The sequence below is a fragment of the Pleurodeles waltl genome, chromosome 1_1 (genome assembly GCF_031143425.1).
Source record: "Pleurodeles waltl isolate 20211129_DDA chromosome 1_1, aPleWal1.hap1.20221129, whole genome shotgun sequence".
Taxonomy (NCBI): domain Eukaryota; kingdom Metazoa; phylum Chordata; class Amphibia; order Caudata; family Salamandridae; genus Pleurodeles; species Pleurodeles waltl.
Window position 1 is genome coordinate 518,372,744 of NC_090436.1, and position 72,089 is coordinate 518,444,832.

The following is a 72,089-nucleotide window of genomic DNA, read 5'->3' on the forward strand; positions in this document are numbered from 1 at the left end:
CCATTCTAGCCTATGTGTTTTGGGCACCACTTTGAACTCTGCACCTGACCGGCCCTGAGCTGCTGGTGTGGTGACTTTGGGGTTGCTCTGAACCCCCAACGGTGGGCTACCTTGGACCAAGAACTGAACCCTGTAAGTGTCTTACTTACCTGGTAAAACTAACGAATACTTACCTCCCCTAGGAACTGTGAAAATTGCACTGTGTCCACTTTTAAAATAGCTATTTGTGAATAACTTGAAAAGTATACATGCAATTTTGATGATTTGAAGTTCCTAAAGTACTTACCTGCAATACCTTTCGAATGAGCTATTACATGTAGAATTTGAACCTGTGGTTCTTAAAATAAACTAAGAAAAGATATTTTTCTATATAAAAACCTATTGGCTGGATTTGTCTCTGAGTGTGTGTACCTCATTTATTGTCTATGTGTATGTACAACAAATGCTTAACACTACTCCTTGGATAAGCCTACTGCTCGACCACACTACCACAAAATAGAGCATTAGTATTATCTATTTTTACCACTATTTTACCTCTAAGGGGAACCCTTGGACTCTGTGCATGCTATTCCTTACTTTGAAATAGCACATACAGAGCCAACTTCCTACAGTGGGTTCCTCAGTTATTGCCTGTATGTGCAGAACAAATGCTTAACACTACCCTCTGATAAGCCTACGGCTCGACCACACTACCACAAAATAGACCATTAGTATTATCTAATTTTGCCACTATCAACCTCTAAGGGGAACCCTTGGACTCTGTGCACAATATTTCTCACTTTGAGATAGTATATACAGAGCCAACTTCCTACAGACATGTAATTTGTTCCTATCACAATATATTTGTTTTTAAGCATACCCTATCCCAGCCATAGTAAAGTTGGATTGTAGCTGAGTGATAGAGGCATTTTTTTATCACTTTCTCACTTTCACTGCACTTTTTAGTATTTTTGTTCACAGATCCCTAATAGTTTCCTGGACGTATGTGGGAACTACCCCCTTGGTTAGGGGAAAGAGGAGACCTCATGATGATGCAATTAGCTATGAGTACACTAGAGTAATAATATACTTGAGGTAGATATAGCTTTCTCCAAAAAGAAACTAGAGGGACTTCTTGGTGAATAGTGGGACAAGTGGTAACACTTCTGTTGATAATAAAAGCTACATGTATATTGACTACTGGGAATACCTAGTACTCACATTACCTGACTAATAGATGGAGATCTGGCATAGGGGTTGGCCATGTGTAAGTTTAGATCACCTGTGTCAAAGTATACCTATGACTGCATGTGGAAATGCATAATTGACATTGCCACATGTGACTCCACCCAGCCATATATATGTATGTAAGCTGCTATTCCATCCAAGCCATTTAGTATTTCCAAGTCCAAACATCTGAATATGTGATTATGTAGCTCAGAGGTTTCAGACCTCCCTCCCTTTCTCTCTATTTGTGTGCATCAGCATCGGCAGGAGAAGGAGATAGGGCACAGATGAGTGGGGATGCTGCTGGCTATGGGACCCAGAGTGCTGATACCACTGACAGCGAGAGACCGAGTGGCCTGGAGGGTAAGGGAGTGCCATGAGGGAGACAGGATCATCATCCTTGGAATCCTCCTCCAGTGGACAATCCCTGGTGGTGGTGGACCCATCTGGGACCACCCCAGCACCATCTTTGTCCACCACCCCCTTACTACCACAGCCCTCCTTGTAGCTCCCCACCCAGCTGTGCGTTTCTGCTCACTAAGGAGGGTGGGTGTCTCCTTCACTGCAGTCACCTCTGCCCCTACCCCTGTCAGTCCTTCTGCTCACAGTGAGGAGGCTATTGACTGCCTGATGTCGATCTCTGAGGGTCAGTCAACCACCATGAATGCAATCCAGGGACTGGCAACTCAAGTGCAGCAGAGTAATGCATTCCTTTCAGGCTCTGTCCTCCACACTGATGGCAGCCAGTCACCCTTTGCCTTCTGTCCTCCCCCCACCTTCCTCTTCCCAATCCTAAACCACTCTTCCCCGACCTAGCCAAAACACACAGACAAGCATGCATCTCCCTCAACATCCAAGGGTCCGCTGACAAATACAAGCACCACAAAACCCACCACTGGCATGCACACAGACAACACCCACCTGCAGTCACACCAACACTCACTATCTGTACTGACTCCCTCCACCTCCCCCGCCATTAACAGACACAACACTGGACACACCTGCAGATGCAACACCAACATTCACCGATCCAGCCACTACTCCTATCCACCCCACAGTCAGCACAATAGCAGACCCCCAAGCATCCACCCCAGTCACCACATCTGCAGATACCGCAACCACAAACACGCCTATATGCAGCACATCCACCATGGTTGCAGTCACCACCCCAACAGACAGTCACCCATCCACCATGGCATCTCCCAGCACCTCCACCCCCTCCTCCCAAGACACATAAACGCCCACACTCACCCACCCAACAGACACCCAGCACACACAAGCATACCTTGCACATACATGCACCCAAGATATCCACCAAAACACCTCTGAAAACCACTCCCTTTATCTCCAGTCCTAAACCCTTTTGCCATGACCGTACCCGTGTGTTTAAGAAGTTTTTCCTCTCAGAGTTTAACCTTTTTACTACTCCTCTGCCACCCTGTCTGACAACCAAACACTATGGCCCTCATTACAACACTGGCGGTAAATCCCACTTTCCGCCGTGCTGAAGACCGCCAACATACCGTTGTGGCGGCGGAATTCCGCTACAGGTATTACAGGACCCACAGCTCGGAATCCGCCACAATACAGACACCCACACAAGTCAGCCACACCAAAGGTCAGTGATAAACTGCCGATACCAAAACCCACACCATCACGCCAACAAGAATACACCCACACTATCGCGACCCACGAATCAACGCAATGGTCTTTCAACCGCAGTAATCCATTGGCGGTACACACCGCAGCGCTCAAAATACACACACATTTACAAAACACAACTACATTGGACAATTCGAAATACACACACCTGATACACATACACACACCACACCCACACACCCAATCCAATATAAAGCACACACCCACATCACCCACAAACCCTTACATCCAAAACTTTGAAAGAAGGCCAGAGAGAGAGATTAGCTAACACTACACCAGCAACCACAGACACACAACACCATCACTTATACAACATCCACGCACCTCAAACAACACACACCAACGCATCCCCTCACACATCACAACAGACAGCACCTCACACATCACCCACACCACATCATGGCACCTCAAAGACACCCCAGGTTTTCTGAGGAGGAGCTCAGCGTCATCTTGGAGGAAATCATCCGGGTAGAGCCACAGCTATTCGGATCACAGGTGCAGCAGATATCCATTGCAAGGAAGATGGAGCTATGGCGGAGAAATGTCGACAGGGTCAACGCAGTGGGACAGCATCCAAGAACACGGGATGGCATCAGGAAGAGGTGGAACGGCCTACGGGGGAAGGTACGTTCCGTGGTATCCAGACACCAGATTGCTGTACAGAGGACTGGCGGTGGACCCCCACCTCCTCCACCACAACTAACAACATGGGAGGAGCAAGTCTTGGCGATCATGCATCCTGAGGGCCTCGCAGGAGTAGCAGGAGGACTGGACTCTGGTAAGTCACAGCTTTACTACTACATCCCCCCAACCCCACCTGCATGCCATCACATACTCCCACTCTTACCCTCACCCCCATCACACCATCAACTCCATATATCCCACTATCACAACCCACACATCTCAATACCAAGGCCCTGCATGCAACACCTATGCATGGACCACCGTCACCAAAGCATGTCCAGTACAGATACCCACACAGACCCCAAAACAACTATCACAAAAGGGCAAACAGAATGACGCGAGCACAGGAGTAGAGGGTACCACACCCAATGCACAAGATGGCACACACATATACTAAAATTATGCATTTATACCTCAACAGGACCCATAACCAATGTCACTGGACAGGAGGTGCTAGACATATCCAGTCTCCCACAGAAGAGGCCCACAGTGATGACAGCAGCTCTGCACGCCTGGATCAAGATGACCAGCCCGGCCCATCAGGGACCTCAGGACAGTCGGTTCCCCTGACACAGTCCCAAACCACCAGAGAGCCTCCCCCCTCAGGAAGCACCAGCACAGCACCCACCCAGCAGGCCCATCCCTCTGTCCCCAGGACACGTCAATTAGCAGTGTGTCCACCACTACAGGGAACCCAGGCAAACCCACCAACCCAAGACAATCAGGGACCTGGGGTCAGTGGCAGTGGACACACAGTTCAGAGGACAGAGGCACAGGATAACAGGGAAGCTGGGAGGACTGCTGTGTGACAGGGGGAGGACAGGCCCAGGGAACCCACTCTCCACCAGGCACACTCCAACATCATGGGAGCATACCACCATTCCCAGGAGACCATGGGCACGGTACTGGCCAAGTTTCAGGAGACCCAGTGGCTGCAGTAGGAACACTACCGTGGGATCAGGGAGGACTTGAAGTCCATTAACACCACCCTGGTCACCATAGCAGGGGTGCTGGCAGACCTTGTCAACACCATGAGGGACACAGTGGCATACCAACGGGCCCCTGACACTAGCCTGGGTGATGAACAGCCATCCACCTCTGCCGGCGCTAGTGGACAGGAGGCACCGCCATAGGAACAACAGGCCACCAGCACCCCACCCCCTGCAGAAGGAGAACCACCCCGCAAACGGTCCCTGAGATCCAGGAACAAGACAGAGAACATTGTCAAGAGCCCCGCTAGGAAATAAGACCCTCCAGAATGTCACCCTTCTGTCCCACTTTGTCATCCTGTCCACCTTAAACTGCCATTGCTCCACTTCCTATGCCCCACTGGACAATGCACCTGTGATACAAATAGACTGGACTCTGCCATGGACATTCCTCCACCATCACCCAAGCCCATTTCACACCCCCTTCCACTTATGTACACAGAAATAAACACCCCTGAATCACAAAACAATCTGGAGTCAGTCTGTGCTTTCACAAATGTGTAATTGCAACATCTCTGGAATATAGCAATGTCAATGTACTTGTTCACATACCAATGTTACACAGCTGTATGCCAGCAGTAAACATAGCAGAGGGCACAAATTGGGACCCAGATCTGTGAAATGGAAAGCCAAAGTGATAAGTCAGGGTCCATACACAGAGTGAAAAAGGCAGACTTATGCTAGCTCCTACAATAGTATGAGATGTGGGAAGCAGTTCCATCTTCTTACCTGTGTCTCAGTGGAAGTATTGCATGATGATGTTGTTTCGGTTGTCTACTTCTTCTTCTTCTGCCTCCTCTTCTTCACTGTCCACAGGCTCCACAGCTGCCACAAGACCAACATCAGGCCCATCCTCCTGCAGAAAAGGCACCTGGCGTCGCAAAGCCAGGTTGGGCAACATACAGCAGGCCTCGATTATCTGGCACACCTTCTTCGGTTAGTGGTATAGGGATCCACCTGTAAGATGGAGGCACCGGAATCTGGCCTTCAGGAGGCCGAAGGTGCGCTCTATAATCCTTCTTGTTCACCCATGTGCCTCATTGTAGCATTCCTCTGCCCTTGTCCTGGGATTCCTTACTGGGGTCAGTAGCCATGACAGGTTGGGGTAACCAGAGTCACCTGCAAATATCGAGGGACAACTCCAAACATTAGGGAATCTCCCATACCCAGACACCAAATGGAACTGTGTGGGGACTTTAGGCTCACCTATTAGCCACACACGGTGCCTCTGGAGTTGCCCCATCACATAAGGGATGCTGCTATTTCACAAAATGTAAGCATCATGCACTGAGCCCGGATACTTGGCATTCACATGGGAGATGTACTTGTCTTCCAAACACACCATCTGCACATTCATAGAATGATAGCTTTTCCGGTTTCTGTACACCTGTTAATTCCTGCGGGGGAACAAATGCCACATGTGTACCATCAATGGCACCAATGATGTTGGGGATATGTCCCAGGGCAAAAAGGTCACCTTTCGCTGTGGGCAAATCCTCCACTTGAGGGAAAACACTGTAGCTGCGCATGTGTTTCAGCAGGGCAGACAACACTCTGGACAACACGTTAGAGAACATTGGCTGGGACATCCCTGATGCCATGGCCACTGTTGTTTGAAAAGACCCACTGGCCAGGAAATGGAGTACAGACAGGACCTGCACTAGAAGGGGGATTCCTGTGGGATGGCGGATAGCTGAAATCAGGTCTGGCTCCAACTGGGCACACAGTTCCTGGATTGTTGCAGGATCAAGTCGGTAAGTGATAATTATGTGTCTCTCTTCTATTGTCGACAGGTCCACCAGGGGTCTGTACACCGGAGGATGCCACCATCTCATCATCTGCCCCAGCGGAAGTGCCCTATGGAGGAGAACGGTGAGCAGAGGGTCATACAACACTTCGGTATCACAGTGTTTTTTGCAAAAACGTTTCAATTTCTCCATGTCCCTTTGTCTGGCCATTTTCTTGGCCTAAATAGGTGTGACTTAGTTATTTGGCCTGCCATGTGGCCCCCTGAAATGGCGGCTGCCTGACCTGTAAGGTGGGCAAGGGGAAATGAGTTAACTGCGCTGGCGTTGTGCACCGTTGCGGTCGAAGACCGCAGCGCAATTCAGCATTGGCTAAAATTGGGCCCTATTGGTTCCAGGAGCCAATGACGATGTACGCCGGCGGTAATGGTACGCACCACCACGGACGTGGCCGCCATTTTCTAACTGTTCCCTCACTTGAAACCTGACCTTCAACAGGAGAGGACCTACACTGCAAGTGCTGCTGTGACCTGTGTCTGGAAGCGATGACGGCTACAGTGTCTGGGGAAAGGGCCCCTGCCTTCACTTCGGAGGAGTTAGAGAAACTAGTGGATGGGGTCCTCCCCAGTACATGCAACTGTACGGTCCTCCAGACAAACAGGTGAGTACACTGTGGGGAAAGGGCCCCGGCCTTCACTTCGGAGGAGTTAGAGAAACTAGTGGATGGGGTCCTCCCCAGTACATGCAACTGTACGGTCCTCCAGACAAACAGGTGAGTACACTGTGAGCATGGTGGATGGCACATGATTGTATGGAGTGTCGTGGATGGAAGAGGGTGGGGAGGGGGTCAGGCCAGCATGTGAGGATAGTGTGTGTGTATGTATGTCTGACCCAGGGTAGGAGGTGTTTAGGCAATGCGTGAGAAGAACTGTACGGGATAGTAACATCCATTCTTACTTCACTTTTCTTCTAGGTCAGCGCTTACAAGAAGAAAGGTATTTGGTGTGCCATCGCCAAGGACGTGCGGACCCTGGGGGTCTACCATAGACGGAGCACCCACTGCCGGAAAAGATGGGAGGACCTGCGCCACTGGAGCAAGAAGACGGCGGAGGCCCAGCTGGGGATGGCCTCCCAACGTGGAAGGGGTGCCCGTCGCACCATGACCCCCGTGATGTTCCGGATCCTGGCGGTGGCATATCCGGAGTTGGATGAGTGCTTGAGGGCATCACAGCAGCCACAAGGGGGTGAGTACAGTCTCATTCAGCTGACTCTGTGCACTTTACGAGGTGTCTGGGTGGGGGAAGTGGCCTTTGGGTTCCCCTAGGCCAGGGTGAACTTGGTAGGGTAGGTCCCTTGTTAGGCAGGCTCTGTGGCACTCCAACTCCAATAGTGGTAGTAGCCATCTACACCTAGTCAGGCTCCTGTGGGTTCTAGGTGTGCAGCAAATGGTCTTAGGCATCGTCCCACAGGGGCAGGTGATTTTCCTAAGAACTGTTAGTGCATGGCTAAGTGCATAGGGCTGCTCCCTGTGTGTTGTGTTCGCCAACGGTAGTGGTGTTGCATGCACTGACCATGTGTCTCTTCTGTCTTTCCCCACCTTTTTTGTTTTGTCACCCTGTTCTTGCGTGTATTAGCATCATCTGGTGGAGGAGCAGTGGCACTGGAGCAGGAGGGAGCTGCATCCCACATGGCCATGGAGGGTGAAGTAACAGAGTCTGAAGGCACCAGTGGGACGGAGGGCGAGGGGAGCTCCACGACGGGGACAGGAGCATACACCAGCGACTCCTCCTCTGTTGGGAGCTCCCTTGCAGTGGTGGGCACCTCTGTGCCCACAGCATCAACAGGTACAGCCACCACCCCCCCTACCAGCACCGCCCTCCCAGCAGCCCCTCAGCATGTGTCCCGTGCCCGCTCACCCAGGAGGGTGGGCATCTCCTTCGCCCCAGGCACCTCAGGCACTACCACAGTCAGCCCTGCTGCCCTCAGTGAGGAGGCTATTGACCACCTGAGATCCCTCACTGTTGGGCAATCTTTGAATGCCATTCAAGGTGTTGAGAGGCATTTGCAACAAACAAATGCATACCTGGAGGGCATTCATTCTGGCCAGGCGGCCCAACAGAGAGCATTTCAGTCTCTGGCCTCAGCACTGATGGCAGCCATTGTCCCTGTGTCCAGCCTCCCCCCTCCAACTTCCTCCACCCAGACCCAATCCCCTGTACCTCAGCCTATCCCAAGCACACCATCAGACCAGCATGCACACTCATCAACACACAAGAGTGGACATGGCAAACATAAGCACCACACATCCCACAGGCACTCACACAAGCACCATACCCATGCAGACACAGCAACATCCACTGCCTCCACTGTGTCCCCCTCCTCCACGTCCTCCTCCTCCCTCCCTGTCTCATCTCCACTCACAACTGCATGCACTACATCCTCAGCCACTACCTCCATCACCACACACCGCTCACGTGCAATCACCACCCCCACTACCATTCACACATCCTCTGTGTCCGTGATCCCTCCTCCCAAAGTACACAAATGCAGGCACACACTCACCCACCAGCCATCCATCTCACAACAGCCTTCGGCCCATGCACCTTCACCCAAATTCAGCAAACACACACCTCCTACAACCACTACCTTCTTCCTCCACTTCCAAACCGCCTCCATCTTCCCATCCCAGTGTGTCTAAGAAACTTTTCCTGGCTAACATTGACCTCTTCCCTACACCTCCACCCCCCGTCCTTCCCCTAGGGCCAGGCTTTCCAGGTCCCGGCCCAGCACCTGAGCCACCAAATCCCCAAGAACAGTGGTGCCAGTAACTCCGGTCTCATCGCGTGCGCCACCCATCAGGGCTGCCAGTGTGCCACCTAGCAAGGCCAAGGAGCAGGCCATTCCGCCACCTGCCAAGGTGAAGATGGTGCCCACATGCCGGATGGAGAAACCGCACCTACCAGCAAGCAAGGGCTCCTCCAAACCAAAACGGGACAGTGACAAGACACCAGCAGCAACAACAAAGGTGGGGAAGGGACACAAGCCGAAGAGCAGGTCAGGACAGGGCACGGTGGCTCAGACTGAGGGACCAGAGTCACCCCTTCTGTCAACCACTACACCAACCTGTACGGCGGTGGACACCGCCACCTGCACTGCCACCAGCACCACCACCTGCATGTCTGCTGCCTCAGCAGCAGTCCCCAGCATCTTCCCCAGTGGGCAGCCGTCCGAGGCTACAGGAGACGTCCTGCTGTATCCCTCAACTGGTGCAGACACATGCACCACTGCCAGCACCTCCACCACAGACACCGCCGCAAGCCCTGCCACCAGCCCCGCGACGTGCTCAGACAGTGCCACCACAGCTGACATGGCAATCATCCTCAGTGGGCAGCCGTCCGAGGGTGCAGGAGACGTCCTGGACCCTGCCCAGCGTCCATGAGGCATGACTCTCAGCACTGTTTGCACCTGCATGTGGCAATCAAAGTCGCAGCAGGGTGGAGTGTCTCTCTGCCTCCATGGCGTATTATGCTAGCTATTCCCAGGCAATCTCGTGGCACACACACCCAGGTGAGGGAATGGGACCTGCCACACTGCATGTGAAGCACTCTGGGCACCAAGCCCCCTCCAGAACCAGTGGAGAAAGACATCCACTACCTCAGTCCTTGGCAGGATGAAGCACTCTGGGCACCAAGCCCCCTCCAGAACCAGTGGAGAAAGACATCCACTACCTCAGTCCTTGGCAGGATGAAGCACTCTGGGCACCAAGCCCCCTCCAGAACCAGAGGAGAAAAGCATCCACTACCTCAGTCCTTGGCAGGATTAAACACTCTGGGCCCCAAGCCCTCTCCAGAACCAGTAGAGAAAGACATCCATTACCTCAGTCCTTGGCAGGATGAAGCATCCTTGGCAGGATTAAACACTCTGGGCACCAAGCCCCCTCCAGAACCAGTGGAGAAAGACATCCACTACCTCAGTCCTTGGCAGGATGAAGCACTCTGGGCACCAAGCCCCCTCCAGAACCAGTGGAGAAAAGCATCCACTACCTCAGTCCTTGGCAGGATGAAGCACTCTCGGCACCAAGCCCCCTCCAGAACCAGTGGAGACTGACATCCACTTGTGACACTGTGGCTTTGCACTCCCCAGGATAGAGTAGTGGGCAAACCACCCACTGGAGAGACTTGTGAGACTGTGGCTTTGCACTCTCCAGGATACAGCAGTGGGCAAAACACCCACTGGAAAGACTTGTGAGACTGTGGCTTTGCACTCCCCAGGATACAGCAGTGGGCAAACCACCCACTGGAGAGACTTGTGAGACTGTGGCTTTGGACTCCCCAGGATACAGCAGTGGGCAAACCACCCACTGGAAAGACTTGAGACACTGTGGCTTTGCACTCCCCAGGATACAGCAGTGGGCAAACCACCCACTGGAGAGACTTGTGAGACTGTGGCTTTGCACTCCCCAGGATACAGCAGTGGGCATGGAGCCCCTTCATGGAACAGTGGCGTTGTGCATTCATCCGGCTGAGGTGCCCCCCTCCCCGAGGTGCCTGTTTTATTTTGATCTGATGCCCCTGCAGTGTTCTCTCCGTTTCGAGTCAGGTATCTTGTGTGGGCTTTGCCAATGCATTTTGGGGCACTAATCCACAGACGATGTTTGAGTAATATCTGGACTTGTGCAGTTGGTGTACTTATTTGTATATACTGATTTTTGAACTTGCACTTTCTGATTTTTATTGATTACACTTGTTACAATCATTTCCTTTTGTCCTTGCATTCTTCCAGGGGTGTGGGGGTGTATATGTAATGTTGCTGTATGTATTTGTATGTATGGTGTTGTGGGTGAGGGTGGGGATTTTGCGTGTTGCGTTTGTGTGTCACTCTCTTTTCCCTCCCACCCTCCCCTGTGTTGTAGGTGCAGTACTCACCGTGGTCGTCAACGGCGTCTTTCCTTCTCCTGATACAGAAGGAGGAAGACCAGCATGGGCAGGACATATATTTCGGGCTCCATGGCGTCCTGGTTCCTCGTTGGGTGTCGAGAGGGGAGTGGTTTCCCTTTGGTGTACTGTTTCCGCCGTGCTTTTGATAGCGTTGGTACCGCCCAGGAAAAGGTGGCAGATAGGCCTCTTGTAATACAGTGGGCGGTACATTGTCTTCTGCCTGTCTGTTGAAGATCGGAGTGTTAAAGTGGCTGTCTATGTTGGCGGTTTCCGCCATGGTCGTGATTCCATTTTATTTCTGCCTGCCTGTTGGCGGTATTACCGCTGCTTTAACACTGACCGCCAGGGTTGTAATGAGGGCCTATGTGTCCCTCCCCAAGTCCAACCCTTCCACCCCAAAGTCCTCCTCAGCCCCCCTTCTAGTACCCATGCCCCTCTCCTGCCAAAACGTCAACCCCTTCCAAGAGTTCCCAGCCCTCCCCTAAGCCTCAACCTAAGACCCCCCTCCCAAGCCCAAAGATCCCCTCCCAAACCCAAGCCCAAACCCCCACACCCTACCCACTAATTCCTGAGGTGCCTGCCTTTCTCCTTGGTGCCCCTACATGTGGAGGTTACTTGGCAGTCAGGAGTCAAGTTGGGACATTTGGAAGTGTCAGGTGTGCATGTGGCACATGTGTGTTTGGACTGGCCAAAGGCCTTTATCATTGTACATATTTGTGTATATATATTTATTGTTAATTCACACATATCTGCGCCAACCCGTTGTTGGTTTGAAAGTTAATTCTTTGTCCTGCCTTTCTTTTCTTAAGGCTGTTTTGGTCTTTGCCGCTTTTGTTTGTGTGTGTAAGTTATGTGTGTGGTGGTTGTGCTACAAGTAGTGTCCGGGCAGCTCGTCTAGGTGTGTACATTGCATTTGTCCCACAGTGATGGGTGTGTATTGTGTAATGGCCATGTAAAAGTTGGGGACATGTGTTTGTATTGGTATTGTATGTTGTGATTGTGTTGAAATGTGTTATTTGCAGTGTTGTGTGCCTTTGTGTGGTTGTACTGTGTGTGCGAGTCTGTGTGGTGATTGGTATGTCAGATCCGTTTTGATGTATGATTGCGGGGTATGACGTATGCCTCGTTGTATGGATGTGTGATTGTGTGTGTTGATCCTCTGGTGTTGTTACGTTGTGTTGTATGTATGAATTGTCAAGTGGAGCTATACTTTGTGGATGCTTGACATTCTTTTGCGGTGTTGCAGTTGTGGTGTTGTTTTTACCATTTGGTGCTATTGTGTGATGTTGTGCATGACTGAGCCGGAGCTGTGTATCTGGGGGTTGGTGTGTGTTTTTGGCATTTGTGTATGTGATGGTCATATTTGTGTGGAATATGTATGTGTGTGTGTCATGTCAGTGTGAGGTTACATGTGTGTGTATGTGTGTGTGTCACCCTCGCCACCCATCCCGGATGTGTATGTTGTGTGTGCATAGGTACATTGGCATTTTTCACCAGTGTCAGGGAAGTGTGTGTACTCAGGTTCCTGTTGTCATCCTTGCTGTTGTCGTCATTGCTGGTTTCGGAGTTGCTGGGTGAGCAAGAGCAGCAGGAAGACGTGTAGTTCAGGTTCCATGGTGGCTCCAGACGAGTATGGCTTGCTGAAGGTGAGTGTCTCCTTTTATAGAGTTGGTTTCCACCAGGGTTTTCATGGTGGTGCGAATGCGGCGGGAACCTTGGTGGTGCAGCCTCGTAATATGTCTGGCAGCAACATGGTCTCTGCCGGCCTGCAGGTGGCTACCGTCGTCCATGGCGGCCAAACTGCTGTGGCTGTGCTGGCAGTGGACTGGCTGTATTCTGTTGGGAATACCACCATGGTCATAATTTTGCGGTCTTATCTGCCAGCCTGTTGGCGGTCGGACCGCCACCCCCAACATGGAGGTCAAGAAACCGCCAAACTTGTAATGACCCTCAAAGTCAGGGTTTAAAATGCTATGAAGTGGTTGGGGTTGTGTGTAATTAGTAATACTTTATTATTAGCCAAAGGGACCCTTTTTTAACAACCTTATTATAGTTGAGAAACAACAATAATCTTCTTAACCCATACCTTGCAGTTTGCATTCAGTTCCTTGATGCCAGGTCATAGCTCACTGTGCTACATTAGAAGAATTGCAACTTATTAACTGCAAGTAACAAACTCATCTCTGTGTCAAAAGCATTAACCCACTCATCTATCTTCTTAAATAACAAATCTTTGATCTGCTTGCTACACGGATTTGCAGCAAGCACATTAGCCCTATATGTGTCATGTCGCGGGGGCCCGTGGCGCCTTCCGCTCGAGCCACGGTGGGGGCCGTGGTTTGTTTTGCTGGCCGAGGGGCCTGCCGTGGCACTTTTTTCCAACCGCACATTGTCCTCTCTACTTCGGTGGGGTCAGGGCCCCAGGATTGAGCTTCGATCCTCACTGTGTGTCGGGCACGGCACGGGTGTTGTTGTGGGGTTCCCGCATCCCCCCCTCGACCCTTCCACTTACCTGGTGCCTATTTCTAGGACCTTCTCCTTTTTCCTCTTTCCTTCTGGCGAAGCCATATTTCTCTCTCTCCCAGCATACCTTTCTCTTTTCTTGTTCCCTGCATGCATCTGATTCCATTCTTACTATGGTGCCTTTCCTATCTGGTTCTATAGCCCCTTCCCACTCCAAGATGGCTGTTTTTCATCTTGCTGTTTGTCACTTCCTGTCAAGGGGTATATAAGGGAATTGATTTTTCTTCTCTTGGCGTTGCAACACTTCTCCTGTGGTGGTCACGCTCCGGCTGGTCTTCTATTCGGAATCCAGTTTTTGCTCCTGTTTTTCCTCTGTCCTTCCTGAGTTATTCCTGGCATCGAAGTTGTGATTTTTCTTGTGTCCTCCTTTTGTTCCAGGAAGTTCCTGTCTGGAGGTTTTTTTCCTCTGGGACTCCTTCTGGAGGGCACGGACTGTGGCGGCGTATTACTATCAGCAGCACCATGGTTACAGGAAGGGGTCGCCCCAACCTCGGCCCGAGCCGGACTTGCAAGAACCAAGGCTGCACTCCATCTCCCTTTGGCCCGGACGGAAAGCCAAAGACAAATCGTGACAATATGCTGCTTTGTGAGTCACCTCAGACTAAACAAAAAACAAATGTCTCTAGGAAGTACACTAACCACCAGAGTTATCTTACTGTTATTAATATCCCCTGGAAATTCCTGCATATATGAAGGTCTCTGGAACAGGTGACATAACCCCATAACTCCATAAGATACTTTAAAATGTAGCCTTTTTTGAACAATTAAGTAAGCCAGAACACATTCACTGTCACATTGTTCTTGTTGGCAATTTATTTGAAGCAGAATTAAAAACAAAAGAATCTATAAATTGACTGTCACCCTCCAGTTTTCATCACTTTGCCCCGTCATGACTCCACCCCCTTTCGCTACCACACCTTGACCCCCGCTATATGCATTTCTATTTCTTCCCCCTACACCTTACCTATATATACTTTGAAATTATAGTAGTACTCAACATTCTGCACTCTCTTTGCAGAACCTGAAGTTGAGGTTGAGGGTAGTGCCAACCTAGAATTAGGGTTGGCAGAAATGGCACAAACCCTTCATCAAAAAAAGGAGAAAGCACCAGGCTCTCACGGCATCCCAGGTGACCTATTTATATCCCAACCTGAAACTTGGATTTCCTATCTAAACACCTTGGTTAATGCCATTATGAGAGGGGAGGACATCCTGCTATCCTGGCAAGGTGCCCTCATCATTCCCATCTATAAGAATGGAGGGGACATGTCACCTCCAACTACAGACCGATCAGCCTGAACGATAACAGCCAGAAGATCTTTTGTAGACACGTACTGTTCAGACTTCTCCAGTGGTTAAACAATCACAATATTCTATCAGATTGTGAGGTGAGATTTAGGTCTAGGGTTAGTACTGTGGACCAGGTCTTCCTCTTCAAGACGATATGTTGGAAGTACATTGTCCTGAAGCGAGAACACATATGTGTCCTTCATGGACTTGAGGGCTAGTTTTGATTGGGTCCCCAGGGACAGCCTATGGAGAGTCCTGGGAAACTACAGTATGCCTGGAGTTCTGAGGGCCCTGCACTTTGAGACCTTTGTGCAGGTTAGGTGGAACATGGAGGGCGACCTTAAGCCCAGGATGACAATTAACAGGGTTGTCAGACAAGGGTGTGTGCTTCCCCCCTTATTGTTCTGCCTATACATTAATGGGGGACTGGAGTATTTGGGAGACTGCAAACGTGATGCACCAAAATCTGCAGATATTAGCACCCCAATTCTTATATTTGTTGATGACACGCTCCTTCTTTCTCGAACTATGATGGGTCTCCAATCCCTATTGGATCGGTTTTCCTCCTTCTGCACATCTAGGGCCCTTGAGATAAACTCAACAAAATCTAAATTTATGGCTCTAAATCCTCACCGTTCCTTTTAGCGGCAGGATGGTGGTGCAGGGGGTGCATCTGGAATGAGCAAAAACCTTTGACTTTCTGAGTGTCAGATTGGCTGATAACTTGCCCTGTGCCCCTCAGATAGAAAAATGTAGAGCCATATTACACCAAAGGCCAGCTGTGGTGGCACAGAAACACAAAACCACATTTAGTGGAGCGGACTCCACAGCCCTCAAAATCTGCAGAGCTACTGCTGTTGCAGGGGCTGCATTCGAGTTGTGAAGTGGATTGAGGGTCGGGGAAGATTCTCAATGTAAACTCAGTCAATGTGTGGTAGGGGACCTGATAGGTTATAGTAATTGAGGAGTCTGGAGTCAGGGAATAAATGAGTAGTTCCTGATAACTGAAAAAGGTGTCCTTTGCTAACTAACAATGAAAGTTTCTAAGGACTCCTCAAAGTTGCTCTGAAAGACCAATGCTAAGTGTAAGTATTTACAGGACAGTGCCTTTTCCAGACCCTGAAATTATTCACTAATTGGTTCCTTTGACAGCTTCAGGCAAAAAGTAACTGACTTGGCTTTTTGAACAATTCCGCAGCGACAAACTCCAATATTCAGTAGGATATTTTGAATTAACCTCTAGAGAATCTTCAATCCATTGGTCTGTTTAATGTTCAAAGATTGTAAGAAGTAATTGAGCCACAATAAATTAACCGCAAATCAGAAATTTTAATACCTTTTTTATTCAAACTTCTAAATTTAAGCTTTATACTCGGGGCCTGATAGCAAAAAGGAAGTGTCTCACCTAAATTCAGTTTAGGTTGGGAAATGACATTTAGAAGGGCACATTCTAAATCTTGAACCACAGAATCAAGATTGAAGTAAATGTACCCCCTCCATTGATGAATGAAAACACAGTAATTCTGCCGGGAATAGTGAGATCTCTGCTATCACAAAAGTATGATTGGGCAGGTTTGTGGGCAGTTTGCAATGCACCACCCTGCAAAAGTAGGAAACCTCTTGCACACTTGCATATTTTTGAGTATTCATATGCCCCTTGCTAGTAGCTCCCCATACAAGTAATGCTTATACATATACTCATGCTAAGGGCAGGAGTAAGTAGATTTGCATGGTGAAACGAATAGGGGGCTCCCACATAATTAATATGGGTTTAATAGAAGAGGTTTGTTCAGGAAGGTGCAACCTTAATTACGAAATACAAATTTGTGTCACATTTCCAGATGAGGTATCTTTCTCATGGTGGTAATTGTGCATGCATAAATGCATGCATGTATGTGTATGTACTAATTGTATAGGGTGATCTTAGCCAAAGGCAGTGGAATGCTGTTGAGGGTCAAAGGCACAGACATAGTCAGCAAGTGGTTCTAGAGGTAACTGGTTTATAGATACTCTATTGCGATGTGGTGTTCTTTAAGAAGGTGGGTCTTCAACTCTATCCTGAACTGGAGCACTGTTAGGGCTGTGCTGATGGATACAGGGATTTGTTTTATTTAAACAGAAGGCTTTCACATAGAGATGCACTGTGTTGTTATTCATAGGTCAGAGTTTTTATCAGAAGAGTGTTTTTTGTTTTGCCAATAACTTTGGTGCAGTTTAACAAATCTTCGTGAAACTTTCCAAAAAACAGTTCATCCACCTCAGCTCCTTCCTGGAAAGTTTCAGGGTGATCCATGAAGTGGAGGGTCTGAGAACAATTTTCTCTCAAATCTACGGGGTCAATTACATATAACCAGTGAATTTCAATGTTTTTATGATTTTTAAATGTTAGTTTTCATATTATTACAAGACCTACATATAACTCCACTTTAACCTTCCTGTTAGTTTAAATGAATTTCGAAGGTCTTTTTTAACGGAAGTTAAAATAAAATATTAGTACCATACCTACCTGTTACTCCACTTAAAAAGAAAAAATATATATATATATATATATATATATATATATATATATATATATAAAACCTAGTAGTGGTCGCCACTAGTTAGATAATTAGGTCTGCTTTTACATAGAAAGAAAAACAAAATTGTTCGCAAATAACTTTGGGCCCGGTTGATAAATCTTCACGGAACTTCCAAATAAAAGGTTATCTGTCTCAGCTCCTTCCTGCAAAGTTTCGAAGTGATTCACCAGGTGGGGGCTGAGAAAAAAGGGGGTTCCCAAAAGGTAAAATCTTTATGCATTTTCCATAGGTTTCTTTAGGCAGGGCTACAATAAAAATTGCCGAACAGAATTACACCAAATTCAGAAAGAAGATAGATCTGCTGATTGTGGGCCTCATTACGACATTGGCGGTCCTAGGACTGCCAATGCCACAGTAGCAGTTGGACCACCTCACTCCAGGAGGTCTGACCTCCACATTATAACATTACAACATTATGACTTTGATGGTCGGACCACCAGGAACATGGTTCCGGACGGATTGACGACTGGCGGATTCGTGGTCAGCCATGGGGGTGCTTAATTCAGTGCTGATCACAAGTCCATTTTCTGCCAGCCTTCACATGGCAGGGACCATGTCGTGGGCAGTGCAGGGGTCTTCCTGCCCAGCACCCTCAGAATGCACACTGTCTGCTTTGCAGAGACTGTGCATTCCCAGGGTGCTGATGTGCTACGGTATTGGCCTCGGCTCGCTTAAGGGAGCCGAGGCTACTACCGTAGCACTGTTCCCGTCAGGCTGATTGGTGGAAACGTCACACTACAATACTCCCACCAGTCAGCCCGGTGGGAACATCGTAATACAATGGAGGGTGAAGCAGCCGGGTTGATGGCTGCCTCATCCCCACGAGTTTGGTGATCAACTTGTCTGGCCACTAAATTCGTAATAAGTCCCTTTGTTTTTTATGATTCAGTGTAAATCCTTTCAGTTGCATTTGTGAAATTAAGGGTAAAAAATTATTATATATTTTGGCAGTCGGTGTTCAGATATGCTTTGATTGGCCAATTTAAAGGAGATGAGTCAATCCTGCTTGGTTGGATCTGACCTGAACCATATGTTTTGGCAGCCATTACAGGACTCAGGGATTTGGTCCTTGTGTCCTGAAAATGAATTAAGAAATATGTAAGGGAGAGGGTGAGCATACCCAGACCCCTAAGGTCATGTGGGTGGGGGGGTCACAAAGGCCTCCCTCTTTATTGACTGGCCACAGCATGGACAACATGTTGTGGCAGCTCTTGCATGACTCTGGGACATGGTCCCCATTACAATGCATTATAGTGAATGACTGGTTTTGAGGATAACAAAATGAAGAACATATAAAGGTGATAACAGATGTTATTTACAACTTAATTAGTTGTCAGTGGTATTATAATAATTTTAGGAAATGTGGTGTGTTCTAAGTTGATTATACCTTGTGAAAAATGCTGACCCTGTGCCTGGATATTTTGAATGATGTTGGGTGAAAAACTGTTTTCCCTTATGATTTTCTCATAGAGTTTATGGAAGGTGCTCAAGAAGCTAAAAGGAGAATATTTTTTTTGTAAATTCACACTATCTACCTTAGCTATGTGAGGGTAATGTCTGGCACATTCAGTAAAATGTACTTCTAACAGGAGCAGCTTGTCAGTTAATTTGCCTGTGGTCTACTGCAGCCTCCCTGAGTGTTCTAATGAATAACCAGACAACTGAAAACATCTTGATTGAATCAAACTGGTAAACTTAAAACATTTCATTTAGAAAGGAAAGGAACAAAATGAGAAAGTTGTCATAGAAATTATGGGTAGTGCTCTAGAAAGCAAAATTAGTACACAATTTAAATGAACTCTTAAATACCTTCCCCATCTATTTAATAAAAAACACTCCAACATGCAGACTTGATCATGCACTTTCATCACCAGCAGCAGTCTGCCATTTAACTCCCTGGTAAGCCTAACCTCTGGCCAGGCCCTGTGTCTAACCCACTTGGAGGCAGCCAACCCCCCACAGACAGCCAAACCCACACTGCACAAGGCCTCTCAGTGTGTACAGAATGGGATTTTCCACAGGCAGACACGTGGATGCAGTCAACCCCAGGCCCCACACAACAAATGGTTGTGCTTGCCGTGGGATTAGGCACAGGATCTGTCTCACAGCCGTTCTCCACTTGCAACTCCCCACAGGCAGCAAACCCCATCCTATGCACCTCCTGTGGCTATGCACACTGGGGGGTTGGCCACAGGGCAGGCCTGCCACCAAGGCCTGTGACCAAAACCCAGAAGGCTCCCAACCCCACACCATGCACAGCCTTTGGTGTGTACAGCTTAGGGTCAGCCTTTGGGCCCCGGGGACCCAATCCTCAGGACCCAAACCATAAATTACAGAGAGGCATGCAGCCCCATCCCTGATCCCCGCTTTTACCCTTACATATTAAATCACTCATGTCACACTCATTGACAGCATTTATAATATCCCTAATGGCATCTGAAATGCCATCATTATTGACAATACTGTACATGGCAGGGGTGCAAGTTATAGTTTCTCTAGGACACAAGTTATAGTCACTTAAGATAACTATAACTGGTGAATGTTGGTGGTTTTGCTAGTTTCAAATGTTATGTTACACATAACATTTTCCCTAACTATAACGTCACTTTTAACCTTTGAGTTTTTCATTGAATTTCTATGTTTTTTAACAAGTAAGTTTTTTCTAAGTAAGATGCCTATCACAATACACTGTGTGTGGGGGTGAGGGAGGATTTGGATGCAGGGCCTGGTCTTGCATTGTCTGTTGTGATGTTTCCATCTAAGCTTGCTTCCCTGTCTCCCTCCTCCTTGCCCCCATCATTGTTGCCCATCCTGCCTGTCCTACATGGTCAGCTTGCTGCAAACGCCACCCCCATTTGCCCCCTGCCCTTCATTGTCCATGTGCGGGCCCCTATCACCTACCTTCTGCCATCCATGATCCCTTGGCATACCCATTCTCCTTACACCTTGCCTCCATGGTCTGTGATGGTGCAACTGCAGCTCTTGCCAGCCCTGTATGGTCAGCTTGCTGCCCTTGCCTCCTTTCCCCCCATTCTCTGCTGTCCTTGTGCAGGGCCCTGTCCCCTCCTTATTGCTATCCAATATCTGTTGTGCTGCACTGCCCTCCCGCAAAGCTTCAACCAACCTGTAGTGAATCCTATTTAGTTTTAATGGGACTCAGGAGGTTAGCTTAGCCTTCTGGCTTGCAGGCCTGTGACCCATCACCTAGTGACTTTTAACCTATTTAGCTTGCTCTATTTTAGCACATTTATGTAATTAATTCTTCCAAGATGGCTGCAAAATAAGGTAATTTTGATGTCCCTGCCACCTTCCTTCTGCCCTCTATTGTCTGAGCCCATGTCCCTACCCCATTCATCCTACCCTCCATGGTCCACTGCGCCATACTCACCAACATTTTCGTACTTGGTAAGAGGGAGATGTTGAAATTTGGGGGGTATTGATTTTCACAATTGACTTACCTTGATAAAGAATGTTTTTCGGGGGGAGATAGCTAAAATAAAACCCTTGTAGGCTTAAAACAATTTTGAGTCTCTAACCTGAATCAGGTCTGTTGACATGTATGGTTGTACTGTCACTGCCCCTCCTTTTTGCCCTCATCAGTCCAATGTGTTGCCATAGCCTCTCTTGCCTGTCCTGCATAGTTTGGTTTGCAGCCCCTCCCCCCTTCCCATGCCCTCAATGGTCCATTGTGCTGCCACTGCCCATCCTGCCTGCCCAGTGTGGTCATCTTGTTGCCTCTGCTCCCTCCTCCCTACCCTCTATTGTCTGAGTACATGCCCTTAACATCTGCCTCTCTCCAGTGTTCAAATGAACAACAAGATCTCTAACATTTTGCATTTATTACAAAAGTGTGGCACACCTGAAGCCATCTTGATGGAATCAAAACTGTAAAACCTACAGCATTTCCTTTAGAAATTATAAAAATAAGAGGGTCTTATTCCAATAGCAATTATGGTGTTAGCGCATCAGTCCTTTATAAGTAAACTTATAAGGTGATGTGTATAGGTCGATTAACCTTTTGATTCGCATGGAGTAGCCAAGCCATGACGTGACCAATGTTCTCAGAAATCAATGCACAAAATTCAAGAACCCTTAAACAACTCATTAATCAAATTTTTCTTTAAAAGCAATAACATCACACCGTGACCTTTCAGCTGTGAATAACTACACCTCAATATACATTTTAGTTATTTTTATTTCCCTTTTTGTTACAATACTCATGAGATAAATTCAAACTCAATTCAATTCAAATAAAAACAGCATTAATTAGTTAGAATACACCAAAAACATAATCTAATCAAAGCTTGCATCAGAATACATTCTAAAGCATTAGCACAAGTCAATAAAAGAATCAAAGGCAATAAATCATTTCTAGTCATGGAGATCAGCAAAATAGTCTGTCAACCATTTGTCTCTGTAATCTGTTAATCGTCATGTAAGGAACCCTCATCTAACCCAGATTAGCATCAGCATGTGGGACTTCATCCAAAGCAATTTAGAAACAAGAATTTAGAAAACATCTACTTAAGAATCCTATTTAGACAGCGCAGATGGTACCTAGAAAGGAAAGGCACAAAAATACAATTCAGTCCCATTGTCATATCTGACTATCCACGGTATGGGTCAGCAACAGAGTCAGTCTTCGACCTCAGGTCATTAGCTGATCAGCATCACATCAGGCTCTCAGTCAGAGTGTATGAGCCCAATGACAGAATCTCTAATCTCTTCTCCCCAATATCGCATTTCAGTTTCGGAGTATGGTCTGAAGTCTTTTCCCTCTGTCACGTTGTTATATCAAAGTCACCCAGACTATCCCCCAATTTCCAACTGGTCAATTAATCGTACGTTATTACCCTACCCTCTAGAATCCATAAATCACATCTATAAATTCTAATATTTCACAGTTCACATGTTGTTGATTCGCTTGCTTTTGGATGTTCTCATCATCCGACTCGTCAGGTATCAAAAATGTTGCATCTTCTTCTCCAGTCATTGTCTTCATTGTTCGAGTCCTGGAAAAGTACATCTAGAGCATATTACACACTTTTCGATACATTACAAGGGACCTCATCTCCTGTCCGTCGGTTCTCATAGAAAGCTTCCTCTAGACATTTTATTAAAACAATAAGCAGTTCCTGGATACTTAATTTTGTCAGCATTTTCTACTAATCATTAAGAAATACCGCTTCTGCATGAGGCCTGGCAAGACTAGGCCAAGACACTCGCTAAGTTAAGGCCTACAATTATTGAAAACATAGGTTATAATTCTCAATATGACATATTACTACATCAATCTAATAAATTTTCAATATTTTATGTATGTGAATCATTTATTTAGTACAATTCATAAATACTGGTGGCCATTCTCGGAGGTCACAATTTCAAACGTGAACATAATTTTTCTACGTTATTCAGTTTCTACCAAAATCATTATTCAAAATACATAAACATTCATTAATAATTTCTAATTAAGACATTCATGTTAACAATGGTTAATGCTCTAGAAAACTAAAATGAGGCCGTATGTTCTGAGTTCTCACATAGCAACAAAGCCCTTTTTAAATATTTGCTATCTTTATGTTTCTTTTACCCATTTGATCACTAGATGATTTGTTACACTTAGGGAGGAGGATGTGGAATTACGGCCAGAGCTGTAGACTTTGCAACTGGGGAACCAGGTTTGAGTTTCAGCATCAGCTCATAGTCTCCCCATGCCTAAAACCAAAATAAATGTGTCCTTGTGGAATGTAATGTAATTGATGCTCATGTAAAGCACTCCAATATCTTCGGGTCAAGTCTGCACTAAATAAAACTCCAAACAACTAAAAAAGTAATTGTTTTGCACACATCTGTCATTGGGCTATATTTTGGGCTACATTTGGGTGATATGTGTCCTACATTTGGGCTTTTTTAATTCTCTGGTGGACATTTTAAGAGACTTATTTGTTATGAAGCTCACTCATTTTCTTATTTACTTCAGTATCCTCAGTAACAAAATGCTTATAATTTTCCAGTTCGATTCCATCAAGATGCCGTTCAGATGTGCCTCGCTTTTGGCATAAATTTATAATGTTCGAACTCTGATTGCTCATTAGGATACTGTAAGCTACTGAGTAAACTGGCAGTCTGCTGCTGGTGTTAAAAGTGCTTGTTTCAGTCCGCATGTCAGACTGTTTTAATGAAATAGAAGAGAAAGATATTTGAGGACTCACTTAAAGCATGTCTTAATTTTTCTTTCTACAGCACTAACCTTAATTTCTATGACACAATGCACCCCTTCATTTTGTTCCTTTCTAAATTAAATCGTTTACATTTTACCAGTTTGAATCAATCAAGATGGCTTTAGAGGTGCCACACGTTTGTCTTCAGTAAGATTGTTAGCGCTCTGGTTGTTCTTTAGACTACTCTGGGAGGCTGTAGTAGAACACCAGGCAGTCGATTGACAGGCTGCTCCTGTTGGAAGTGCATGTTTTACTCCAAATGTCAGGCTTTGTTCTCATATGGCCAAGAAAGAAAGTGTGAATTTACAGAAAATATGCTGTCCTTTTAGATTCTGGAGCATCTTCAATAACCTCTATGGGAAAACAGTTTTCTCTCAAACAAGATTCATGAAATCCCAGTAGAAGGCTTTTCACAGCAGGGTAAAATCACCTTAAAACACACCACAATTCCTAAAATTAGCATGGTACCACCAACAAATGATTTATATTGTTACTTAACTCTGTTATCACTCTTTATATGTTCTCCTTTTTGTGGACCTCAAAACCTGCCATTCACTACAATGCATTCCAATGGGGTGCTATCATTGGTCCCAGGATGGCTACCAGCACTTCCTTGTTGATGTGCTGGCAGCCAATGAGATCTCACCATGAGACTTTTGCTTAGGCTCAGCCCTGATATACAAATTAGGATTTTCTTTAAAATATCCAAAACTACTGCACAGGTTTACACTAAATAACATAAAGGATGCTTTCTGTACCAAGAGCTACCTTTCTGTCATGTTTGGTGTATTTCCGTTCAGCAGTTCAGGCTGTAGTTATATCCAAAATCTCAATGGGAATTAACATGGGAAACACACTTTTTGACCCCCCTGTTTTTCTTGCCCCCGCTTGACGTATCACCCCAAAACTTCCCATGTAAAAACAAGATTCTCAAGAACACTTCTTTTGGAAAATGTCATGAAGATTTCTCAAACAGCTGCCTAGATATAGGAAAGTCAAAAATCAGTATTCAAATTAATGAAGCAGAAAAACTGTGCATGGCAGGGGTGCGAGGTATAGTTAGCTTAGGGCACGAGTTATAGTTACTTGAAATAACTCTAACTATAACTGCTGAATTTCTATGGTTTTGTGCGAATACATTCAGAACCTAACTAAAACATCCCTGTAACCTTTGTTTTTTTTCAGTGAATATAAATATGTGTGTGGGGGTGTGTGGGGTGTGTGTGTGGGGGAAGGGGGGTTGCGAGTTATAGTTACTTGTGCTAACCATAACCATAGCTGCTGAATTTCTGTGATTTTGTGTGAGAAACCTCAGATCCTAACCATAACGCCCCTGTACCCTCTGTTTTTTTAAGTGAATTTCTGTTTTTTTAAATCTATTTCCTAACTATAACATCCCTGTAACCTTTGTTTTTTCAGTGAATATAGATAGATAGATAGATAGATAGATAGATAGATAGATAGATAGATAGATAGATAGATAGATAGATAGATAATGTGCATTTTAGTTTTAAAGGATGCTAGCATTTCTACACAGATCGTTTCAATGTAAAAGCAGCTGGAATAAGAGAATAAGGGAGATTCATTCCTATTATAGATTTCAAAACTTTGAGAGTAATTAGATAGGAGGAATATATCTGGAAACATAGGGCCTGATTTAGAGTTTGGCGAATGGGGTTATTCCATCACAAACCTGAGAGATATTCCATTATGGAAATTTTCATGGAAACTTATTGCTGGCTTGGATTTCCTGTGTGAGAATTGCATTAACATGATTAACCAGTTGAAACATGAATTCTATGTCAGGACCGGAGGCGAGGATTATGCCTTGCTTTCTCCACTTTATTAAGCAGCCAAGAAATTAATACAAAACTACAAGTCCCATGAACAGTTGGGAAAAATGAGTACAGTGTTAATCAATGAACAGTAGGAATTTTGTCCAATTAACAGAAGCAGTCCATAATATAGTCCCTTCTTTGTGTCCCGTCTTCATCTTTCTTCGCTGCTCGCAGCCGAGATAAGTCATTTTTTTATTACTCTCAAGTTTTTCATTGTTATCTTTGTGTGTATGCTTATAATCTCGTATTTTTTATTTTAATCATTTTTTCCCCACTCGCTGGAGCGTTTTTCGCCCCTTCGCGAGCGTTTTCTATTTTGTGCACATACCTTCCCAACAACCGTCAGAGGGCGCTTGTCGGGAAGGTAACCATGACAACGAATGCTGAGGAGACGCGCTGAGCAAGACGCACGTATTTCTTTCTCCTCAGAGCGCAACGAGGGTGTTCTCCTCGACGCGCTCGTTCGTTTTCACTTCAATTAAAACGGATTTACTCTGCCTGGAAAGCGACGCCCTGCTGGGTCTGTAATTACACAAAAAATATACTATTTAAAGAAAGGCTTTGACGCCCCTTGCACAGGGGTCAGTATTTTAACTATATATATTTTTTCTTTATATTTAACCCTTTGGGTTATTACACTGCCTTTTTGGACATTCTCCCAGGCAAGCAACTAAGGTTGCTATCAACTACTTTAATTCATTTTTGTGCACTGGGGTGTTGTTGTCCCTGGCTTTAGCCTCTCGCTATATTAATTATAAAAATAAAAAATAAAAATACATAAAAGAAAGAAGGAACTTCTTAAACTATTTTTACTGTTTAATATTATTCTTTATTGTTTCCATATTTTCTAATATGGATATGGATCCTAATGAGGAGGAGGAATTATTTAATGCGGTGGACGGGTCCATTTATAGGGCCGTCTCTGAGGCAATTGGTCCCCTTGAGGACAGACTATCGCAACAGATAGCGCGCGAATGCGCAAAATTTTCATCCCCTCCTTTTATCCCTTCCACTCCTCCTGCCTCCAACGATACCTTTGCGGACGCGCCTCCAGCTAAGCGTCCTCGTGAATTGGGTATTGATGTGGACCTCTTTGATAGAGTTAGGAATTCTCTAGTTACTCCTTCAGATTCTTCATTTCCTCTACTTTCATCAAGGCCTCTGTCACCAACTCTCCCTCACAGTGATTCGTCTGGGGATCAAGAAGCGGATGCCAGTCCATCCAGATCTTGGCTTCCCTCTGGATCGCAATCTGCTCCTCAAATCTCAGACATGTTGGATCCAGATGATATTATCCATCCTAGATTGTCTGAATAGGCGCCATCTGACAAGGTAGCATCTTATGTTGCGGGACGTATAAGGAAACCGCTGGAGAAAGACTCTCGTAATTGCCTTCGAGCAGAGTGTCCACGACCATCTTTGGCGGACAAGGTAGCCATCACTCCAGAGTTAGACAAACTTCTTGATGTCTTGGGACCTTTGACAAAGATTTTGGATATGGCAGAAGATGCTAAGTCTTCTGGTACTATAATTTCTCCTGAGGTTCTCTCAGGCTGGGCACAACAAGCTATCATTTTTTTGGGAAATGCTAACTGCGCCCTTTCCACCAAACGCCGACATTCTTTATTAATTAAAGTGGACCCCAAACTGGGGGATCTGGCTGATTCTGAAGCAGGTTCGGTAGCGCAAGGAGGTTTGTTTGGTGAACCCTTCATAAAGGAGTTAGAGAAGTTTGTTAATACCTTCACATCCCTGGACAAGGCACACTCCAAAATGAAAAAGGTTTTTCCCACTCGAATTTTCCATGGGGCCGGCCGAGGAAGGGGCCGCTCGTCCGGCCGCCCACAATCAACCAACTCCTTCAGGGGGCAAGGCTCCAGGCAGGCACAGTTCCAAGATCACAACCGCTTTCCCAACTTCTATCCGACAAGGGCCAGATGCTTCAGACATCGTGGTGGCAGAGGATCTTCATCAACAACCTCTTACGGTAAGTGTTCTCCCTTCTTCCCTTCTAAAAGTAGTGGGTCATTTGGCGAGTTTTATCCACGAATGGAATCAAATTACACAAGATGCATGGGTCTTACAAACAATTCAAGGTTTCCATATAGAATTTGTGGGAACTCCCACACAGTTTTCGCTTCCAAAGCCCCTAGTGTTCTCTTCGCAGGACTCCCTTTTAGTAGACACTGAAATTTCAGATTTACTACAAAAACAGGCCATCTGTCCAACAACCCCACATCCGAGGGGTTTTATAAGCAATATCTTCCTAGTGGACAAAACGGATGGCGGTCGTCGACCGGTCATCAATCTAAAAGAGTTCAACGAGTGGCTTGTGTATCGCCACTTCAAAATGGAAGGAATCCACCTTCTTCAAGATGTTTTGCGCCCTCTAGATTGGATGGCTTGTCTCGATTTAAAAGACGCCTACCTCACCATTCCTGTCTATCCACCCCACAGACGTTTTCTTCAGTTTTTCTGGGGCAATCAAACTTTCAAATTCACTACCCTTCCATTCGGTCTTTCCTCGGCCCCATGGTGCTTCACCAAGGTTCTCAAACCGGTGGTGGAACACCTCAGAGCTTAGGGAATTCGGTTAATTGTTTATCTCAACAATATTTTACTTCTGGCCCAGTGTCCCAAACATCGTTCAATGCATCTACAGACAACTGTCAATTTGCTGCTAAACCTAGGGTTCATCATAAACGAGGCCAAGTCTCTTTTAATCCCTTCTCAAAAACTGGTCTTTCTAGGTTTCACTATCGATTCGGTATCCGCGACTCTAAGCCTTCCTTCCTGCAAGATGACGAAAATACGTCATGAATTACGTCGTACCTTGGTCAAAAAAAAGTCTCTCTGCGTCAGATTGCCCGCCTCATAGGACTTTCCTCCTCTATTCAGGCAATTTTCCCGGGTCCACTGAATTACCGAGATCTTCAGCGTCTCAAGACAACCCACCTGCACAAACGCCTATCGTACTCTCAAAAAGTGATCCTTTCACAAGAGGCTGTAGAAGAAATTCGTTGGTGGCTTTCACATATGGAAGCCTGGAACGGCAGAGCTATTTTCGGCTCGGCTCCAGATTTGGTTATAGAGTCAGATGCCAGCACAGTAGGCTGGGGTGCTCGATGTGGCAATTTCTCTACTGGAGGGACGTGGTCACTACAAGAACAGAGCTTACATATAAATTGTCTCGAATTACTAGCTGGTTCATTTGTGGTCAAATGTTGGACCAAGGATTCTATCAAGTCGAACATCCTCTTGAAGATGGACAATATTTTGGCGGTCCGATATATCAATTATATCGGTGGCACTCGCTCCAAAACACTTTCCAATCTGGCGTCCAGTTTTTGGCAGTATTGCCTGGACCATCGGGTTTCTGTGACAGCACAGTAACTCCCGGGAAGCCAGAATCAGATTGCGGACTTTCATTCTCGACACCTCAAGGATTCCAGTCTATGGAAACTTCATCCGGAAATGTTTTCCTCTCTGTCCCAACTTTGGGGACAGTTCTCGATCGATCTCTTTGCTTCCAGGTTGGATCATCAGATTCCCAGATTCTTCAGTTGGAGGCCAGATCCTTTGGCAACAGCTACGGATGCATTTCTACAGGATTGGAGTCAGGAGAAAGCTTATGCTTTCCCTCCCTTTGTGATGATTACTTGAACATCCGCACAGGTGCGTCGCCAATTGGCATCCATTGTGATCATAACTCCAATCTGGAAGTCTCAAGTGTGGTTTCCGGTTCTTCTGGAACTTGTTTGGGATTCTCCAATCCGACTCCCCCTGTTTCCCTCGCTTCTTCTCAGTCCGAATGGTACACCTCATCAGATGGTCCTCGAGGGTTCTCTATCCTTGATGGCGTGGCGGATTTCCGGGGACGCTGGTCGGTCCCGAGACTTTCGCAGCAGGCTGAGGAATTATTATCCAAAGCATGGGCCCCCAGCACTTGTAAACGCTACAGATCTGCGTGGGGGAAGATGGTCCCATTGGTGTTTGCGAAGGGGTTTTAATCTTGTGGAAACACATATAGTTCATGTCCTTAACTTCCTTGCTGACCTTGCTTCCAAAGGTCTAGCTTATCGTTCTACTAATACTTATCGATCCGTTATTTCAGCTGGACACGTAGTGGTCGATGGTTTCCCTGTCGGCGAACATAAACTGGTGCGTCGTCTTCTTCGGGGTATAAGACTTTCTTTGCCTCCGAAACCCTGGTATTCTTTCCTTTGGGATGTTAATCAAGTTTTGAACCTCTTCCTATCTTGGCAACATAATCACTATCTTTCCAGAAAGGAGCTTTCGGCTAAGTTAGCCATGCTACTTTGTCTGGTTTCTTGTAGAAGGGTCTCTGATGTTCGTGCTCTCAGCATTTCCTATAGGTCCTTTTCTCCTTCAGGAGTCTCGTTTACAGTAGGTAGACGTACAAAAACTAATACAAGGGTTATCTCTTATCCGTCTTTTCCTGACGCTCCAAAACTATGCGAGATACAATGCCATAAAGCATATGAGGACATGTCCTCCTGGTGAAGATCAACTCCTTATTTCATTACGTAAGCCTCATAGAGCTGTTTCTTCTCCTACCATTACTCGCTAGGTTCGTTGGGTCATGCAGGAAGCGGGCATTGATCTTTCCCTTTTTGGTGCATATTCTGCTCGTGGAGCTATGGCCTCTAAGGCATTCCACTTAGGTGCTCGTCTGGAAGACATCATTAATGCAGCAGACTGGTCATCAGATTCTACTTTCAAAAGGTTCTATTTCAAACCAGTTCTGAACATAGCACAGTTGGTTGTCAATGAGCTTTAAACTAGCATAATCCTCGCCTCCGGTCCTGACAGAGAATGAAAAATTTCCTAGCTATCGTAACAGAAAGTTTCAATTCTATTAAAGACTCGGAGGCGAGGATTTTCCCACCCTGATCACCTTTATAATATTACAATTTTTAGGTGACCCACCCTGTATTTAGTAAGTAAATTCTATCTTATATTTAACGTTTCTCATACTTATTATTATACTGCATTGAAAAAAAAAAATATGTATTTATTTAATTAAAGCAACAACCTAATCTGTTTCAGAATGAAAGTTTTTCCTTAATCTGTTTTATTTTTCCTAAGATCTGATACAACAAAACAAGATGCTTCATGATCGTTCTTGACTGCTTCGCGCTTCGAAAGAGGAAGACGGGACACAAAGAAGGGACTATATTATGGACTGCCTTCTGTTAATTGGACAAAATTCCTACTATTCATTGGTTAACACTGTACTAATTTTTCCCAACTGTTCATGGGACTTGTAGTTTTGTATTAATTTCTTGGCTGCTTATTTAATAAAGTCGAGAAAGCAAGGCATAATCCTCGCCTCCGTGTCCTTAATAGAATTGAAACTTTCCGTTACGATAGCTAGGAAATTTTTCATTATCCCAGAGGAAAATATTTCTGGGCTACACACAGAAACCCAAATTCCTGATCTCTCAAGAACACACAGGGTTAAACAACAACAGAAAAAACCCAAAGGCTAGCCGAGCAGTAACTTAATATCCAAGAAGAATGAACAACAAAAATGCTCGGCATATGTGCCTTTTCCTTGCAGAGATCCTGAAAGAAATGCTAATGGCTAAACTCCTTCACCAGTTTAAACTTAGGCCTTTTTCACAAAGGGCCTCCACAGTACTGTGGGAGTTGCAGCACTGGTGGCAAAGTCTCCACAATGAGAATTCTCCTTAAGCAGATTCTTTCCCGAGTGCAGAGACTCCTCCACAACTGTGGGGCCTCTGCTATGAGTGCAGAGGCCCTTTGTGATTTAGGTCCTGTCTGTGGGAAAATAAGCTACTGAGTTTCCAACTACAAAGAAGGACACAATTAAAATTGTTCACTATCAGAGAGCTATGTTTTAAGCTAAGAAACAACTGGCACTTAGCCTTGCTGATCTGCCTCCATCTGTTAAGCATATTGTACACTGCCGACCATACGATCTGGCAGCAAGTGGAAGATCTGTCAAACAGATTTACATAGGCGAAGAGTGAGGATATCTGGAAGCTCCATGTTTGTTAGTACATGGAGATCTCTCCCCTTTCACCAGGTATTTTCAGTTTCTACTTACATCCATTGCATGAGTTGCTGCAAAAACTGGCTATTGGAGGGTTTCACATTCTGCTTGATGTAAATACCATCATAGGGCTGAAGTCCTTAGAGCAATACATTTAGGCCAATAAATTGGCTCCCTTGAAAAGTGAAAGTAGCTTTCAAAGGCATCCTACACATGCACAGATTTATCAATAAGATGGGTTCAGATAGATGAAATAACACCTTTGGGGGGTGTTATCCCATATAGAAACTTGGGGTTAGTGAGAATGCCAGTCTTGGCAATGAATAGAAGAAATGGCCATGTTTTCTATGGGAACTAAATTATAACTATCTGTCACTGCCACAAAGGCAGGCATTTAATGTGAAACAGTACAAAAAGTACTTAAAGCACACACATTCCCTGATTTTTGACATATCCCATGATGGATGAGCCACAAGAACCTTGATACCTCAGAATTATTGGACAGCATTGCAGTGTAAGAGTACAACCCTAACAGTAGTTCAAATATGATGCTTATAATGACGGCTTGACTATGCAGATGCCATCAATTCTTATTGTTATGCGATTTGGCTTCAAACCAAAGGAGTATTATTCTCTCACCGCATGCTATTGGCTGTTTTTGTGTATTAGTCTGCCACTTATGGAGTGTTTGCCTTGTAATGCATGAGGGGGTATTTTACATCTCAGACATACAATGAGTCATTACACAACCTTGCTTATCTCGTTGCTGTTATGTACATAGAAAGCAATAATTTTTTTGTGTGTTTTTCACTGCAGCAAGATTTTCAAAATATTTTAGCCAGGACTCAAAACTCCAGCTAGATCTATTGACTTTGCAAGTAGTTATGATCAACTATATTGTGCTAGGTTAGTTCTGAATACCACGCTAGAGGGAAGCTGTCATTTAAAAATGTAAACTTTGAATCAAGAGTTAACACAGAATCGGAAACATATTGCAATTTCAAGGAGGCCACGTTCTAAATTGCATATTTTAAAAACACTGTTTCAGCCTAATGCCTGAGCTCATGAATATAAGTAAATCACCCCCTCAGACAGAAAGCTATCTGTTTTTAACAACCATTCTTTAAGATGTTGAATTTCATGCTTTTACAAGTAAATTCTCCATGTTAGATATGTAGCATGTCAGAATGTCCATTAATGTGCATTGATGCCTGTGACCGCATTAGAGTACCACAAGCGACCATTTTAATTGAATAATATTTTGTTGAGAGTAGAAATTATTATATTTGTATTTTTGTAAGAGTAGCTTGTGTTATTTTGTTCTTGTGTATGCCCCTTCATGGGAGTAAACTATTCACATTTAATGCTATACTGTACATTGCTAAACTACGCAATTAGATGCATTGTGAAACCCTAAGCAAAGATAATAGGCTTCCTGTCTCTTCAAACACCAACGACTTAGAAAGTGTGATGACATTTCGTTGTTGTCTTTAGTGTTTTTGAGATGCTAGGAATATAACAAACAACTGTATTTCTTATACACCTTATTTTACCCCTTTTCTTTAAATCATCATTACTATTTAGAGCAACGAAATGCATTTTAACTGTAATGAATTGTATTTTGTTATGAACAGTACAATGTTCCCTGTCATTGTATTTTGACAGCAAGTTGACTTCATGTTCACAAGTATAGGATTTGTTTAGCTCCAGGCATCTGTGTTTGGATTACTTGAATACTGATTGGTTCACTGCCAGGGGCACAGAAAGGTCAAGCTGTCCTTTTATAAAGACTTTTTTGCCAAAGAGTTTTACTCATTAATCAGAGTTAAAATGAAGGGGAAAAGGCAGTGACTTGAAATCATTTGATTCTTTCTTGAAGGTGTATCTGAAAAAGCTGAGCTGAGTGCTTCTGCTAGAGGTTGAATAGATGTTTGTACATATCATACCACAGAGGTACTTCTGACAGGTGACCTGAAACCTTTTTAACTGACATCTGTCACAGAGACAGACATAGGATTTTAGCCCGAGAGCCTGTACTCATGACATTTCATTTTTCATCAGGTTCAGAGAGGAGAAAAAAAGATAAACTTGAAAAAATCTTGCTACAGGCAAAAAATGAGATCAGGTTTTCTGCAGCTGTCTGGCTCACCTCTAAAGGTCAAAGGTCCCAGCAAAGTGAAGGAAAGGGCCTCATATTATCTTGTTAGTTAAAAGAATAGATTGCTTCTAAAAGTGTATTTTATATCAGCTGCATAACCCAGTGCAGTTGTGGTCATGGTAACAGCAAGTATAAGTTGGCTTTCTGTTTCAATTTAGAAGCATTGTTTTTTTCTACAGATTTTCATTTTTTCCAAGACATATTATCTCCCGCGATAAGTGTTTTACCATTTTTTTTTTTTTAAATAATGATATGCTCCATTTCCAACTAGTGTTCTTATACGGCCTTAATTCATCTCAAATAATAGCCCTTGTTAATTGTAATCATGTGCGATATCAATGAAGACTAAGGGCGCTGTTAGTATATGCCCACTTGAGGGATTTTGCAACACCCTGCAGCTTATAGATATTTACTGAAAAAAGCAAAGGTTACAGGGACGTTATAGTTAGTGTATAACATTTAGAAAACCTTAGTAATACACTAAAAAAACAAAGATTACAGGGACATTATAGTTAGATTCGAAATGTACATGCACAAAACCATAGAAATTTGGCTGTTGTAGTTAGAGTTGTTTCAAGTAACTATAACTCGCAACATAAGGTAACTATAACACGCGTCCCCGCCATGCACAGTTTTCAGATCAATAATTGTACTGGAAATGTTGCAATGATTTTAACAATAATCTCATAGAAGATGTAATTACTGTTGTATTATGTGGTGTAATTAGCAGTGCATGGCGAGGGTGTGAGTTATAGTTACCTTTGGGCACTATCTATAGTTACTTGAAATAACTCTAACCATAACAGCTGAATTTCTATGATTTTGTGCATTTTAAATACTGATCCTAACTAATGTCCCTGTAACCTTTGTTTTTTTAAGTGAATTTCTAAGGTTTTTCTAATTGCTAATTCCTAACTGTAACGTCCCTGTAACCTTTGTTTTTTTCAGTGAATTTCTTTGTTTTTTTAAACTTAGCGGGAGTTGGACTTGAGGCCAGGCCCTGCGGCCAAGCCCTTGTCCTTGTCCTTGCATCCAACCACATGCCATGAGGGTAAAGTAAGGGTAAGGCGCTCAAAATTATGGGAAAAAGAAAGAAAAAAGCAATGTAAACTAGGGAAAAGAGAGAAGAAGGCAAACAAAAACTGAGGGAAAAAGCAAGGAGAAAGCAGTGAAAAAGAGGGAAAAGCAAGGAGAAGGCACTCAAAAAAACAGGGAAAAGCAAGTAGAAAAAAATGAGGGAAAAAGTAAAGAGAAAGGGTTGAAAATTAGGGAAAAGCAAGGAGAAGGCACACAAACAATGGGGGAAAAGCAAGGAGAAAGCCGTGAAAACTATGGAAAAGCAAGGAGAAGGCATACAAACATGTAAAAAAGCAAGGAGAAAGTAGTGAAAACAAGGGAAAAGCAAGGAGATGGCACACAAAAAAGTGAAAAAGCTAGGTGAAAGTAGTGAGAATGAGGGAAAAGCAAGAAGAAGGCACTCAAAAAATGGGGGAAAAAGCAAGGAGAAATCAGTAAGAACGAGGTAAAAGCAAAGAGAAGGTACACAAAAAACGAGGGGAAAAAGCAAGCAGAAAGCAGTGAAAAGGAGCAACAAGCAAGTAGAAGGAACACAAAACATAGGGGAAAAGCGAGGAGAAAGCAGTGAAAACTAGGGAAAAACAAGTAGAAGGCACACAAGAAAAGAGGGAAAAGCAAGGAGAAAACAGTGAAAACTAGGAAAAAGTAAGGAGAAAGCAATGAAAATGAGAGTCAAGCAAGGAGAAGGCACACACACAAAAACAGGGAAAAAAACAAGGAGAAAGCAGTGAAAACTAGGGAAAAGCATGGAAAAGGCACACAAAAAATGGAGGAAAAACTGTAGAGAAAGCAGTAAAAAGAGGGGAAAGCAAGGAGAAGGCACACAAACATAGATAAAAAAGCAAGGAGAAAGTGGTGAAAATGAGGGACAAGCAAGAAGAAGGCACACAAAAAACAGGGGGAAAAGCAAGGAGAAAGCAGTGAAAACTAGGGAAAAGCATGGAGAAAGCACACAAAATTTGGTGGAAGCAAGAAGAAAACAGTTAAAACGAGGGAAAAGCAGGGAGTGGGCACACAAACAATGGTGAAAATGTGAGGTGAAAGCAATGAGAATGAGGAAAAAGCCAGGAGAAGGCACTCACAACGAGGTAAAAGCAAGGAGAAAGCAGTGAAAATTAGAGAAAATCAAGAAGAAGGCCCACAAAATATCTGAGGAAGCACAGAAAATGCAGTGAAAATGAGGGAAAGTAAAAGTTGGTGCACAAACACAAGTGAAAAGCAAGGTGAAAGCAGTGAGAATGAGGGAAAAGCAAGTAGAAAGCATTCAAAAAACGGGGTAAAAAGCAAGGAGTGAGAATAAGGGAAAAGCAAAGAGAAGGTACACAAAAAACGAGGCAAAAAAGTAAGGAGAAAGCAGTAAAAATGAGGGAAAAGCAAGAAGAAGGCACTAAAAAAATAGGGAACAAAGCAAGGAAAATCAGTGAGAATGAGGGAAAAGCAAGGAGAAAGCACACACAAAAACAAGGGGAAAAAGCAAGGAGAAAGCAGTGAAAATGAGGGAAACGCAAGGAGAGTGCACACACAAAAAGCGAGGGAAAAAGCAAGTAGAAAGCAGTGAAAACAAGGGAAAAGCAAAGAGAGGGCACATAAAAAATGTGTGTAAAAGCAAGGTGAGAGCAGTGAGAACATTCAATGAGCAAGGAGAAGGCACTGAAAAACAGGAAAAAGCAAGGAGAAAGTGAAAACAAGGGAAAAACAAGGAGAAGGCATACAAAATATGGGGGAAGCAAGTAGAAGGCAGTGAAAATGAAGGAAAAGCAAGGAGCGGGTGCACAAACACGGGTGAAAAAGCTAGGTGAAAACAGTGAGAAGGAGGGATAAGCAAGTAGAAGGCAGTCAAAAAACAAGGGAAAAAGCAAGGAGAAAGCAGTGAGATTGAGGGAAAAGCAAAGAGAAGGTACACAAAAAATGAAGGAAAAAGCAAGGACAAAAAAGTGAAAACAAGAGAAAAGCATGGAGAAGGCACTCAAAAAATAGGGAAAGCAAGGAGAAGAAAGGAGCAACAGTGATGCAGCAGCACAGGGAGAGCTGGGCCTTTTTAAAAAAAAAAAAGATTGCCATGGATTTCCAGACTGATTGTGATTTTGCAGCATAAATGTAAAAAATGTTTTTTGCTCCCAGTGGGCTCCCTGTTGAACCCCACTACAGGTCTAGGTGGTCAGGGTATTCCTATCCTGCCCCATTCTGTCCCAAGATGGGTGCCAGCACTTCCTGGTTGAAGTGCTGGCAGCCAATCAGATTTCAGCATGAGATCTGCTGGATACGCAGAGGATCCACATCCCCAGATATACAAATTTATAACTTCAAAACTACTGAACAGATTTACATAAAATTGCATTCCAAAAAGGGCTCTTTCTGGACCAAGAGCTAGCTTTCTGGCAAATTTGGGGTATTTCCGCCCAGCTGAATATCTAAAATCCTTATTGGAAATTGCATGGTGAAAATCTGTTTTGGGCCTCTCCCTTGTTCCCTGATCCTGTTTGACTAATCACCCTGAAGCTTTCAATGAAAACTGCTAAATGCTCCACTGATTCAGGATTTTCTTTTTAAAAAGAAAAATGAAAACAGTTTGATGAAGGGCTCCGTCATGTTGATGTAGCCCTGCACCAAACTGTAAACAGGGTTGACAAGAATCACTGTGACAATAGTTCCTGCCAGTGCTTTAGACATGACTACCAGCTTAGAGCTAATTTCTGAGTTAGGTGGGTGGCATCTCCATCAGGGTGGAAAAGTAATTTAATCCATCTCCCTGATGGAGAAATTAGCTGCCCGCCTAGATAAGAATTAGACCCTATGTCCTTGGGGAATACCCAAGATTGCATGGGTAGCCAGTGTAGAATTCACAGTACTGGTGACATATGGAATTTTCTGTAGTTATTTTTAAGCACTCATGCTTCAAGCAGTCTTAGCAGCTGGTGTGCAGCACTAGGAGCAGACAGGGTAGAGGGGGTAGGTGGCATAGATGGAAATCCCCCTTAAAAAGGGGATTAAGGAGGGGAGCCCACCATTGAAAGGAATAAAGAGAAAAACAAGCATGAAGAAAAAAATGCTACTTCAAGAATGGTTTTCTCCAAGTTGGCGTTGTCAAGCTAGTGAAAGCCATTCATAAAGAAAACATTGTCAATTATGGTTTGATTAAATTAATTCGGCAGAACCAAGGTCTCCATGTTTTCATCTAAAACCCACAGAGTCAGCTTCTCCTTATAGACTATAATAATAATAGGTTAGCAATAGCTGTCTCACCGCCTTTCCCTTCCTACTGGTCTCTGACACTCATCTCCCTTGCCATCCCTTTTCCACACCATCTCAACACCCTACTATTTCACAGGCGTCTTTCCTATCTGTAACCCAGGTGATGTCACATAAAAAGATCATTAAGCTGGAATTTCTTTGTACAATAATCTATGTATACTGTAGAGTTGAGCAAGACAATAATAACATAAAAAGTTGCTCCGATTCTATTACTTGCGGCCACAATCATGTAGTTTGGTAGCTCTGTGTAATTAAAAAAACAAGCGAATATTTCTTTGTGACATGGTTTTCCTATGAACCTCCAATCTCCCCACAAATCTCTGGGGTTGAGCTATTACTGCAAAGCTATTTCACAAGAATTTTTCATTTCTTTATCTTATCTCATTTTCTCTTCAAACCACACTTTATCCACACACCACGTGCCCCTTTCATCTACTAATACTTAAGACAATGGCCACTCAAATCAGATACTTAAACAACAGAATTGCAGCTTTGCAATTCCGTTTTACTTAACCACGTTTCTCCAATTTTTCATTGTTGTCAATGCCATTATCGAAATAATTTCCGATACTGGTGTAATGCTTCTCGAGCACAGCAGATTTTTCTGATATTAGATGCTATGTTCTAAAATGATTCAAGGCTCCCCGAGTGGCTACTGCAGGCCGACTTTGATTATTTTCAAAGAGGCTCATTGTGGCTGTGAATTGCGGATGCTTTGCGGTGTGTCCATATCCATTGCAGAGGGCTAGTGGTTCTGAAAGCTTTATGTTGGTGCAGTGAAAAAAGATTCTTTCCAAAATGTGTCATGTGTCACACCGGGAATCTATCAAAGGACCTGCCACATTTGCATTCTTTCAAAGAAAGCATGTTAGTCATGGCGGAGTTCTGTCAGCAATGCCCCCACATCCAACGTCACCGAGGAAGAGTTATGAGCGTTCTTACACATAGCAGTGCAGTCAGCTCAAGGCTTCGCTTCTCTCGGGCACCTCCAGCGTGCTGTTCTGACTCGTACAGACTGAAAGTGTAACACTCTTTTCACTAAATGTATTTATTTATAGCACCACATAGATTGCTGTGCACGGAATTAATACAGGAGCAATGCAAGACCTGTCAAAACACTAAAAAACGCATTTTCAAATGTTGTTATATGTAATTCTGTTGTATCTTTTCGAATTAAGAGTCTGATTAGAAGTGGGTTCTTATTTTCCGTCCCGCAGAAACCCGTATTTGTGCAGGGATCGTAATTACAAGTTGAGAGTTATTTGAGTCGTCTGATAATTATTGGATGCGTTAAATGCCACAACTTCCCTTAAATTTCGGCATGTCAAAGTTGCCGAAATTTAACGGGAAAAGCATGCTGTGGTTATCGTATCATGGGGATTTTGGTGTATTAAACACTAAAGGCCAGATTTAAGAACAGTGGCGCTGCACCCACGGCGCACCATGGCGGTAGTTGGGGAACTAGCTTCATAATTTTTTAAGCCCATTGAGGTCCATTGTAATCAATGGTGTGCCTCCTTTTAACGCCTGCTCTGAGCGGGCGTTAAAAGTTCCCGGAAAAAATGACGCAAAGAAATCTCTTAGATTAGGAGGGCCATTGTTTCACCTCCTCCCCCCTTAACGGGGGAACATCCCCTTTGCATACATTATGCCTGGCGCAGGCATAATGTAGCGCAAAGGGTGACAAAGTGGCGCAGTGCATGCATTGCACCACTTTGTAAATTTGATGCAGCGATTCTGGTCTTGTTGGGCCACATTAGTGTAAAACAAAAATGACGCTAATGTGGTGAAAGGAGGCGCTAGAGGCTCTTAAATCTGCCCCTAAAATCTGCATGTTTTTCCCCAGAAACTCCCTATAGGTGTATTTTATTGCATCTAATAAATAACCTGACCCTTGGCATCTTTATATATCAGAGTGCAACAAATAGCACCTAAACTCAGGACCACAATCTCCTCAGTGAAATGGCTCTAGATGCTGTGCTGTTGTGAATGCAGTGGTGATAGCAGGACACAAGTGTATTCTTGTAAAAGGTACTGTGGCAGTGGCCCACAGGTCAAAATACGTGTTGAGTGGAGTTTTAAAGATGCTTACAACATTTAAATAACAGCTGATGGAGAAGGTTGGGAGATAGTTGTGTTCTTAACAGTCAACTGAACATTAACAACATTAACGTGGTCGTCAATCTACAGAGCTAGTATAAATTGAGTAGGGCCACTGATCCAGTGAATATGTTGAATAGGAGATGACAGTGCACTGCTCATCCCCTTTCTCCAAATCAACAAAAAAATAACAAGCATTGGCAATGGCAATATGTCTGGCTTTAAAGGAATGTTGTTTGAAGTGTAGCACTTCAAGTAAATAGGATATGTGTTTGTGTGAAAGCAAAGAACTGTAGAATAATAATCGTGTAGGTTGAAAGCTCAGGTGACAATTACACTGTCAAGCCAGACCTAAAATCCATGTAGGTTAATGGCTGCCCTCTGCTTCCGCCAGAGAAAGACAAACACTATAAATTAGCTAGTTACCTAAGAAACTTTTACAGCATTACAATGGCATGTGTGTGTCCCTGAAAGTTCAAGGTCAGCAAGCTGGATAAGTAAACAAAATGATTGAGGCTTCTGGAGGGTAAGCACTTTTTTAGTGGAAGTGCACAACTTGTGCCCAATCAAGACATGTACTCCTGGATCTCAACATGTGGGCGGAGCCAAAGCCCCTCTGTAATGTTACTCACATAATTGTCTGGGGAGAGGTGCACTGTAACGCCAAACCTTTTAAAAGGTTTTTGTAATTTTGGGAGTTTTATAAAGGAAAATATATGTATTTTATAATGAAAAATATGTATTGTATTGAGATTTTGAGCAAGAATATTTCAGCTAATGTTCATTGAAATAACACAGACATGTATCAGCTTTATGGGCCTCAGTCACAAAACAATATACACATTTCTGCATGGTAGACTGATGAGTATTACTAGTATAATATCACAGAGAACCAAACTGCACACTTAAGTGAAATGTATGGGTGTAAAAATGAATGGCTGGATTTACTATAGTGGCTTGTCCTCTGGAGTAACATTCAAAAACGGAATGCAATATTGTTTAAACAAAGTTGATGAACAATTACAAACCTATGAAATTTCATAGGTAGCCACAAATGTTTTACAAGTACTTCCGATTCAATAAATGTATGTACAACTACTCCATATACATTACATTATTATGTGTCTTTATAGGTGTGGACAGGAAAAAGTATACTCATTGTAAAGTAGATACTAGGTAATAGTGGCTGGGGGCACATAAGCATAGGAAAATTTGTTTTTTCTAATTTTTGTCTTGCTAACATATCTGACTAAAAAATAAGGGCATAAGGAGAAATGAAGACAGGCATACAAGCAAACAACCCAAATCTACCTGAGGAAGAAACCAACGAGTAAAACCGAGACGATCATAACAACTCCCACAAGTACCGAGATAGATTGAATGAAATAAGTCAATACCCCTCATCCCTTCTGAGAATTTCTAACTGATTTACTTTTATTACAGGGCAATATATCCAAATTCCCTACTACTGAACACCTAGCAAGCAAAACTCAAGATACAGTTCATATTTAAATGGACACTAACATCACCCACCTTCTAGCAACCATAGGGAAAATGAGTACCCTTCCTAATATATCCCTGACACTTGCTCAGGCAAAGAGAAGGATGGGTGTCCCATCAACATAAATACCACTCCATTAGAAAAACCTAGAAATTGCAACTATCATTCTGTTCCAAAAACATACAGTGCTGTGAAGCCAGGAATTGGAAAACACTGTGCCATCCAAACAAATTAACATAGTATAATTTTGTAATATACCTGTTTTCAGTATCTATGCCTGGCATCACAGGACATATTCTTGTCAAGGGTGTCAAGACAAACAAGCTGGTTCTGCCATTGCTCAATGAAAGCTTGTTAAGATTTAAGATTACAAAACTACAAAGCATTTTAAGAAATCTACATTCTTCAGTAATAATATAAATGTACAGGGCAATTATCAGAAGTATCAGTAAGGCTTTGAAAGGGGAGATCTTAACCAAGCCTAGAAGACTATTTATAAAGTAACTTCCAGCTAAGACCACCATTTCTAACAGTTTTCCTCCTACATATTAAGCACCTCTGTGCCTGTCAAATCCTATTGTGAGTAGTTAGTATTTGTATGGGGATGACCTAGTGTAAACCAATGTTAAACTTCAAAGACTGAAGAACGAAAGACCTCACATCGGTCTGCTAACAACTTAAAGCACTGATGTCATTATATATCCTACAAGAAATGCAAACTGTACAATTTATACTTTGAAACATTTATTAATTTGAAATGTATTGTTAATCCTTAATTCATGGTATACACATCCAGTTAATAAAAAATTTAGCTAATTTGTGATCCATAATTTTTTATGATATCTCATTTGCAGATGATGGTCTAAAAGAAATGCATTATGTATAGAAAGTCCGGTTTTTTTTGTAGTATGAACTGGTTAATAAATATCTGGTGTGAGAACAAATAACAGCCTCTCCTATTTTTTGTAAGAGCTTTGCTGAATGATCCCTAGCAATCTATGCAATGATAAACCATGAATTTAGTAAAATGATCAGAATAAGTGAAAACGTGATGCTATTCTATGCTTTGCTATCCTATGCTATGTTATGTTATGTTGTGTTGTGTTATGTTATGTTGTGTGAATTTGTAGAGCGCTGTATTGCCCTATTACTTGAGAGGGTCTGCTGGTGCTGTAGCAGGGGCAGTCCTGGCCTTGCCCTGGGCTAGGCTAGAGAAAGTCTATTCAGAGATCCATTGCTTCAAGTACTTGTGCAATTCAAGAATTGAAGAGGTGGCTCTGTAGTGCGGTGGCAGGCCTGTCCATGCTTTAGGAGTAAGCCCTGCCTCCAGATCTGGTTCTGCATATGTGGGGGATGTGTGAGAGTTTTAGGACTGAACAGAGGTGTCTGGTGGGTTTGTCGATGGGATGCATTTATTGAGGTAGACTGGGCCTCTGTTGTGTAGGGCTTTAAAAGTGTGCATGAGAAGTTTGAACAGAGCTCATTTGTGTAAAGGAAGCCAGTGGGTCTTCCGAAGATATGCATGCAGCATGATAGAGGGAGAGTATCAGCTGTGTGTCTTTAGCATAAGTTCAGACATTGATTCCATGGATGCAGATACTGCTGGCAAGTGGAATCATGTATGTGTAGAAGAGGGTCAGGCTGAGTGATACACCTTGTGGTACTTCACATATGAGGCTGAGGGAGTCAGTGCAGTAGGGTAACAGGCAGACTCATTGGGTTCAACTAGTCAGGAAAGAGCAAATCCAGCACAGTGTGGGTCCTTGGAGTCCAGTTTCATGCAGTCATTGGATGAGGTTGGTGTTGTATACTTTGTTGAAATCCGTGGAGAGTTCCAGGAGTTTGAGGGCAGTGAATATGGATATCCTGTGTAGTGGTCGTGAGGGCTGTTTCTGTGCTGTGGTAAAATATAAAACCAGATAAATAAATGGTGTTCATTGAGCTAACTGACTAGGCACCTGTTGATCAGCCTCTTCATTACTTTGGTTGGGTAGGGCTGCAGGGAGATGGGTCTGTAGTTGACTAGCGTTGTTGGAGTGGCAGAGAGCATCTTGAGGAGGGCAGTACAGTGGCATGTTTGCAAGCATCCGAGTAGGTGGCTGGTGTGATGGAGGTGTTCAGGATAGCAGTGAGCTCTGAGATGATGGATAGCATTCCCCTGACAAAGACTGATGGGAGCAAGGGTCCGATGGGACCCTGGGGTGGATGGACTATATGGTGGAAGTGGTTTCTGTTGTGCTGGATCAAGTCATCAGTGTGGTTTCCTTTGTTGAGATGAGAGAGGTGCATAGTGAGGTCGGTAATGTCTGGTTGGGGGTTGAAGCTGTTGTATATGCTGGTTATCTTGTTGCAGAATAACTAGGACAGCTTGGTGCATAGGTCTTGCGAGGGGGTGATGCTGGTAGCTGGGGAGATTATCTTTTTGCTACTGTTGGTGTAGGTGTCACTGTCTATAATCCATGAGCATTTGGTGGCTCAGGTCTGCTAGTGGTAGAGTCTGTGGGTGAGTTATAAGGTGTTCTTATATTTGTTGTTCTGCTATATTCTCCATCTGTGCTCCAGCTGTTTCAGTGCTGCTTAGTCATTCTGAGCTCCTCCATGTACCAGCTGGCTTATAGTATGGATCTTGTGGTTTTGTTGGATTTGAGGGGTGCCAAGGTGTTAGTGCAGGTAGTGGTCGAGACATTGAGGTTGGCGATAAGGGGGCTGCTGCTGTGCTCAGGACAGTGCCCCACAAGTCCAGACTTCTTCTGAAACCTTGTTTCAGTCTTGGCGGGCAGGTGTGATGGTGGTTCTGGTGGTGATGTGGGCTTGGACTGGTGAACTTGATGAACTTTCAGTTGGTCCAAGTGATCAAGTGGGCTTGTGTTTCCCTCTAATGGTTTGCCTTCAGACCTCCTGTTTTTGCTTATTTTTACTGGTCTTAGGACTGTGCATACTTCACCACTGCTAATCACAGCTAAAGTGCTTGTGCTCTCTGCTTAAAACATGGTAACATTGGCTTACACCAAATTGTCATGTTTAATTTACTTATAAGTCCCTAGTTTAGTGCACTACATGTGCCCAGGGCCTGTAAAAAATGCTACGAGTGGGTCTGCAGCACTGATTGTGCTACACACCCACACGTCTTAGGCCTGCCACTGCAGAGCCTGTGTGTACAGTTTTAACTTGCCATGTCCACCTGGCAAAATGAACCTTTTGCTAGGCCCAAACCTGACTTTTAAATACATATAGGTCACCCCTAAAGTAGGCCCTGGGCTGTCCGAGGGCAGGGTGCAGTTTATTTAAAGAGCTGGACATGCACTTTTAAGTTTTCCATGTCCTGGTCGTGAAAAGCGTTTACATTTGTTTTTCACTACTGTAAAGCCTATCTTTCCCATAGCATTACTTTGGAATTGCCTTCTTCCTTTTATATGTGTAATTCCCAAATAGGAAGAGATTACTGGGTTAAATTTGGTGTCTCTGGAATCCTAATTTAAAATCCTACTGTATGGTGAAGTCAGATTTTAAATTACAGTGCTGAAAATCCGACTTTTTGGAAAGTTGGCATTTTCTTGCTTTGATCATTTGATGCCTACAACCTATTTCTGGTCACATGGTTGGGTTTAGTTGGCAACTGGGTTTTGTGTATTCCACCTAGACAGACACACACACACACACAAAATGGGAACTCAGGTGTGACTGGGTGAGCTTTCACTGGCAGGTGGAAAGGAAGAGCTGGGCCCGCCTCACTTACACCTGAATAGGCTGTGTCCTGTCTCCACACAAAGGGATGTGTATCTCCTGTAGTTAGTCTGGAGCCATGGCAATGCAGCCAGGACATCTGTGCGCTTCCTCAGAATGCCTCTAGAAGCTTCTCCCCACTTCAAAGGCACCACTTTGTATAAAAGAAGGACTCCAGACACTAACTCTCCAGTACACTTTTAGACCTATGGATACACTGCCAGGAAAAAAGACTGCTGTGATGCTATAAAGACTGGCACTGTGCTGGACTGCTACCCTGAAAGAGCTACTGCCCTGTTGTGCTGACCTACTGACTGCTGCCTGCTTGCCTGGGGAAGAAGAACTGGACCAGCAACTTGATCTTGAACCCGGGACCCAAGAGTGACTTAAAGGGCTAGTCGGTTGGCGTTCCGATCTGAGCCTCAGGGACATTAAAGGCTCCCCAAGAACTCATGGACCCATCTTCAGTGAGTTCCTGTCCTGACCCTCAAGTGGTGCCTCTCAGGTCTTGGACCCTTGGTGTGGCTCAGTAGGCACCTTAATCAAACTTTTTGGCTCTTCGCAACCACAAACGGGCCTGTTCACACCACAACTGGTCAGCTCACTGAAAACCAGCACTAGCCACCACCAGCCATTTCTTCTCACAGCAGCATTGGCCTCTCACGGGGGCCAGCCAATATGACGCACGAGACCTCCCATCTGCGACGCCCAGTCTGCTCCTCGCATCATGCCTACAGCCCCCTGTGATGCCGTCCTTGCTTCTCGCAATCCTGTCCAATGCGAACAGCACAAAAACTTGAGAAGGCAAACCTTCAGTGAGATTAATCTGCGACTGTGTCCAACCCGCGCTTCATCGCGATCGGCTTGAACTTTTGATTTTGACCTGGTCCAGTGCAACCAGATAACCGCTGTTTTTTGTTTGTTTTTGCTTTTAGGTACTTTTGTGTAGTTTATTCTTTAAAAATTCATAACTACGGTTCTACGAATTGAATGTTTCTCACTTTGGTCTTGTTTTATTTATTAAATTCTGCTCTATTGTTCTAACTTGGCGTAGGATACTTTTTTGTGGTGTTTTCAATATTTTACTGTTTGAAGTGTTGCACAAATACTTTACACATTGCCTCTAAGTTAAGCCTGACTGCTCTCTGTGCCAAGCCACAAGGGGGTGAGCACAGGTTAATCTGGAGTTTCCTTGTGCCTTACCCTGACTAGGATTGGTGTTACTGGTAGACCAGGACTCACACCCTAGTCAACCAGTAATCCAATTTCTAACAACTTGTTTGCCATGATGGTGGCAAACATGGGGTCCAATAGGTGCCCAGTGGCATGAGTAGGTATTTCCACCTGTTGAGTTAGGGTGAGGCTTTCCAGATCTTTGAATAGGGTGCTAATGTTTGGGTCGGTGTGGTCTTCCAGGTGTCAGTTAAGGTCTTCAAAGAGGACAAAGGTGCTTGAGTCGAGGATGAAGGGTGTGCAAAGGCTGCAATGGTGCTGGCAAAGCTGATCCGTGGTCCCAGTTGTCAGTAGATGTGGGTGTCACTCAGGATTATGTTGGTGGTGATGTGCTGGTGGAAGGTCAGGTCCATGTTTCTGGGGGTGGTCACTTCTGAGAAGGTTGTGCAATTGATTGAGCCCTTGAAGACAATTGTGATTCCACCCCAAGCCTTTGTTGTGTGTCCTGTTTGACGATCATGTAACAGGGAAGGATGGCCATGGCAATCTCAGGGAAAGGCATGTGGGTCAATCTGGTTTCTAGGAGGTAGAGCAGATCAGGTGAGCGGTCATGAAGTATGCCTCAGTTTTCAGTAGTTTGTTTGGTAAGAGAGCAGGTATTGAGCAGTATGCAGGATAGTGCAGATTGTTGTGTGGTGCAAGTCTGGCATGTGTGGTTGTGAATGAGTCAGTTGTTGGACACCTTCATTTTATATCCCAGAAATCAGTGTCTCAATGATACATATATTCATGACAGTGCAGGGGAGCAACTTGTTCACTGGAGCAGGGAGATTCTTGAATCCTTTAATGTTTCTGAGTACCACTTGGATACCAAAAATGTTTTACTTTAAAATGCATCAGAAACAATCCTAGGTCAGAATATCTAACTTTTCTTGGGTGAAACGTCTTCTTCAATATTGGAAAAGTTTATGAAGAAACCAATGGAAGTATTGCAAGAGAAGTTGAGGGTCATTGGGACTCTGAGATATAGTTTTCCAATCCCCTGGAGCTTCTGTTGGGCTTGCAGTAAAGTCCTCACCATAATTTAACTCCTCCATTGCTGCTGTGGCAGAACATTTACAGAGCATTTACATCAAAAATTGCATGACACATACAAGGGGAGTACTTTCTGTGAAAATTCAATGTCAGAGAAGCCTTTATTTATATATGCTGACAAAGGGAGTAAGGGGAAGGAACTAGTGAGATGCTCCAGTAAACTCCCTGGTTGATACTTAGTCATACAAAAATTACCTTGGTACCTGTGGAGGTCTCTACTAATAACTGAGTGACAGATCCTGGATAATATCTAGCAGAGGTGCTACATATTAAGAAACTCTTGAAGGTTTCTCTAAACCTAACAGTGACTCTCTCACAGTATAGGGCATGCTCACAAAGCACAGGTTTGATTCTGTAAAACAATATTCCTGCTCCGCTGATAGTTTTTGCTATGTGTTTACTAGACATTCCTGAATTTGTCTTATTAATCAGAGTCATTATTTATTTGGCACTGGTAAACATGAAGAATATGTGTTAGAAGGACCTTTCAACACAGTATAGCCACTTATTCATTCATGGGCTACTTTCTAAATGTTTCTGATTGCAGAATTAGCTGAGGCTCTATCACTGGAAAGATTGGCTGTCATTTACAGATTGGCAAGCTGTACTCCATTTCAACAGACTGTTTTGATAGATTTCACAATGCAGCCTTTAGAGTTCTGTTCTGGGCAGGTTTTGATCTCTGTGCTTTCAGAGGAGACGCCACCACAGCAACTCTGTTGGAGGCACTGAAGTTCTGCTTTGTGGGCATTTATTTGTGTGCTTGTTCCTAAATATGAAAACTTCTGTTAGAAGATCTGCGCTAAAAAGGGTTGATGGTCTGAGGTACTTCTGACCACTGTAAATAGTGTGAAGGAACTGCAGGTTTGGCAGGCATGTGCTCCAAAACATTTATGGCAGAGTACCCTGTCCTCTAACTTCTGAATAAGGCCCCAAGTATTTCCACCACCTCTAAATGAAGCAGGAAAGGTAAAAGGTTGGTAGATTGAGCATTAGCTGGTTTTTGGTGGATGCTTATCAGTCACCAACCCCTAAATTACCCCTGTAAGCTTTGTGTGACTGAATCAGCCAGTTATGAGTACATGCAATTGACATACATTAATATATGTTAATGGCAGAGACAGTCAAGTGGATGCATTAATATATCAACTATATTGTAGCAGCATGTGTGTAACCTTGAGATGACAGCCTTTACTTTGTTGAAATTACTCGGCTTTGATGGGGGTACACAGCCAACACAAAATTACTGAGCAGGTAGAGAAGGTAAGTCCTCACAGTGTGGCTTTTACAATGAATCTTTCATGTTCAAAGCTCACATTTGATACCACAAGTAGAGCACTAATACAAATAAATCATCACATCTCCCCGACATCTGGCGGATACCTACTGCCAAATGAATCAACTTCACATCCTTATCCATCTTCTACTGAGGGTAACACCATTTATTACAGAAAGGTTTCACTGTTACTATCCAGCCAGCCAAACCTACTCAGCCTCAGATATTCTTGTCTACATCCAATGCTTCCATATATCAGGTACAGGTGGTTCTCTGTACAGTTTTCCAAAACGTGAATCCTCCTGCCATCTTCATTTCTGAACAATCTGAACCACCTGTCTTTTTGCACAGCTCTAAGTCACAGTTTTTGGAATAGTAATGTCCCATGCATGGGGTATCTTTGTATTCTCCATCTTCATGGGAAATCAAGAAGGTACTTGTGTCGGGGAGTAATGTGGTCCACAGCTATGATACACAACTACATCTGCTTGAGGACAAGACCACCAACTATGCAACTAAACTAGATAAAGAGAAACATTTAACAAACAGAAATGTGGGAATAATCAAGAAAAGGAAACCTGCACAACTAGAAAGGTGAAGGAGAACAGGAAGAGACCATAAACATAACAGCACAACTTTGATGTCAGGCTATTGAGTGTTACAGTTACAATTAATTACTTGCTGATTACAACAGTGTAGCTGCTAAATAAGATAAGACTTTAGCAAAGTTTGCAAATAGAAGGATGAGTGTTAGAAGATATATTTGTTTCTAACTGGAGCAGTACAGCTTGCTTAATAACAGCATGTTGTGCTGCATATTCACATGCTACATGCAGAGAGGCTGAAGTTCTGTGCAAAGTAGCATGATGTCTGTTAATCCCCAATGCCAGCAGCTTTATTAACTTTTAGGTACTTGTTCCTTTATTAAAGGATGGACAATTTAATACCAGTTCTTTCCAAACAACTAAAACTTTCACAAAAATCCAAGCCTTTGTCCCACTAATGCCACCATTGATTTCAAAACATCTCCACATAGAAACAGAATTTCTTTAATGGAAATACTATGGCCCTCATTATGACATTGGCAGTAAATCCCACTTACCGCCTCACTGGCGAAAATCCGTTCACCATATTATGACACACACACACCAATCCAACAGAATACAGCCACATACACAAATCCGCCAGACCAAAGGTCAGGGATAAACTGGCGTTCCCAAAACCCACACCGTTACACCAACAAAACAACACCCATCACATCATGACCTGTGAATCACCACAGGGGACATGCAATGGCAGTAAACCTTTGGTGGTACATACCGCCGCTCTCAGAATGGACACCCACATACAAAACAACACTACATTGGCCTATACCAAAAACACTCACCTGACAACCATACACACACCACACCCACACCACCATAAAACACACACCCACATTACCCACAACCCTTTGCGAACAACTATTTCCACCAGGAGACTTAGAAGAAGAGCACAGAGACAACTAGACACACACACCACACACACCCATACATCAATAGCAAAGAAGATGGAGCTATGGCGGAGAATCGTGGACAGGGTCAACGCCATGGGACAGCACCCAAGAACAAGGGACAACGAGGTGGAAGGACCTACAGGGGAAGGTATGTTCCATTGCAGCAAGACAACAGCTCGCCATACAGAGGACTGGCGATGGACCCCCACCTCCTCCCCAATAACTCACAGCATGGGAGGAGCAGGTACTGGCAATACTGCATCCAGAGGGACTCGCCAGACACACACTCCACCAACACATCTCACTAATCCCTATGCCAGGCCCTGTATGCTATACCAATGGATGGACACCCTTCCCAGCCCTGCATGAACACTCATCACTAAAGCATGCACAGCATAGGGAAGCTAACAATCCCACAATACCCCAATATACACAAGCAAAAGCTGGCAGGGTAACAGCAACCATAGAGGGGAATCTACAGAAGTACAAATGTCATACACTTGAAGCATAATACATCATTTACATCCCCACAGGTACCCCAGCCGATGTCACTGGTGAGGAGGTGCCACCAGTATCCAGTCCCCCAACAGAAGAGGCCCACAGTGATGACAGTTACTCTGGACTTCTGGATCTAGACGACCTACCTGGCCCATAAGGGACCACTGGACAGTCGGTCACCCAAGCCCACTCATAGACCACCACAGAGACTCCCCCATCAGGAACTAACACCACAGCACCCACCCAGCATACCCACACCTCTGTCCCCAGGACACGTCAATCAGTAGTGTGCCCACCTGTACAGGGACCCCAGGCCACACCTCGCCCACAAGACAATCAGGGACCTGGGGTCAGTGGCAGTAGGCACACCGTTCAGGGTAGAGAGGCACAGGCAAACAGGGAAACTGGGAGGACTGCTGTGCGCCAGGGGGAGGACAGGAGCAGGGAACCGACTCTCCAGGAGGCACTCTCTAAGATCCTGGGAGCCTACCAACATACCCAGGACACAATGGCCCAGATCCTAGACAACGTGCAGGAGAACAAGTGGCTGCAGGAGGGACAGTATCAGGGGATGAGAAAGGACTTGCAGGTCATTAACAACACCCTGATTTCCATAGCAGGGGTGCTGGCAGACATGGTCAACGTCATGAGGGAGGCAACAGCACACCAGCGGGCCCCTGCCATTAGCCAGTCATCTGAACAGCCCTCCACTTCAGCTGCTGCTAGTGGGCAGGAGGCCCCGCCACAGGACCAACAGGCCACCTGCACCCCCCCTCTGCAGAAGATGAACCACCCTGAAAAGGTTCCCTGCGAACCAGTCTGAAGCCAGAGACACTTGCCAAGACCACCACCAGAAAATGAGACTCCTGATTGTCCCCCTTGTGTCCCACTCAGTCACCATGTCCACCTTGAACTGCCATTTCTCCCCTTCCAATGTCCCCATGGACAATGCACCTGTGCTACAAACAGACTGGAACAATACCCTGGACTTTCCTCCATCATCACCCCATTCCATTGCACTTTCCCCTTTATATTTTAGCACAACAATAACCACCCTTGTATAAAACTCTCAACTACTAGTATTTCATGTATTGCAAATTTGTATTGATTGAAACAGCTACAACCATTGCAAATTAACTGTAAATAGTATGAGCATAGAATGAACGACCTGTTGCTGGCTGTTGTGATCACAGGACAATGTTGTCATATCACCAACATCTGTAAAATGAATATCCATAGGTAACAGTAAGGAGGGGAAAGAAGTGAGTAATGCCAGCATGCCATTGCCACACAGGATACACCAATAGTCACAGAAATGTGAAGTAGCACTGTCTCACCTGTGTGTCATTGAAAGTACTGATGTATCACTAATGTTCTGTTGTCCACATCCTCATCCTCTGCCTCCTCAACCTCACTGTCCTCAGGGTCCACTGCTGCCACAGGGGCATCTCCAGTCTCCTCCTCCTGCAGAAAAGGTACATGGCGTCTGAGGACAGGTTGTGCAACATGCAGCATGCCACTACTGTCTGGAAGACCTTCTTGGGTGAGTAGCACAGGGATTACCTGTCAGAAGGAGGCACCTGGCCTTCAGGAGGCCAAAGGTCCTCTCAATGATCCTTCTGGTTCGCCCATGTGCCTCTCTATAACGCTCTTCTGCCCTTGTCCTGGCATTCCGCACAGGGGTCAGCAGCCATTATAGGTTTGGGTAACCAGAGTCACCAGCAATTATTGAGGGACAACATTTAGCCACACACTATCCTATAAGGCCAACAGCATAGGCATACACCAACATATGCTGGGTGGGAACCAAGGCTCGCCTATTCCACACCCTGTGCTTCTGTGTTTGAGACATCACATTTGGGATGCTACTGTTCCTTAGGACAAAGGCATCATGCACCGACCCAGGTTACTTAGCATTGACATGGAAGTACTGGTCCGCCAGGCACACCATCTGCACATTCATAGAGTGGAAACTCTTACGAATCCTAGACACCTGTTCATTTTGCTAGGGGGGACAGATGCAATATGTGTTCTGTCAATCTCCCCAATTATATTGGAGATATGTTCTAGTGCATAAAACCCAGCCTTCACAGTGGCTAAATCCTCCACCTGGGGGAAAGCATGTAGCTGCACATGTGTTTTTCAGGGCAGACAAGACTCTTGCCAGCACGATTGAGAACATTGGCTGTGACATTCCTACTATCACTTGTAAAGAACCAGTTGCCAGGAAATGGAGCACTGATAGAACCTGCACAAGAGGGGGTATCCCAGTCGGATGACGGATAGCTGAGACCAGGTCAGGTTCCAACTGGGCACACATCTTTGTGATTGTGGCCCTGTCCAGTCTATAGGTGAGGATAATGAGCCTGTCCTCCAGTGTAGCCAAGTCCACCAGGGGTCTGTACATGGGGGTATGTCTCCATCTCCTATTCATCCACAGCAGTAGGTATCTAGGGGATACAAGAGTAATTAGGCTGTCACAATTTGAACACCTATACCACAACAGCAGTCCACATCATGCAATCATGTTTTGGGACAGTGACATTTAAAAGTATGTGCCTATTTATCCAGTGACGCAGCAATTATCGATAGGCCTGTTCACCCCACATGAAATCGTGACTGTCTGTCCTGTGTGGAGGGACAGGTGGAAGTGAGGCAATGCCGCTGACGTTGGGTGCTGTGGTAGTAGGTGGTCGTGAACCGCCGTGCAATTCCTCATTGGTTCATATTGGGCCCTATGGGGTACAGTGGCCAATGGGGATCTATGTTAGCGGTGACGGTATGCACCGCCGCGGACGTGACCAACTTTTTATTTCACATTCCTCACTTGTTTCCTGACTTTCCATAGGAGAGGACCCACACTGCATGTGCTGCAGTGACCTGTGCCTGGAACCTACCATGGCCTGTGTGACCGGGGAAACGGCCTCAGCCTTCACTTCTGAGGAGTTGGAGCAACTGGTGGATGGAGTCCTACCCCAGTACGGACTGCTGTATGGGCCTCCAGACCGACAGGTGAATACACCTTGTGCACAATGCATGTGGCATGAATGCTTTGAGTTGTGTGTGAAGGTCTCATGGAAGGGGGATAGGTGGATGTCCTCTTGGTGGTGTACAATGTTGTGTGCTGGCCTATGTTTGTGCCAATGGTGATGGAACCAGGTATGGTGGGCCATTTGTGTGACTGGATGGACTGTTGTCTAATGGTATTCTCCTGTCTGTGTTGCCTCTGCAGGTCAGCGCCCATCAAAAGAAGGGAATTTGTTACTTGTCCTTTTTTTTGCAGGTTCCTGTTCTGTGTATGCTGGGTCATGGGAGGAGCTGTATCGTGGGAAGATCTGAAGTGTGGCGTTGAAGACAAAGGAAGAAGTGGGAGCCAGGAAACACGGGTGAGTCTCTGAAGCAAGTTCTCGAACAAAGGGTGTGCTTTATATAGCTGCACCCTTTAAAATGGTCTCTGGCGCAGGTGGAGGCCAGCAAGCTGTTTCTACACATGCTGATGCATGTGCTCTTGTTTGGGGCAGTGACGGAGCTAGCGCTCAGACTGCATTTGCGGCTAAATCTGTTACAAAGAAACATGAGGGCCTTCCACTGCCAAGATGGATCGTCATCAGTATAAACATGCATATAGCCCTACCACTGTCACCAAGGACTGGGCAAGAGTTTAAGCAATCATGAACATATACATAACATAATGTGTAAGCAAACATGAATATTCACATTATGTATGAATGTACCACTGCCTCCAGAGCTTAAGTAGAGTATTTAGCCATAACATATCTTAACCAAACAGGGTGTACTGGGGCCACCAATCCTTTACTCTGTGCACATGGGGAGAAGGATGCTACATCCATAGGGATGTCATATACAGATGTTTGGACAGGCTATGGTCTAAGGATGGACGGTGGCACGACTTGTGGCAGCGACCGTGACACAGGAGGGGAACCCCTACATATGGTGTGATCCTCTCCAGTAATTTACAGAAAAAAACATTTTGACATCCACATTAGATGCATATACATTCAGTAAGCAAAGTTCAACTCCATCTAATAAGCTATATCTACCTTCAATGTCTGCATATAAGTGTGATGACAGAAGGACCCCCGGGAGCCACAAATGGACAGCCACCTGGCATAAGTCAGTTTGTTCCTCTTAGTATCACTTAAATGAGACCCTTGCAGGAATGATAACCACACTCCTTATCTTCTGAAGTACAAATGCACCCTGTTTCTTAGTCCTGGAGTCCCCTTACATTCCAGGTGATGATCTTCATACTACCCCCTACACTCCTCCTCACTACAGACAGCAGATGCAGCACAGTATTGATATTATACGGGAATCACCATGCCTATGCACCTGTCAGAGACCTCTCAGTGCCACCAAATCCTGATATATCCCTATTACTGCAATTCTGAACTGTACCAGCTAGCACACAATTGAATAACCTCTCCTCCCGACCTAACTCCCATCATCCTCAACATTAAAACAATTTTTTCCTATTCTTACTCTGTTTGTCTGCATCTCCTTTCACAACAAGCTAAGATGTAATACCCAGAAGCTACCTATATTTAAACCACAATAATGTACCTAATTCCGTAGCATTACCTAAAACATGAGAGAACCAGCAGTCTCCCACAATGATTCAGATCTACACTATGCAGTGGAGACCAGGCATTCCTAGTGTCTCTAACTAATGTATAAAGATGTAGAGGGCTCAGTGTACATCAGTACTGAACAATGTGAGCCTCCCCTGTGTATTAATAAATCTACATTTACTTGTGGGTCCCAACTGCGCAACTTCAGGCAATGGGAGAGACCCCAATGTCCAGGGATCAAAATGGCACATGAGAGAGCTGCTGCAGGTGTCACCACCCCAAACAAATAACATCATATCAACATCACATTTGTCCATGGGGCCATAGCTGATTGACGATGGTGTAGGTTGGAAGCATAAGAGCTCCCGCCTAGCAATCTCCCATCCGACAATATCCTGTGGTTAGTTTAACATCAGAGGGCCCCCAATTGCACTAGGCTAGGTCCCTGATGCAGTTGCAAGCCTTGGCCAGTTTCGGCTGGGCTAAAAGACCAAAGTGGGAGCCTGAAGATCATGTGAGACAGCAATGACAAGATGGCAGCCGTGGACCATCGGACCCCGTGGTGCCTTCCGGGCCCGCTCTGCCGAGGAGCCCAAGGCAGACCCATGCACGAACAGTGCTATTGGCATGGACCCAGAGGGCTAGGACCCCCCCCAGTCTGGCAGATGACATCAGAGGTACCTGTGCGGGGGTCACTACCACTCGCAACCACCCCTCAGAGTAGTGGAACCAGAGGAAGCCAAGTGTGTGGACCTCGTCGGCATGGCCGGGAGGGGAGACATGATCCGACAAGCCCAGGTGCACACCAGGAGCCCTGAACTGTGTGCCATGCTTCCCGACAGCTGTGAGTTTCCTGGGGCTGAGTCAGGAGGTTGACGAGGACTACCATAACACCGCCCGCTACTGGGACACTGCAAGTGGGGACTGCAGCTAATTGCTGGCTCTTTGTGGGGAAGAGGAGGGAGTGCGCAGCAGGCCACCAGACGTTGCGCCCCCTGCATGCCCTAGGGGGAACCTCTTTGAACACTGCCTCCAGACTGCTGCTTTGTATTGGGACCCCAGGGCAATGTAGGCCATAACTCCAGAACCACTAATGAGGGGTAGATGGAGCTGAGGCCAATGCCCAGCAGCAGCATGGGAGAATAGACGAGGCTTCAAGGCGAATTCCTGACTTGCCCCAGGAAAGCATGGACTGGGAACCGGGACTACTCCCAGATCTTGTACCATTAGTGGAGCAGCACATTGTGCCCAACTCAGAGCGCTGTGGAGCACTGATGCTCATAGCTTCCCCTGTGCCCACACTATGTCCACCTGGATATGTCCAGCTACCTGTGCAGCTAGAGCCCTGTAGCAACACCTGTGGGCCCACTGAAGCGACGGTTGGAGACCACAAGAATCCCCTGTCTCTGAGGCCACAGAGCCTGTGCTGCCAACTTCATGGCTGGGTCCGAATGGGCAGCCTACAGAGTTCCAATCCAGAGGAGTGACCTGACTGGACTATCTGGTCTGTACCGAGAGCTTGCTCATGCAGCCCACTGCGAGGCCAAGGCGCAGACACAGAGAGGGCCCTGAGTGTCATCCTGGCTTCTCTTCCTCTGCACTTTGGCAGCTAAGCGGAGCAACCCAGGCATTACACCCAACTGCTTTCTCCATACGGGGGCACCTGAAACTCAAGGTGTGGAAATCGGGGGTGCCTTTCAAGTGCTAAACACCCCCCCTACAACTTGCTGCCATGGTTAAAGCATCCAGGAAAAAGGGCCTAGACACAGGAGGTACGACTCGAGATGTCTCCACTAAAAGTGTACTTGTGTACAAAGTGACAGCACCACAGCTGGGACCCTTTGAGGGGGCCATTCTACAAGACATCATGCAGGCCTTCACCACTTCCAGACAAGTATTAGAAATGAAGATTGAAACACTTGGTGTGGATCTGAGCATCCTGAAAGATGACCACTGACGCCTGGCCTAACGGGTCATGACAATGGTGAGAACGCCAATAGACATTCCCTCAAATATGGTGACGATATGCAAAAGACTCATGCTCATGGAGAAATAGGACCAAACTCTAGAACTTAGAGCAGAAGAGGCTGAAAATAGATCACTGAGGAACAGTTTCTGAGTGCTAGGACTCCCAGAGTGAATAGAGTGGATCAATATTCTGGATTACCTAGCGAGATAGCTACATGAGGGCCTCCCTCCATTTTACACCCTAGAGAGGGCACATAGAGTTCTGGCACGGCCCCCAGTGCTGGCTGTGCCACTGATGCTGATGGTGGATCAGGCTCTTATATTACAGAGACTGGGATCGCATATTGGAACAGGCCAGGAAGAAAGGGGACATTAGAGTGGACAAAAGCAAAATGATGATCTTCCTGTACTTCACAAAGGAAGTACAGAAGCAATGTTACACATTTCTTGAAGCAAAGTGACTCCTCCACCAGATGAGCTTGGATTACACCATGTTGTTTCCAGCTGGGCCGAGGGTTGTGGCCCCAGAGGGAGTGCAGTTTTTCCAGACCCGCAGGAGGTGAGTGATTGGATAGAGCTGCGTCCACAAGCTCGCCCCAGCCAGAGATCCCCGAGACGCACAATCAAACTGAGAAAATCAAATCGCCAAGATAGGGACATCCCTCTGTTTGCCCCTTTTGGAGCAGAGGTCCAGAAAGAACAACAGAGAACAGTAGAAATGGCGATGAGCAAGGGTGGGGTGAGCCCATCTACATTGATGGCTGAGGATGATGCCCACAACTTGGACCTTGAGCATGGAACTAGCTCATCTGAAGACTTGGACAATGAGCTGCTCAGATAACTCCCAGGACCACTGATGAACTCATATGAAGCAGATGTTGTACTGTATGACTAATGCCTTTTGATTGGGGGAAAGTCCACTGAAAATTGTGGGTGCTGCTTTGGTAAAGTACTGGCCCCTACTGATCGGGTGGGAGAGGCTGGGTGATGTGCTACTAGATGGTTAATACCCCCTTTTGTTTGTTGTTAACATGGGTTCACCCACAAGTGTTTGTGTGTTGGCTGACAGTTTGGGTGGGGGGGTATCAAACTGCTTGTCCTGGGGTTTTGGAGTTGTGTTATTTGCTGTTTGACTGTTTGGGGGGTGTACAACTCATGCCTTGTGGAAGATCTACTCACTATTCCGATGTTGGATGATACCCTGTGCCAGTAAAACAGAGGCCCTATGGTGTGACTGACTTTCTATAATTCTATACAATGGCAACCCCCATGACCAATAAGGTCTTGTCTTGGAACATTAGGGAAGGCACATCATGGCCAAGATTTACAAGGTCTTTTCATATCTTAATAGGCTAGTGATCCAGTTAACTCTCCTATAAGAACCATACCTTATAGCGCTATAAAGAAGTTGAAAGGGGCAGGCCTATTACGCTGTCTACTCAGCCTACACAAAAGGAGCAATGGTGTAGATACACCCAGAAGCTCCCTTCCAACATTCTGGTCACCTGATTGATCCGTAGGGTAGATTTGTATTGGTATCTGATCCCCTGGAAGGCTGAGACATACCAAAACACAGTATCTATGCCGCTAATGTAAATCATGCAGCATTCTTTGCTGAATGTTTGAAAGTACTGCCTCTCTACATATTGGGCTCAATCATTCTGGGTGGGGACTATAATTGCATAGTGGACCTCATACTTGATCGCTCTCATCCACCTCTGCAGGATTCCCTGACTATCATGGTGGCTTTCACTTTTTATGACTGGCAGAAGGACACAGTGGAAACTGCCATTCGGCAATACTTCAAGGACTATGCTGGCTCAGCATCGTCCCTATAGGCGATGTGGGATCTCTTTAAGACCGTGACTAGAGGAAGGTGTATAGCTGAATCAGTAGGATTTTGATGGATTTTACTGACTGAAGTCCTGTCATTCGAGGAGGCATTAAGGTCTATCAAGCAGCATAGACTGGGTCACTCATAATTGCAGCCCAACCTATTAGAGGCCAAAGTCAAAGTTGTGGAACAGGTAGAATGGTTAAGATTTTTTGCTTACAGAACTTATATTACTCAAGCACATGCAGAAAGAGAAAACACTCCCTCTGTTAGACTGGCTCGAAAACCCAGCAAAACAGTGCTCAGTTATTGTAGGGCTTGAAACAGATTAGAGGACCACATTATACCAGCAGGCTGATATTAATGAACCATTCTTTCATTACTATTCTGACCTATACCAGAGTACTTCTGACTGATCTGCTGACAACATTAAGGCTTTTCTGGCACCTTTGGCTTTCCTGACTGTTAAACGTGAGAAGACTGAGGATCTGGGGGGAAATCACTTTACCAGAAGTCCGGCAGGCCATAAAATCTATGGCTCTGAGCAAAATACCAGGGACTGATGGGTTCAAGGCCGAGTTGTACTCCACATACATGGATGAACCGGCCCTCAAGCTAGTGGACCTCTATAAGCTAGATGCAGAATTCTTACCATTCTCCACTCATGAAGCCCTGATTGTGTCCCTACTAAAACCAGAGAAACAGGGCCATGACAAAAGGGTCTCTCAACTGTTTAACATTGATTATAAAATTCCCAGTAGGATTATTGTCACTAGGCTCCTTCATCATAAGAGTCTTCACACTATTAGAAGCTGTCACTTACGACCAGACGGCAGTGGCGATCTTTGCAGTAGATGTAGAGGAGGCCTTTGGTAGCCTGGAATGGGCCTTCCTGTACAGTGTCATGGAATACTTCTGCCCGGGGAAGGAATTTGTGGCCTGGACCGGGTTGTTATATGCGGACCCTACAGCCAGAGTACAAACAGGTTGTTTCACTTCAGAAAGACCCCTCTTGTCGCGCCTGCTATTCACCCTGGCAACGGAGTCCCTGGCTTATTACACCAGAGCTGGGAATGATTATCAGGGCATTGTGGTAGAAGCTTGAAACCACCATATTGCATTATGCGCAGATGACCTCTTGATTTTCTTACAAAACATGACAGAGACTCTTGAGGGCTTGGAGGGTTAACTGGCAGAAATGGAATTTTTCCCCACGTTGGCAACTACCATATTTCCCTGACGTACCCATGAGATTCCTAAAGGCACCTCTATATGGGTGAGATTGGTGAGAGCTAACCAACTGGGTTACTGCTGGTGCAACAACAATCAGTGACTTATTCGAAGACGAGGTGATCCTCCCATTTGAAGAGGTCCTCTTGGGCATGACCTGCTTCAATGACATTTTCTGCTAAATAGTACAGTGATGACTGCCATTTCTAAACATTGGGTGATGAGCATGTCAGAACCACCACATGATAAGAGTTGCTGATACTTGATCACTTCTTTGGGGACCTTTAAAGCTGTCACTTATCTATACAAAATCATTAAAGGGGGACATGTAGCTGCCCCTGAACACCCTTAGAGCCCATTGGGAGGAAGACCTGTGGATCCCCATAATGAAGTGGAATTGGGTGAGCATATTAGGATGGATACCCAAAATATCAAGGAACGCCTGGTTTAAACTTATTAATCTTTATATGTTTCACAGGGCGTACCTCAAAGCAGAAAGAATCAACGGATTCTTTCACATAGAGGGAACAGAGTGCCCGAGATGTGGAGAGGTGAGAGCAGAATCATACATATGTTCAGGGGATGCCCAACTCTTGCTATTTACTGAGAAGAAATTACTGGAGTGCTAGCAGAGGTTATTGAAAGAGATGTCCCATGCACCCCTGGACACTGCTTATTGAGCTGGTTCCTAAACAAAGCTAAATCCAAAGATATAAGCAGGTTTCAGGACTTAGCCTTTATCCTCACAAAGCGGGAAATCACTGGGAATTGGAAGGCCCTTTGGGGACCCCGGATAAAAGTATGAAAAAGGGAGTTAGAGAGATGGGTGGGATATGAGAGGGCAGTACAGCTCCACTGGGCCAGGCATGGGCAAGGTTCACCAGACATGGCCAGGGCACGGGAAACACTGGTGGATTGCATGAAGAACCTTGAACCCCCATTACCAGAGGCAACATCAGGTACCCCCTAGAAACAACTCTCCTAATCTGAATTAGGACTTCCCTTCGGGAAAGCAGATGGGATGAATTCTCTGCCAGGACACCATTAGAGCCTGAAATAGGATAAAGGGCAAGACACCAACATGGGCTAAGTTGATACAGAACATGACACAGGGTGGTGAGTAGGCATTGAGGGGTGGGATACTACTGTTAATATGGCTACTACAATATCTCCGACAATTATGTGGGGGTGAGATCACTAGGTTTGGCATGACAGCTTGTTGTTTACTAAAGATGAAAAATAATCAAATCTGTTTAAAAAAAGCACATTTGTCTATAGGCACTAACGCACATTCAATCCCTCCCTCTCCTCTTGCATCACACCAATCAAACCCAGTCCATGGCCAACAGTAATCAGTGTCAAGCTGTTAGTGTGCCCTCCTCTGTGTCAGGCTGTGAGCCCTCCTCAGGTGTCACCATTGACTCCACTTCCAAATCCTCCAACATCTCCAGCCTACCATCGTGCTGCACCTCAACTCAAGGTGTCACTCTGTTTGCTGGCATGCTACATCTCCTTCTTTCTGCCAATCCACTCGGTCTGCTGCAGCCTTTGCAATTGTTACTGCTCAGGTTCCTTAATGCTCTTCTACCCTTTCTGTGGTTGAGCCAATCCCACAACTCTGCCTACCATAGAAAAAAGTTTGTTTGGCCACCATATATCATTTTGCGTTTAGTGGGGTGCAGAACTATATATCCAATGTCTACTTTGCACAGTTTTTGTTTTGCCACCAGAAAGGGTTTTCTTTCAGCCCGAAATGTTCTCATACAGTCCAGAATAATTCTAATAATAGATCCTTCAAACTTAGGGTCTCCTTGATTTCTGGACCACTGCAGGATGCTCTCTGTGTCACAATGGTTAAGGATTCTTGCAATAAGCACTCTCAGGTGAGGGGTCCCAGAGGCAGACAGGCACCAGTGCTCTGTTGGCACTTTAAGTGACAAAGATGTGTGACAGTGTGCTTGGAGCCATGGTGTTTCTGAGCCATTTCTCCAAGAAAAGCTCCAAGGTATTCCCTTCTGCCCCCTCCATAAAACCCACAAACCATAAGTTATATCTATGGGCCCAGCCCCAGCATCCTCCACCTGGCCCACCAGGAATACTGCTCTGTCTGTGAGAGTATGGATCATAGACTGAAGCCTCCCCATCTCCTTCATGAAGGTAGTGGCATTCTTCTCCATTATCAGAAAGTGTTCACTAACTTTGTGTAAGTCCATTTGTAGTAAATTGACCTCTATGAAGATCGAGTCCAGTTTTTGTTTCAAAGCCTGTTTAGCTTGCTGGATGGACTCTAGGATCTATTTTCTGAGGGCTCTGATGAGGTCGGCATGGATCCATACATCCGTCAGTATAATGATCCATTTTAGTCTGCTGGGAAGATCTAAAGGCTGTGCTGCTACCCATAGCTACATCCAGGAAGCTGTCACCCGAAAGGCACCACCCAGAACTGTCAACAGTATTTCTAGACTATCTCATGTCTACAGTGCACTACCCTTCCCCTTTCAACATGCGCCATCAAAGCAATTAAACAATTAAAGCACCTTCTCAGAGCCCTCTTATTCGTGTTGTCACTCCTTCATATTGTATTCTCTGTAGATTTGTGCTAGACTATGGTATACTTAAGCATACAAGGGCCTAAGTCTACTTTATGACACTGGCCCCTCAGCACCCCACAAGAAGGTTCAAGCAGAGCAATCTACCTCCTCAGTTGGCCAGTTCCTAACAGGGTGGAGCTTGCAGAGGGCAGCCAACAATCCTCACCATCACCAGCAAGCTATGCCAACCGTTTTCCAGTTCACCCAGCTGGGAGCTGCGGGTCACAGGGAGCCTCCCATGCACTGGGTCCCACCCTGCCTCCTCTGGAGATCGCTGCTGCCTCCTCAAGACAGGGTCTTACTGAGGACAAGCAAGTCATGAGCAGAGGTCTTCACTGCATCCTCCAGGGATTGCTGCCACCTTCCAGGATGTCCGGCAGGCCAGGCGACTAGCCGTGCCCTGCACAAGGGTTTGCCTTCAGGTCTAGCCCCCAGGGTGCAACACCGAACTGCAACACTCGCTTTCTGGCTCACTCTGATGGTCTCAGGTTGTACCTCCAGCACCTCACAGTTAATGCATCAGTCCGGGGCATTGATTCAACCTTATTGAGGCACAGCTGACATTTGTACCCCCTCTCCAGGTCCAGTTACTTATCTCAGGGCACAGAATAAAAACACACCCGGTTCAAGTGGAAGGCAACCCATGCACCATGTCCCTCAGCATCAGGGTAGATAACCGGCAGTAATACTGGGAGTTCACAGAATACTGCAGGATCTGACAAGGGATCCCGGAGCCTCAACTCAAGATGTGCTATCAGTCTTCTTGGATGGCCACACCCCTACCATTTGAGTTTATCTTCCAACTGAGGGAGACTAGAGCATTTTCAACCCTTTGTTACTGATGACTACTTCCCCCTACGGCCATACTGGAAAACCCCTGTAGAATTCCCTTCAGTGAGTGATTTCTTAGTACAGGCAGAGTCCACCACTTGTGTTCTAACTCGGAACAATAAAAGCACCGGGCCTAGAAATGGGATGCCCTGGGTCACTGCCCACCAGAACCTCTGCCTTGTTTCTCAAAATGGGCATGGGAACCGTTGGACTTGGTCCTCTCTGCAGAGTCATCCCAAAACTTTTTGCCTTCACCCCTCATACTTTCTGAAACCATTTTTTGGTTTTTAGAACTCTATGCCCATTACCACTGCAAACCATTGCTAAAGTGGTGTGCTCAATCCTTAAAACATGGTAAAATTGGCTTACACCCAATTGACACATTTAATTTTCTTGTAGGTCCCTAGAACAGTGGCACTACTCGTATCTAGGACCTGTAAAATAAATGTTACTAGTGGATTTACAGCACTAATTGTGCCAACCATTTAAGCAGCCCTTTGAAAACATGTCTTAGGCCTGCCACCGGATCCTGTAGATCAGTTTAAAAACATTTGCCAGACCCAGGCCTTTTTAAAATACATATAAGTCACTAAGTTACCCCGAGTATAGGCCGTAAAGGCTCAGAGAGAAAGGTACATTGTATTTAAAAAGTAGGATATGAGGGTTCAAGTTTTATTTGTCCTGGTGGTGAAAAACTCGTAAAGTCTTTTTTCACTACAGTAAGGCCTATCTCTCCCATTGACTAACCTAGGGTTGCCTTATTATATTCAATACGTTTTTACTTTTGATTGGGAGCAGATAGAGGTATGGGATTTACAGTCAAACTAATTGCATTTTAAAATCCTATTTGATGATAAAGTCAGATTTAAAGTCACAATACCGAAAATGCCATTTTTAAAAAGTTGGGCCTGGTCTAGCTTAGTGGACTAATGCATCCACTACAGGGTCCTGTGTTTGACCTCATAGTCATGGGTTCAAATCCCAGTGGGTCCACTCAGCCTTTCATCCAAGTTCTGAGGTCAATAAAATGAGTACTGTTGGGTAACAATAAACATCTGTTATTCAGCACCAAAAGGCCTACAGGTGAACATGTGCTTTACAAATATACACATTATGTTCTTGTCCCAAACTTCTGGACCTTTTGCCATTGTTATGGGTCAATATGACAGTGAATGTCTCTGCTGTTGTGGTTTGTGTATTCCTCCCAGGCAGTGAGACACTATGGGACTAGGTGTGGGCAGGATGGGCCATTCTGTCAGGATGGTTCAAGGTTGAGTTGTTCTCTGCCCCATTTACATTTCAAAGGGCTGCCTCCAACATACACACAAAGAAACCTGACACCAGTCTTTTGCCACCCCAGATGACTCAGAGCCTCAGCAGAAGGGACAACTTTCCAGAACCAGATGTAGGGATAGACAGAATGTCACCCCCACTTTGAAGGCTGGCACTGGGCAAAAATATTGGACCTCCGGAACCACCTCTTTTGTGCAGTCCTCAACCTGTGGAATAATTCAGAAGGCGTGCCTTGCTCCCCAGGAGCCCGTCCTACTATGTGAGGCTTGCCTTGCTGCTTAAAGGAGAAAGGACCGTCTCCTTTAACCCAAGGGCTAGTGGGCTGGCCTCATGAGTGAGCTACAAGAGAATAAGAAGCTCCAAAGACCTTGAAACCCAATGTCTGGCCTCTACTATAGTGAGTCCTACACCCTAAGTGGTGCCACAGGTCCTGACCCCTTGGTTGTGGTAGTAGAGATGCTGCTCATGCCTAACCGTAGAAGTTGTGGCTCGGAAAAATGTTCACTAAAAATGAATCAAGAGCTGACAGAATACTGGGGACCTACCGGCCTGCTGACCTGCCCAAGGTGTATCACCACTCAGCCTGACTTTGAAGTAGCTCTGTCTCGATTATTCTTCACAGCAGCAAATCCCATTCAGCTGGACCTCCGAGCAATGGTATCTTCCCTCATGGAGCCCACTTTGGTTATGGCTTGCTGCTTCCTCCTACTGGAGGTTTTGGACTTCCAAAAAGTCTAAATCAAAGGTAAAAATCTTCACCAGGCTCGACAGCTAGAGGTTCCCTATTGACGATGGCGACTTCCTTGGCCTCAAAATCTGACTTCTGCCACACAGAGCATTTTGCTGCAGTCATCATTGGCTTTACCAAGACTTCGTCAGGTGCTCCATGGTGACAAATACTCTTCCACGGACACAGCCTGCTGCCTTGCCCCACTGAACTATACTTTTTCCTTCACTTTTGTTCAAAATTTCTTCTAAGTCTGAAGGAATTAGCGCCTTGAGACCCGCACGGGTGAGTAGCGCGCTTTATAAATGTTAATGATTTGATTTGATTTGATTTGAAGGTAAGCCGAGACCAGTCCCAAGCCACCTTGTGTATCTGAACCACGCTCCATCACTGTCGATTTAACTTTTTATTTTGTCCCAGCCTCGTGCGACCGGATGCTTTCAGTTGGCAGTTTGAGCTTTTAGGCACTATGAGAATAATAATTGAATATCTCCTGTCCTACGGGCTGTATTTTTGTCATTCTGGTATCCTTTTGTTTATAAAAATTCACTCTATGTTTCTAAATTGGTTTGGGATTTTTCTTCTGTTGTATTTTCAATTTATTACTTTTGTTTACTGCATAAATTCTTTACCTTTTGCCTCTAACTTAAGTCTGACTGCTTTGTGTCAATATGCCAGAGGGTTAAGCAATTTAGTGACTCCTGTGGTTAACCTTGACAAGCATTGTGGTTGTTGTCTGAGTCTGGCTTACACCTCCTGCAACCAATAACCCAATTTCTTACACTTCTAAATGAAGAATGGTGGACTACTGCACTGTCCATATATACCATCTTGAAAGAATTATGTTTAATTTACTCAATGTCATCAACAAACTTGCAAGCTCTAATTAAAAATAAAATACCACTTGATTTTCTATAAGATGTAAACACTTTTCAATAACAACAAGTATAAACTCTCCCATAGAACACTCATGCTTTAGAACATACATACTAAAATTCACTTTTGACACATACATTACATACACACAAAACTCTGCTATAATTTTTGGAATCCGCTAAACCTTTTTGGGTTTCTCTACATGCAGGGGTCTCTCTCCTGCATGCAGACATTTCTCCTCTTCAAGTGTCGGGATCCCCCACATACAGAGCCTTCACTCAGTGGACTCAGGGTGGAGATCTCCACTTACCACAGTAAACAGGAAAATACATACAGGAAGAAAAAGTCAGCCGTTCTGTGGCCAGTGTGAGCCTTTCTTTCACCCAACCGCATTCTCTTGCATTCGCTTACTCTTTTATTCATCCAACCACCAGACATGCCTGAAGGACAAGATGAAATGGCTCCCCACTCACTGCGGAATACTTATAATCAGTTGCCATTTATACAGGGGTATTTCAAAGTTACCCTCAGCTTTATGGGGGGTTCAGATACTCAGTTGAGCAATTGTTAGGGTTTCAATCTCACCTTCTTATAATCTATTTCCACACACCAAATGTGATTTAGGGTCTGAGTCTTTGAAGTTTGTGTTGAGAGCCTGCTTCCTTTTCAAATGCCCACTCCTCTGCCATGTATTTCTCTTGAAAGCAGTCTGTCACAGCAGGAGTACTCCAAAACTGGCATGGGAATAACTAGAGTTCTCGCCTGGATTTCAGCCACTGTGATCTGTGTATCAAAAGGTTAGCCCAGGGCAGCAGACCTACTATTTATGATTCCCTTATCAGTCCCATCTCCTTCCTGTTATGTGCCCAGGCTCCTTCCATGTGACCACTCTGCGAATCAAAGAGCACTCTTTAAAGTGTATGGGGGAAGCCTGGCTCTCCCCTCTCCAGTGTGTCCCATTCAGCTTGCAAGAATGCAGCTTGCAGCAATACGCACATATAACTGGTGGGATTCCTCTACCTCATTTCTATGTTTCACCATGCAGTCCTGTGTCTTCCAAAATGGAACCCATAACCATCCATGCATTTCACATACAGTCTACTCAGCACTGTAACTTTCATGTACTGTACCACTCAAAGCACACATATAACCAGTGCACACATTCAACTGACACACATTGCACACCACTCTTTCCTTCACGTACTGTACCACTCACAGGCACACATATACCCAGTACTTGAATTTGACATGGGCATACTGCACAGCACTACATTCTTCATGCACTGTACCATTCAGCACTGTACCACTCACAGGCACATATACACCCAGCATATGCATTCAATGTGCACTCACTACACAGTGCTGTCTTATCCTTGCATTGTACCCTTTGTAGGCACACATACACTCAGCACAGATACACCACTCATGCAGTGTGCAGTTCTCCATTTCAATCCAATGTAGGCCAAGGAATAGGTTAAGCACACAGCAGAGAAAGTTTGAATCAGTGAGCCTGTAGGCTTCAATTCTGTGAAACAGGTTAAAAAGGACTTGTTCATTCCTACTGATCACTATGTGGTATGCTGACACCAATGCATTCACACTGTGTAGCTCCTGGTAAAGGCAGTAGCTTTTCCGCGCTATGAGGCTAGCACATAGTGGATACTCCTCCATGTCCAACAAGACTGCAATCTGTGAGACAGGCATGTATCATGGCACACACACATGATCTCTGTTTGTCTGTAACAGCAAAAATCAGCATTAGGGATTCAGACATCAGTAGAGTTCGAGCACTCAGAGCAGGGATACTCATCCATAACCATGCAGAGGATTTTTCCATCCCAACAAAGTCCATTCACAGCGGGAAAAGCAATGCCAGAATTGCTGGGTGTACCTTCAACTCTGGGCCTGTATCAAAGCCTAAGACCTTCTAGGAGTGCCCTTCCAGTCACATTCTCAGTATCTAAGCATGGCACCAATGTAGAGAAGGGTCTGGAAAGCAGCCTGGCTGACCCTCCATGGTCAACTGGAAGAGCTTGAGCAGCAAACAGAGTGTAACTATATTATTTGTATAATCACTTAAGAGCACATTAGTTGTGAGAGTGGTGTCCAGTGATGTGTGTAGTCAGAGACATGTTCTAACATTCCATGTATTATTTGACCTGTGTTATCCGTGTGCTATGAAGAGAATGGAAATTTACAAATACTAAAATGCATGCAATGATTTTTTGTGTACCTTATCGTGATATATTAAAAATGCTTTACATATTTTATATTTTGTGACAAGTTAAAATACAACTTTAACATTTAGGATATGTAACAATTTAAACAACATCAAGTAAATTTGAATGGGTGATGTGAGAATGTAATTTATTTGTTGGGGTGGATTGGTGTCCATCACAAGTAATAAAGTCACTTGCTTGTAAGGTCCAGTCTAAGGTGTCAGTAAATTAAACCTGAGCTCAACCCCAGGTAGCTGTTTCACAGAGCAGACAGGCTTAATTTAAAGAAAATGTGTGAAGCATGGTAGACAGGGACCTATGCATGACTTGAGGTTGACTGCAATGGGGCATGGTTGGGATATACCAAGTAGATTGCCCTGTTAGGGCCTGAAAGTAGGGATACTCAAAAAAGTGTCAAAATCCCAATCTAAAAAGGAACTTTGCCATTTTTCTGTGGAAACCCTAAATATAATGCAACACCATGGCACTGCCGATTACATACGTTTCACAGTTGGTCCTCTTGAAGCTCTGGAGCAAAGTTTTTGAAAAAGTTCCCAACCCCCTGTTGGTGCCCAAAACAATCATAGGAGTGCATTTCCCAGGCCTCTAGCACATAAGAGGGAACACTTAGAGACTCTCTGGGTGTCAGGTGGAAGGCAATAGCATAGTCTGGTCCAGGTTCAGTATTCACTGGGCTGCTGAGATTTTTCACAGGAATGTCCTGATCAGCTTGTATTTGCTCCCAGAGCCACCCAATGCATCGCCTTATGATCCTTGGAGATCTTTTGGGTCTTGGATTTCAAGTGGATGAGGGTCCAAATGCCTGAGATCCTTCTCACAGGTCACAGATGCCAAGTGCTGTAGTTTCAGTCCGACTGGTATTCTTTTGCTATTGCAGCAGTAATCTGAGAAAGGCTAGGTGAGGGTCAGCTTTTTAGGGTTCACCAGCCTGTATCCTTAGGGGACACCACTATGAGGCACTCCAAGTTCCTCTATGACCATGGAGTGAAGATCCCCAGGCCTTGTCCTACCTACTTTTGCAGTAGTTCATGTTTGCTTTACTCCAAACAGACCCGAAATGCCAGGACTCTGAGGTTGGGAGTGTGGGAGAGTACTATGATATTCCTGGTCTCCTCCAGATATAAAATGTACCTCTAGTTTGAAGCAGGTGCTGTACCCACAACAAATCCAGAGACAGTAGTCTGGTAGGACAAAAGTAGGTTCCTTCAGCAACTACACAGGGGATGCACAGGAAATATCCTGGCATCCTATTTACTCCTCTAGTGGGATGCAAAACTCAGGGACTTACTGGCAGACCTGTCATGCACAATGTGACACTGTGGTTTCAACTGGAGGGGAACAGACCTCACTCTATATATTCTTTTGAGTTCAGGGGAGTAATCACTACCTATTCAGGTCTCCTTAGTGTGAGCTCCTGGGAGGCATTTCATGCCTCTTTCACATCTATTCTCAGGCTTGAGGCCTTTGCTACTTAGCCTTCTGACAATTCAGACAGGTAAAGGGTAACAATGAAAGTTACATTTTACTGGGTTAAAAATCCTACTATACTATTGAATTTGATTTTTAATAACTGTTAAAAGTACTGGTTTAATTGTTTTTCCAGCTAATCCTATCCTTCAGATAGCAGTATTAGTATTTTCATCTATACTGTGGTGGTTTTACATGGGACAGCTAAGCCTGACACACTGAAAATAGCTTTTGGGGCCTTGTCAATGTAGGAACATAGTAACATTAATGTTCTACTTGCCCCACCTTAAATATCATGCACCCTACCTCATGGGATACACAGTGTACACAGTGCTGACTTACTAATATTTAAAAGGGAGGCCTTTACCTGTTAAACAGAGTTATTTATTTTAACAGGCCACAGCATAGCCTTTATACTGCAGCAGTCAGGCTACAATAGTAGGCATGAAGCCATGTTTTCCTTTGTCACACTTGTGGATGGCACAAAAGGTGCTTCAGTCCACAGGTGACATTTAGCTTTCTATGCAATGGGTGCAGTTTCTACACCATCTACTATGGCATTATGTTACAGTTAAATATGCCAATCATGGATTTGGCAAATTCTACATGTTTTATAGGTTAGAGCACATACACAGGATAGCAGTGACCCACAGTGCAGAGTCTAAAACCCAGCAATAAACTTAGCAAACAAAATAGAGCAACCATCAAAAAAAGGGGCATTTAGTCAGGCAGGCCTCCCTAGCTTATAATTCAAGGAGCAACAGTCATTCTGTTGACAGTTTTCATTATTTTAAGCAAAACCGATGTAGAAAAGTCCACTGCATTGGCAGGGTCAAATCCAGCCTCAACCCCTACTTCCAAGAGCGTGTGGGGAGTTGGACCACCTCAACAGTTTTGAGACAACCCTCAAGTTCTGCCTTTGACAGTATCGCCGCTTTATCAAGCTCAGTCCCGCAAACCTAGTCCTGGGAAACCATTCTAATCTCATGCTGACTCTTGTGCAGCAAAGCACCGGGAGGCCCATAGATTATTATGAGTGTGTCACATTAACACCTGTCATGAGCAGGCATTAAAAATGATGGAAAAAATGGCGCAGTGAAATTTTATAAATTTCACTGCACCATTTTTTCGTGCCTCCCTGCGTAGGAACGTCCACCCTGTGCAAACATTGTGCCTGACACAGGCATAATGTGGGTGAGAGGTTTCAAAATGGCGCAATGCCTGCATTGCGCCACTTTGTAAATATGGAGCGGTGGAATGGCCATGTTAACACCACCTTAGCAATGCTAAGGCTGGTGTTAAGGCAGTGCTAGGGAGTGCAAAGTTGCCCCTCTGTGTCTTCTAGGAGCCTTCCTGCCCCAAGTCTCTAATCTACTGT